The sequence below is a fragment of the Triticum dicoccoides genome, chromosome 5B, assembly GCF_002162155.2.
Source record: "Triticum dicoccoides isolate Atlit2015 ecotype Zavitan chromosome 5B, WEW_v2.0, whole genome shotgun sequence".
NCBI classification, from domain to species: Eukaryota; Viridiplantae; Streptophyta; class Magnoliopsida; order Poales; family Poaceae; genus Triticum; species Triticum dicoccoides.
In genome coordinates this window covers 358,102,979-358,175,067 of record NC_041389.1, presented here as the reverse complement: position 1 = coordinate 358,175,067, position 72,089 = coordinate 358,102,979, and positions in this window count along the sequence as shown.

Below are 72,089 nucleotides of genomic sequence, written 5' to 3'. Positions count from 1 at the left end.
AACCTTGAGGGTCTGCCGGAACCCAAAATCCGACAACCGGGAGGGGCTAGGGTTGTACAAAGTCGGTTACAGAGAAAGGACTCTACATATCCGAATCGCCAAGCTTGCCTTCCACGCCAAGGAGAGTCCCATCCAGACACGGGACGAAGTCTTCTATCTTGTACCTTCATAGCTCAATAGTCCGGCCAATGTATATAGTCCGGTTGTCCGAGGACCCCTTGGTTCAGGACTCCCTCAGTAGCCCCTGAACCAGGCTTCAATGATGTTAAGTCTGGCGTGCAGATTGTCTTCGGCATTGCAAGGCGGGTTCCTTCTCCGAATATTCCAAAGCAAATTCCAAACACAAAAGTGTCCGGCTCTGCAAAACAAATTCTACACGCACCCGTAGAGAATATGATATTTGACGAGTCCAATCCACTGACAATTTTAGTGGCATGACGTTACGTCATCACCCGGCCATTATTTGAATCATTTTCCAGCCTGCCACTCCATGTTCCGAGAGGCGGTTTTTATTGGCACGTCTTATCAAAGTAGAGATCGTGTCCCCTTATTATGGGATTTTTATCAACACGGGCGTGGGTAACCCAACCGTTCTATTGGCATAATTCCTCGGGAATAGGCATGTTTCAAGGCCAGGGAGGGGACGCTTGATATTCATCGCCTTAATAAAGTGTTTAGGGCATGTCCTCTTTCTTCTATGCTAGTTCTTCCCTCGGCCTCCCTCCTCAAGTTCCAACACCCAAGGTTAATCCAGTCGCTTCGAGCTTCTAGCCATGTCCGAACCCAGCCTTCAAGGCCAGTGGATGGCATCTTCTGTCATAGAGGAAGACATCTCGAAGCTTAGGGAGGCAAGATACTTGACTGCGGAAATCTACCACAGGCTTCCTGCTCAAGGGCAGGTTATCCCTACTCCCAGATCCAATGAGAGGGTAGTATTTATATCTCACTTCCTCCAAGGGCTTGAGTTTGCTCTTCATCCCTTTGTTCAAGGGGTCATGTTTTATTACGGGCTAGATTTCCATGATCTAGCTCCGGACTCCTTCCTCCACATCTTGGCGTTCATCACTACGTGTGAGGCCTTCCTCCATATTTCCCCACACTTCGGCTTATGGCTCAAGATCTTTAACGTGAAGCCGAAGGTAATCGACGGGAACAAGTGGAGTGCGGAGGCGCTTCAATAAGCAAGCTTATCAACTCCACCTGGCCAAAGGGCTCCTTCGCAGAATCCTCGGACTTATGGCAGCGGGAGTGGTTTTACATCACCGAACCCCGTGGTACAAAGCGGGTAGCTGCTCCTGCATTTCGGTCCGGCCCTCCCCCACAGCTTGCATCATGGGTTAACAAGGGGCTGGACTGGGGATCTACAGATGAAGTGCGGACACTGCAAAGCCGCAACCGGAGCCTTATTGAGAGGGACACCGGTCTCATCGATGTAATCCAAGTAATGTTAGTCCGCTGGATCCTACCCTATCAGCGACGCCCTCTTCGCATGTGGGAATTCAATCCGGAAGGTCCGCGGACTCTTCAGCACCTCTCTGGCACAATGCTCAGAGAGATGTGGAAATTGTTCTTCGGCGCATGAAAACAGTGGCCAGATACTACAGAAGACATCGGTCTTGACAACAACCATCCGGATACTCCGGTAAGTACTCGACCCCCAAACATGATTTAGTCAAATTATTCATGGCAATGTACTCATAAAACTCTATTCGGCCAGGGCTGGCTAAAGAAGGCAGAGAGAATCAGGTCTTCGGCTCCCCTTCCCGAAGATACTATCGATCCGTTATTAACAAGGATGCTGGCTCTGGCGCCGTATCAAGTGCCGACGGGGGAAGATAAAGAGGAGGACGAAGAGGCCCAAGGAAGCTTCCGCTCTAGAGGCTCACTAGGCAATTCATCCGGGGGATAAAAACTCCAACTTCCAAAGGCGGAAGGGAAGGGCAAACTAACATCCTTCCTCCCCATGATGGAAAAGGGCCGCCCCCAAAGACTCGGGAAGAGAAGCTTCTAAGCGGGGGAAGGTATCCGAGTTAGGGGGTGATATTGACACACAGTCACCCCGCAAAGGTAGACCCTCAGCCGCATCGTAAGTGAATCCGGGTGTATTAAAAATGTCCCATTCTTTCTTGGCCATAAGGGTAATATTTTAAACTCGTGTTTGCAGTCCAGCACGCAGCCTTCCTCAATCTGCTAGCGACGCAAGGGACAGTGAGGACCAGGGCCCAAGGCAGTGCTTCAGCCGTCCAGCGTCCAGGGTGTGCGGCCCCTACAGGGAACAACAAAAGTCCCGGACTGTCAGGTGTCCAAGGGACACCGGATGCTTTAATGGACATTTTGCAACATGCCTCCATCTCAGAGGAACATCGTACCTTGATGGGTACAGTGTTAGAAAGAGTTTGGTCCGTGAAAAGTGGATTGAATGAAGCCTTTTCTATCCTACTAAGAGGCTTCAAGGTACATAGTGTAATTTCAATTATACTGTAAGTGCCAATTGCACCTGTACATAGATAGTAGCCCCTGAGACTCTGGTTGACATCCCAAGGGATGCGATCAGAGAATCCAAAAGATATGCCCAGGGAATGATATGACTAATTGAAACACAGGTTGTTACATCCGTGGGGAATGCCCAAGCTATCGAGGTATCACATTTGAATCAGAAAGTTGATGCGGCGGATGATGACATCATGCTTATGAACAGGCGGCTTGACGAGGCGCAAGGTATGTCTCTAGGGCACTCAGTACATGCTAGTATTGTGCAATGAGCATGATACTGAAAATTGGTATATGCATAACTTTAGATAGTGCCGCCGCGATTGAGACCCTTCAGGCGGAGCTTGCCCGGGCCAAGGAGCAAGCCAGGATGGGTAACGCGGCTGCCGAAAAGGCAGCCGCCGAATTAAAAGTGGAGCAGACCGCTCGGCGTCAGTGCGAGGATAGGGTATCCAACATGGCACTTGAGTTGAAGAATGCCACTAGCCGATGCCAAGATCTTGAGAAACATAACAAGGCCAAAGCAGTCGAACTGGTCAAGGCCTTACAAGAGGCGAACGAATCCCGGTCTTAGTCTAGAGTAGCTCGGGAGGAGATCCGACAGGCTGGGGATATCGCGACTGGTAAGCCCTTTTTAGTGCAAACCAAGTTTGGTGATCCGAAGTATGCGCCGTTGAATCGACGGTGGAGTTCTCCGGACCACTTTATGGACCTGCCGAAGAGTGCTGCTGATGCGAATCAGTATTTCCATGTGCAAGAAGGACATGCAACAGAAAACCTGTTTTGGTCGCAATTTGACACACCGAAGCGTCCACTATTGAACAAGAAGATGGCCCAATGGGCCGAGCTCCACCAGATGCCCGGCATTGCCATGAAGGACGTCATAGCCCGGCTGTGGCCAACTGAACCCATTTCTGAGAGTTATTTCGGTTTGGTGTGGCGGTTTGTTAATGCGGTGCCGCGTATCGATGCTGTGAAGTGATCAACATGCATAGAAGGTGCACGAATGGCCCTTGCCCGTGTGAAGATATACTGGGCGAAGATGACAGCCACTGATATTGTAGCATAGAGTCCACCCGAAGGCAAGGACCTTAACATGCCAGAACATTACTTTGAAGATGTCATAGAGGGTGCCCGCTTAATAGAGGGTCGGTGCTCAAAAAATATTATGTTCGAGTGAGGTGTATCAAAATTGTAATAACAATATTATGATATATTTAAGGCTATGTTTTTATACTTTTTGCTCGAAAAGTTATAGTGCCTCCTGTGCGGCCGTGTTATCATATATATTCAATCTGAAAGTTTGCAGTCGTCAGCTTCAGCCCCCTTGCGTATAATGCAGGGGTGTACGGAAAAGCACTTGATCAATCTTGACCCAACGTCTTGGTCCATGAAGGAGGTGTTAGTGCGGTGAACGAGGCAATCAGACTATAGAGCTTTAACACTTTCACTTAGCCATAGGAGTTTGACGGTGGGGCTACTATATAGCCCCTGGTATGTCCGCGGTTATCCGCATACGGTGCAATTACATACGTCCAGAATAACGGTCCTTCGTTTAACACAGAGGGAATCGTGAAGATTCCGATGAGTCATCGAGTGGTTGACCAGCTCTCGTCGCATCATGATAGTCAGTTTTCGTCTTTCTCTACTGAGGTGCTCATCCGGGCTAGCCGGGACACAATCGCAGTAGTTCTCCCTTTACTGCCCTAGCCGATATAGTGGAACGTAAGGTAGAAAGCACAGGAGCCGGGCAACCCAACTATTGACCAAAGACATGATTCGGAGTTGATGCATATAAGGCCAAACTCGCGACGCCGAACACTCCCTATAGGTGTTCGGTCTTTACAATATACATCGGGCTGGATACAGCCCCTGGTGATGAACCCATGGTATCAAGGCACATGTGGCAATCCTACGTGGGGGAAGAGTGCGGGTGGTGAGAACATGAATCTCAAAACACAGTACGAACCGGACTGCTTCTATAATATGCACTTTAGTACGGCGAACTGTATGTTTACAGATGATGCCGGTATCTTTCTTGGTCATTTTATATGCTAGGAAAGTATAAAGTAACAAGTGATAAAAAAAGGTTTACACAGGGTCTTAATCTAAAAAAGAAACCTTAATGCGGGGCCCTGCTGCACGTCTGCGCCTCTATCTCCATTGTGGAGTGTCCTTGAAGGGTATAGCATGATGGCCATCTGTAAAAAAAAAGAAACCAGGTAAAAGATTCTGGTGTGGCCGTGAGTAAAGTTGGTTCGTTTTAATGAACCGTGAAGGATAACTTCTACGGTCCGAATAGGGTCAAGTTGAACTATGGACTTTTTATGTACAGAGTGCCCCCGAAGCCGCCCAAGGAATTTTGAGTATATCTCCTTATGGGGAGGTCGATGGGGGCCTAGCTGCTAATCAAGCTCGGGTTTATCTAAGCTGCCGCACTGAGTTGTGCGCCGGACACGTTTAGCTGTGTCTGCGGTCTTAACAACCGATGAGCTGTTTGGCTTGAATAGGCCGTTTTGTGCTTCGACTGCTAGAGCCTCCGTGTATTCCTCTGTGCGGAGAGAGCGCTCCATGTTTCCACTGACTGTTATGACGCCACGAGGTCCCGGCATTTTGAGTTTTAGATAAGCATAATGCAGGACTGCATTAAACGAGCGAAGGCCATTCTTCCGAGTAGTGCATGATAGCCGCTTCGTAACGGAGCAATCTCGAAGATTAGTTCTTCGCTATGAAAGTTGTCCGGAGAGCCGAATACAACATCCAATGTTAAAGAGCCCGTGCAGCGGGCTTCCACGCCCGGTATAACTCCTTAAAGGTAGTGCTGCTTGGCTTGATTCTTGATGGGTCTATCCCCATCTTGCAGACAATGTCCTGATATATCAGATTGAGACTGCTGTCGCCGTCCATGAGGACTCGAGTGAGGTGGTATGTGTCGATTATTGGGTCGAGCACTAAGGCGGCCGAACCCCCGTGACGGATACTAGTTGGATGATCTCTGTGATCAAAGGTGGTCGGACAGGCCGACCATGAGTTGAACTTGGGGGCGACGGGCTCAACGGTGTAGATATCTCGGAGTGCGCGCTTGCGCTCCCACTTTGGGATATGAGTGGCATAGATCATGTTCACTGTTTTCATCTCCAGTGGAAATTTCTTTTGTCCCCCCGTGTTCGGCTGGCGAGGTTCATCTCGTCTTTGCTCTGAGGTCCCTTCCCTTTATTTTCGGAGTTAAGTTTGCCGGCCTGCTTGAAGACCCAACATTCTCTATTGGTATGATTAGCTGGTTTATCGGGAGTGCCGTGGATCTAGTAGGGCCTGTCTAGAATTTTGTCCAGCTTGGATGGCTGTCCTTGTTGCCTTTAAATGGCTTCTTCCATTGACCGGGTCTTGAGCCCCTGAATCTGGCGTTTACCACTGTATTGTCTAGGCTTTCTTCATTGTTTTGGCGTTTGTTTTTATTGCGTTGTGGTTTTCCATTTCCATCCCTGACCTCGGAGGTGCCAGGATCACTGGTGCTGCTATGAGCTAACCAACTGTCTTCGCCCGTGCAAAAGCGGGTCATGAGTGTAGTTAAGGCGGCCATTGTCCTTGGCTTTTCCTGGCCAAGGTGTCTGGCCAGCCATTTGTCTCGGACACTCTGTTGAAGGCTGCTAAGGCTTCGGCATCCGGGCAGTCGGCAATTTGGTTCTTCTTAGTGAGAAACCTATTCCAAAGCTTACGGGATGATTCTCCGGGTTGTTGAATTATGTGACTTAGATCGTCTGTGTCCGGAGGCTGGACATAAGTCCCTTGGAAATTAGCTCGGAAAGCATCCTCAAGTTCTTCCCAGCTTCCGATGGAGTTTTCGGGGAGGCTTTTCAGTCAGTACCTAGCTGGTCCTTTTAGCTTGATGGGTAAATAATTAATGGCGTAGAGATCATCTCCACGAGCCATGTGGATGTGAAGAATGAAGCCTTCTATCCAGACCGTAGGGTCCATCGTTCCATCATATGCCTCGATGTTTACAAGTTTGAACCCTTCTGGAAAATCGTGTTCCAGCACCTCATCGATGAAGCACGGGGGGTGTGCGGCACCCCTGTATCTCGCTGTGTCGTGGATTGGTTTCGACGGTTGTAGTGTTCGGTATTGGTTCCAAACTGGCAAATTGCCGGCATGTTTTGTTTGATAATGGTGATACCCTGTGGGAGCATGTTCCCTGGATCCATAGATGGACCTGGTTTTGCCAACTTTTTTGTCCAGGTCCTCACGTAAATCGTGTTTCTGGTCCTGGGCCACAGCCTTCCATCCTTTGCGGGGAGGGGGCGCGGGCTTGTCTATGGCGTTGCTAGCCGCTCTGTCGCGACCGTGAGGTGGTCGGTCCGGCCAGTCGGTCGTATTATTTTTTGGCGGTATAGGCGTGATAGCCTCGTCGTCGAATTCAGGCAGCAGCTTACATTTAGTATAGCTCTTTGTCAGGCGAATACTGCCGTATTTTTCCTCGACGTCTAGCACTTCGTTCCATTTGTCGTTGAGCGTATCCTGTGCAGCTTTAAGACACTGCTTCTGCTTCTTCAGGCTCCTTGCAATGGCGATAAGCCTTTGGTGGAGGCGTTCTTGTTCTAATGGTTCTTCTGGGATGATGAACTCGTCGTCGCCCAGGCTGGTCTCCTCTTTAGAGACAGGTTGGTAATTGCTATCTTCAGTGTTGCTGTGATCGGACAACCTCTCCGGGCTGTGTTCGCCGTCCTCTCGCACGTCCTGCTCCAACGCTGGGTCTGCGGGGTCTTCAGCTTGGTTCAAACTGCCATCATCGTCCATGACAATGTTGCTATTTTTCCTTTTGCCAGATCAAGGCCGATGTTTGGGACGCCAGTGTCTAGGAGGTTCATCGACAGGCTTGTTGTTATCGCCATCGGCCTCATTCTCCTTTGGTGTGTCCACCATGTATATATCATATGACAGCATAGCTGTCCACTGCCCTAAAGGTGGTGGTTTTTGTGTCTGCTCTTCTCCGGCATCGTCGTCCATACAATCGATGTCTTCGGAGCCGTAATCGAGTGTGTCGGTTAAGTCCTCGACAGTGGCAATGAAGTGGGTGGTGGGTGGGGGACGAAACTCTTCATCGTCCGCTTCCCACTAAAGCCGGACATAGTTCAGCCAAGAGTCCCCCGACAAGGAAAGGGATTTCAATGAGTTTAACACGTCGCCAAAAGGCGAGTGCTGGAAGATGTCCGCGGAGCTAAACTCTAAGACCGGCGCCCAATCAGGTTCAATGGACGCGGATGCATGCGGTCCGGAATCCATGGCCGGAGATGAGTCTGGGGTTCCGGTGACACAAGCCCCGGTCGATGATGGGTCTGTGTGCGGCTCGAGCATCGCCGAGTCTGCGGCCTCCGTGGAGGGGTTGTGCTTCCCATCTACGGTTGACACATTCCGCTCCGGCTTTAGGGCCGGGGCGATCATAGGTGCTATCTCCTGTATGCGGCCAGATGACAGATCTAGGTGATGTTCGTCGTGGTGGCTGAGGACAGCCGTCATGGGCTCGAATCCGTCGAAGATCAAATCTCCGCGGACATCGGCAACAAAATTCAGGCTTCCAAATCTAACCTGATGGCCAGGGGCGTAGCTATCGATCTGTTCTAGATGGCCAAGCGAGTTGGCCCATAGTGCGAAGCCGCCGAATATGAAGATTTGTCCGGGGAGGAAGGTCTCCCCCTGGACTGCATTGTTGTAGATGATTGATGGAGCCATCAAGCCTATCTTCCACGACACACAGGAACTCTTAATGAAAGCACCAATGTCAGTGTGCAAACTGACGGATCTCGGGTAGGGGGTCCCGAACTGTGCGTCTAAGGCTAATGGTAACAGGGGGCAGGGGACACAATGTTTACCCAGGTTCGGGCCCTCTCTATGGAGGTAATACCCTACTTCCTGCTTGATTGATCTTGATGAATATGAGTATTACAAGAGTTGATCTACCACGAGATCGTAATGGCTAAACCCTAGAAGTCTAGCCTATGAGATTATGATTGTTGTGCCTCTAACCCTAGAAGTCTAAACCCTCCGGTTTATATAGACACTGGGAGGGGCTAGGGTTGTACAAAGTCGGTTATAGAGAAAGGAATCTACATATCCGAATCGCCAAGCTTGCCTTCCATGCTAAGGAGAGTCCCATATGGACACAGGACGAAGTCTTCTATCTTGTACCTTCATAGCCCAATAGTCCGGCCAATGTATATAGTTCGGTTGTCCGAGGACCCCTTAGTCCAGGACTCCCTCAGTCATGCACAAGCTTGTGCTCCCTTTCTGCGATGAGGGCCTTGTTTACCAAAGACTGGGTATTTGGAAAGTCGAGCATGCATAGAGTACTCCTGAGGTGTTGATTTAATTCTCCAAGGAACCTGTCGATCTTCCTTTCTTCTGTTGCCACATCATAGAGAGAATAACGGGCTAGATGGTTGAATTTGTGCAAATATATAATTACTGACAGATTTCCTTGAGTGAGACCGAGGAATTTGGGTTGCTTGACATTCATGATACCAGCTGGGTACTTGCGAATTGGTCCTTGAAATTATTCCAAGTGATTTCTTCGCCCGCAGGCCACATAGTTTAACATTATCCCACCATATAGCAGTAGCTCCTTAAAGATAGTGGGTAGCGAACGGAACCTTGTCAGCTTCTTCAGTACGAGCAACTTCAAGCTTCTTTTCAATAGTTTGTAACCAATCATCTGTTTCCAAAGGTTCAACCACTTGGTTGAAACTGGGAGGCTTAGTCCTTTGAAAATCTGACAGCTTTGACTGATGACCATTTTGATTTCCATTCTGCCCAACCATAGCTTGCACACTTTTTAATAGCTCAATCAGATCGTTGTTCCTTCTTTCTTCAAACATGCACATAATTTGATCAGTGGAGGATGGATTTGGCAGTGGAGGCAGTGGTTGCGGGTACGGCTCAGGGGAGTGTCTTGCTCGTCTTGCTAAACGGCGATCAGGGACATCCTCACAAGCATGTGTGCTGCTGCCTCACCGCATCGTCCTACTATTTAATTTTACCAATAAAAGCAACCGCGATGAGCAACATCCAAAAATGGGAAGAAAAGCCAGTGACAAAGCCGAAAGAGCAAAACAAAATCGAGAAACACAGCGAACAAAAAAAAGTTCCAACATAATTATACATAGACTCGTACATGAAAGGTAGGCATCATGACGGGTGTGACTACCCGCATACATGCAATGATTCAACATGGCTCATACAGCTACATCCGTACATCACATGACCACTGCGGATACTCAGATGCTCTAGGACTCTGCCGGTGCTGCTGGATCCTCTCCTGAGTCAGACCCAGATCCTGAACTAATGACCTTAACTGAGACTTCCGGGTTAAAAGTAACACAACGACGCTGCCTTGAGGGATCTCCCTCAGAGGTAGGCGCGGGATGAGAAGGGATCATGGGAGCTGCGAGTGAGGGAGTCCTAGACTAGGGGGTGTCCGGCTAGCCGAACTATCATCATTGGCCGGACTCCAAGACTATGAAGATACAAGATTGAAGACTTCGTCCCGTGTCCGGATGGGACTTTCCTTGGCGTCGAAGGCAAGCTTGGCAATACGGATATGTAGATCTCCTACCATTGTAATCGACTATGTGTAACCCTAGCCCTCTCCGGTGTCTATATAAACCGGAGGGTTTTAGTCCGTAGGACGAACAACAATCATACCATAGGCTAGCTTCTAGGGTTTAGCCTCCTTGATCTCGTGGTAGATCTACTCTTGTACTACCCATATCATCAATATAAATCAAGCAGGAGTAGGGTTTTACCTCCATCGAGAGGGCCCGAACCTGGGTAAAAACATCGTGTCCCTTGTCTCCTGTTACCATCCGCCTAGACGCACAGTTCGGGACCCCCTACCTGAGATCCACCAGTTTTGACACCGACATTGGTGCTTTCATTGAGAGTTCCTTTGTGTCGTCGCTCATAGTCCTGATGGCTCCTTCGATCATCAACAACAACGCGGTCCAGGGTGAGACTTTTCTCCCCGGACAGATCTTTGTATTCGGCGGCTTTGCACTGCGGGCCAATTCACTTGGCCATCTGGAGCAGATCGAAAGCTACGCCCCTGGCCATCAGGTCAGATGTGGAAGTTTGAACTATACAGCCGACATCCATGGAGACTTGATCTTCGACGGATTCGAGCCACAGCCGAGTGCGCCGCACTGTCACGACGGGCATGATTTAGCTCTACAGCCGGACAGTGCCCTGGAGGCCGCACAAGAGTACACTCCGACCCTTAACTCGGAGCCGACTGCGCCGGTCGAGGATGGGTGGCTAGACACCGCTTCGTGCGCCGCCACCTGTACAGCGATGGAGCCGAATACGGACCCTGTCCCTTGTGAAGCTCGTGACTCCGAGGTGCCGGATTCCTCGCCGGACTCTGAACCTCCCGCGCCCCTACCAATCAAATCCGATTGGGCGCCGATCATGGAGTTCACCGCTGCGGACGTCTTTCAACACTCGCCTTTTGGCGACATCCTGAATTCGCTAAAGTATCTCTCATTATCAGGAGAGTCCTGGCCGGCCTACGGTCAGGACGGTTGGGATGCGGACGACAAAAAAATTAAAAACCCACCCACCACCCACTTCGTAGCCACTGTCGACGACTTAACCGACATGCTAGACTTTGACTCCGAAGACATCGACGGTATGGACGACGATGCCGGAGACGACCAGGAACCAGCGCCTACTGGGCACTGGAAAGCCACCTCGTCATACGACATATACATGGTGGACATCCCAAAGGATGGGAATGGCAATGGAACAGCGGAGGATGACCCCTCCAAAAAGCAGCCTACGCGCCAGCGCCAGCGCCGCCGCTCCAAATCCCGCCACAGCAAGAATGGAGATTACGGCACCGGAGATAATAACACCTCGGATAGTGCCAAAGACAACCCCCTCCAGCAAGATTCAGCACAGGAGGGCGGAGAAGCCAGCCCTCACGAGAGAGCGGCAGACGAAGAGGTAGAGGTTGATAATTACATGCCTTCCTCCGGACACGAGGCAAGCCTCGACGATGACGAATTTGCCGTGCCTGAGGATCCCGTCAAGCAAGAGCGTTTCAAACGCCAGCTTATGGCCACGGCAAGCAGCCTCAAGAAAAAGCAGCAACAGCTTAGAGCTGATCAAGATTTGCTAGCCGACAGATGGACTGAAGTCCTCGCAGCCGAAGAGTACGAACTCGAACGCCCCTCCAAAAGCTTCCCCAAACGCAAGCTGCTGCCCCGATTAGAGGAGGAAGCATATAAACCTACATCACCAGCGCTCAATATGGCCGACCGGCCACCTCGTGGCCGCGACAGAGAGGCCTCTAGGCCTTCCGCTAAAGCCGTACCCCGGCATCGCTCGAAAAGTACAAAGCCATGGGGGAATGCGCTGGACTTGCAAGACATATTGGAGGATAAGGCAAGACAATCAAGATCGATCTATGGATCGCATGGGCGCCCCACGATACGCAACGACAACCGTCGCGCCGGATACAGCAATTCCGGCCGGGCCGAACACAGTAGACAAAGCTCGCTTGAGCTACGTCGTGATATAGCCCAATACAGAGGCGCCGCACACCCATTATGCTTCATAGATGAAGTAATGGATCATCAAATCCCCGAAGGGTTCAAACCCGCGAACATTGAATCCTACGATGGCACAACAGACCCCGCGGTTTGGATCGAAGACTATCTCCTTCATATCCACATGGCCCGCGGTGATGATCTTCACGCCATCAAATACCTCCCACTCAAGCTTAAAGGACCAGCTCGGCATTGGCTTAACAGCTTGCCAGCAGAATCAATTGGGTGTTGGGAGGACCTGGAAGCCGCATTCCTTAATAACTTCCAGGGCACATATGTGCGACCACCAGACGCTGATGACCTAAGCCACATAATTCAGTAGCCAGACGAATCAGCCAGACAATTCTGGACTTGGTTCTTAACCAAGAAAATCAAATCGTCGACTGTCCGGATGCACAGGCCCTTGCACCTTCAAACATAATATCCGCGACGAATGGCTTGCCCAACACCTAGGACAGGAAAAGCCGAAATCAATGGAAGCCCTCACATCACTCATGACCCGCTTCTGTGCGGGAGAAGATAGCTGTCTAGCCTGCAGTAACAACCTAACCAAAAATTCTGGTAGTTCGGATACCAAAGACAGCAGTGGCAGGTCGCGTCGTAATAAGCACAAACGCCGCATTAACGGCGATAATACTGAAGATACGGCAGTCAACGCCGGATTCAGAGGCTCTAAACCCGGTCAGCGGAAAAAGCAATTCAAAAGAACTACTCCAGGCCTGTCCAATTTGGACCGGATACTCGATCGCTCGTGCCAGATACACGGCACCCCCGAAAAGCCAGCTAATCACACCAACAGAGATTGTTGGGTGTTCAAACAGGCAGGCAAGTTAATCGCCGAAGGCAATGACAAGGGGCTGCATAGCGACAACGAGGAGGAGATACGGCCGCCGAACAATAGAGGACAGAAGGGTTTCCCCCCACAAGTGCGGACGGTGAACATGATATATGCAACCCACATACCCAAAAGGGAGCAGAAGCGTGCACTCAGGGACGTATATGCGATGGAGCCAGTCGCCCCAAAGTTCAATCCATGGTCCTCCTGCACGATCACGTTTGATCGAAGGGACCACCCCACCAGCATCCGCCATGGTGGATTCGCCACATTGGTTCTAGACCCAATCGTCGACGGGTTTCACCTCACTAGAGTCCTGATGGACGGCGGCAGCAGCCTGAACCTGCTTTATCAGGATACAGTGCGCAAGATGGGCATAGACCCCTCAAGGATTAAACCCACAAAGACGACCTTCAAAGGTGTCATACCAGGTGTAGAAGCCAATTGTACAGGCTCAGTTACACTGGAAGTGGTCTTCGGATCCCCGGATAACTTCCGAAGCGAGGAGTTAATCTTCGACATAGTTCCGTTCCGCAGTGGCTATCATGCACTGCTCGGACAAACCGTGTTTGCAAAGTTCAATGCGGTGCCGCACTACGCATACCTCAAGCTCAAGATGCCAGGCCCTCGAGGAGTCATCACGGTCAACGGAAACATGGAATGCTCTCTCCGAACGGAGGAGCATACAGCGGCTCTCGCGGCTGAAGTGCAGAGCAGCCTCTTAAGGCAATTCTCGAGCCCGGCCGTTAAGCGACCGGACACCGCCAAGCGCGCCTGGAGTAACCTGCAAAAAGACCACCTGGCACGTTCCGAGCACGCGTAGCAATGCGGCCCCAACCCCAGCCCTCGCAACATTGCAAAACCAGTACTCCGCGTACATCACTACGCTCTGGAGATACCATGGGCATAGGGGGAGGGGCACGACCACGGCAGGCCCAGAGTGCGGCTCAACCACACCAGGGGTCCCAAGTGTGTCATCCTTTTTCTTTCCCTTTTTTTCTCTTATCCTCAGGACTTCGTTTACCAGAGGCCCTGTCCGGCAGTAGACCTGCCGAACTCACGATGCAACAGCCAGGGAAGGAGAAAAGCTACGACGAGTATCCAGGTGGTCTCCATTACGAGCATTATACCTGTTTTATACACCATTCCGGAGCCTACCCCTAGGGGGGACATGCTAAATAGTTCCACCCCCTGCTTATCGCACTATTTGTATCGTTCTGCATTCATGACAGTATTTTTTGAATAAACAATGCATCGCTTTTTGCCTATAATTGCATTCTGTTTTTACACATATGTTCACTTATGACATGTTGCATCCGTAAACTTTTGGTACGGCTAAATACACCAGGGGCTTAAGTTCCCCATATTATGGTGTGATAAGTCCGAACACTTTCACAAGTGCGGCACCCCGAACTTATAGCATTATATGCATCGGCTCCGAATCATGTCTTGGGTCAATAGTTGGGTTTGCCTGGCTCCCATGTTTTGGTACCTTACGTTCCGTTATATCGGCTAAGGTAGTGCTGGGAGAACCACTGCGATTGTGCCCCAGTTGAGCTGGGCGAGCACCTCAGTGGAAAAAGCTAAAACTGACCGTCATGATGAGGCGAGAGCTGGTCGCTGTTCGAGAGGTTTTTTCGAGTCCCTAAAGACTTATGCCGCTTAGAGCGAGGAACCGGCTTTGTCCGGCCCAGGCGTGGATAGTGCCCCTAATTCGACCTTCCGAACACTAGGGGCTTCGCCGAAATTTAAAATTATATAATTCTATGGCTAAGTGAGACTGTTCAAGCATTATAAGTCCGGTTGCCTCGTTCGTTGTGTTGACCGCCTCCCTAGAAGGACCCAAAAATGGGAACAAGAGCGCTCAAGTTTATCCCGAACACCCCAGCACTCGTGGCATGGGGGCTGAAGCCAACGACTTGCCATCTCTCAGATTTGATAAACGGCCGCACAGAAGGTAATATTTTAAATTAACAAAAGTTGCTTAGCGCATATGAACAAAGTTTTCAGCGCACAGGATAACAAAACGCGAGTATAATCAAAGATTACATCTTTGGAGCACTCACCCGCAACAATGCAGGCACCCTTCAGGACACCCTTGTAATACATCTCGGGCGTGCGATACTCTTTGCCCGGTGGTGGCGCGTCCGTCACAAGCTTCTCGGCGTCCATCTTGCTCCAGTGCACCTTAGCGCGGGCAAGGGCCCGACGGGCACCTTCAATATAGGCGGAGTTCTTGATGACGTCAACCCATGGACAAGCGTCCACCAGCCGCCGCACCAGACCGAAGTAGCTCCCAGGCATGGCCTCTTTGGGCCACAACTAAACTATGAGGCCCTTCATGGCCTGTTCGGCCACCTTGTGGAGCTCGACCAGCTGCTCCAGCTGGTCGCTAAGGGGCACTGGATGTCCGGCCACAGCATACTGAGACCAGAACACCTTCTCCGTCGAGCTCCCCTCCTCGGCTCTATAGAAAGCGGCAGCATCGGACACGCTACGAGGCAGATCTGCGAACGCTCCTGGAGAGCTCCGAATTCGGGTAAGTAACAGGTAATTCACTTTTACATGCTTGCTTTGCATGAAGAATGCCTTACCCACCGCTATCTTCTTTAATGCCTCGATTTCCTGGAGGGCCTTGTGGGCTTCGGCCTTAGCGGCTTTGGCACTCTCAAGAGCCAACGCAAGCTCGGACTCTCGAGTCTTCGAGTCACACTCCAAACTCTCGTGTTTTTCCACGAGAGCCTGGAGCTCTTGTTGTACCTCCGCCACCCGCGCCTCCTGCTTCTCTTGCTCGGCGCGTTCCGCGGCCGCATTGCGTTCGGCCGCGGACACCGCCTCCTTCAGGATTGCCACCTCGTTCATAGCCCCTGCAATACCCACGTTATTCCTGTCATTTTTTGCAACCAAATCCGTTTTTTATAAGGTACAACTTTAATAAGGTGTTACTTACCTTCCTGGTCCTTGAGCTACTTCTTGGCACGGCCGAGCTCGCTCTCGGACCGCTCGAGGCTCTGCTTCAAGGCATTGACCTCCGCAGTCAGTGCGGCAGAGGTCAGTAGCACAACCTGCATTCCCATATTGACATATTTTTGTTAGACTCCTGCGTATATCTTTTTAGATCCTCAGTTCGGCTTTTCTTTCCGAACACCGAACCGAGCATCAGGGGCTACTGTCTATGCGGTACTATTTTACATATCTTAAAATTCTTACCTCAAAGCCTGTTAGAAGGCTGCTGCAGGCTTCGGTCAGCCCGCTTTTGGCGAGCTGAACCTTCTGAATCACCGCACTCATGACGGTGCGGTGTTCCTCGTCGATGGAAGCACCGTTGAGCGCCTCCAGCAAGTTATCCGGCGCCTCCGGTTGGACGGAGGCCGCCGGCGTCACAGCCTTGCCTTTCTTACGAAGGGGCCGCCCGCCGGACTCCGGAACCACTGAAGGTTCCGGTGTGGAGTCCGGTCCAAAGTCTGGGAGGTTGCCCTGCGGCACCTCCGGGGCCTCCTCCTCCTGGCGGGTCCCTTTCTAGGATCCCACCTCGGCGTCGTCGGTGTCACGGGGGGAGGAGGCGGTCGGAAGCGAAGTGCTATTCACATCCGACGTGCCCAAGGACCTGCTCGACGAAGCGGGAAGATTGTCCTTGGGAAGACTACAGGGTTGTATGCGGCGTTAAAAGATGCTATGCGACAAAAAGAAAAATTATGAATTATTCAGGAGTCCGGATACTTACGATCTCGCCAGGGGCTTGGCCCTTGAGGGCCACTCCTCGTCGCTGTCGTCGGCATTGGTGGAGCAGTCCGAGGGAAGGGTCCTTCCCTTCTTGGACCCTTCGGCCTCCCCCGTTGGGGAGGCCTTCCTCTTCTTCTCTCCCCCCGCTGGGGGAGAGGCCTCTTTCCTCTCCTCCTCGTCCTCGTGGGAGGAGTCCGCCTCGGAGTCATCGGATGATGAATCCGATAACACCTGACGCCGGGAACTCCTCCGGGTTCCCGTGGCCTTCTTCTTGGCCTTCTTCTCCGGCACCACGTATGGCGCCGGGACCAGCAGCCCTGTCAAACGGGCATCCGCTGGGTCTTCTGGAAGGGGAGCCGGACAGTTAACCTGTCCGGACGTCTTCTGCCAGGCCTGTTAAAGGTATTGGGAGTTTAGATCCCGCATAGAGTCAAACTATGAAAAGCAAGTGTCCCATAAAGGATAACGTAACTTACCTCGCCAGCCGGACGTTGCGAGCTGAATCCGCGATCTTCGGTAGCGGATGCGGGAGCCTCGGCACCCTTGAACAGCACCCTCCAGGCCTCTTCGTACGTAGTGTCGAAGAGCCCGCTCAAAGTCTGGTGATGTGCCGGATCGAACTCCCACAAGTTGAAGTCCCGCTGTTGGAAGGGGAGAATCCGGCGGATGAGCATGACCTGGCTTACGTTGACAAGCTTGAGCTTCTTGCTCACCAGGGTTTGGAGACAGGATTGGAGTCCGCTCAGCTCTTCCAAATCGCCCCACAGCAGGCCCTTCTCTTTCCAGGAAGTGAGCCGCATGGGGATGCCAGATCTGAATTCGGGGGCCGCTACCCATTCATGGTCACGCGGCTCGGTGATGTAGAACCACCCCGATTGCCACCCTTTGATGGTTTCCACGAAGGCGCCCTCGAGCCAAGTGACGTTGGGCATCTTGCCCACCATGGCGCGTCCGCACTCCGCTTGGCTGCCCTTCACAACCTTCGGCTTGACATTAAAGGTCTTTAGCCATAAGCCGAAGTGGGGCTGGATGCAGAGGAAGGCCTCGCACACGACGATAAACGCCGAGATGTTGAGGATAAAATTCGGGGCCAGATCATGGAAATCCAGGCCGTAGTAGAACATGAGCCCTCGGACAAAGGGGTGGAGTGGGAAGCCCAGTCCGCGGAGGAAATGGGGAAGGAATACCACCCTCTCATGCGGCCCAGGGGTGGGGATGAGCTGCCCCTCGTCGGAGAGCCGGTGTGTGATATCGCTGGACAAATATCCGGCATCGCGCAGCTTCTTGATGTGCCCCTCCGTAAAAGAGGAGGCCATCCACTTGCCTCCCGCTCCGGACATGGTTGAAGAAGGTTGAGGTGAGATGTGCGGACTTGGGCGCTGGAGCACGAGTGCGCGGAGATGGATAAGCAAAGGAGGAAGAAGGCGTGGTTAAAAAGGTGGATCTTTATCCCCTTATATATGGGCGGACGAAACTGTGCGTCCCCACCAGCTTGGTAAAACTCGCTTATCGCCCAAGCGCCACAATCAATGGCGCGGTTGGGTTACCCACGTCCGTATTGACGAGAATCCCGGAATAAGGGGACACGATCTCTGCTTCGACAAGACGTGCCAAGGAAATCGCTTCGCTAAACGCACTGAGGTGGAATAATAAAAAAAATTCGAGTAAAGGCTTGGCCGTGGTGTGACGTCACGCCACGAAATACGTCAGCAGATTGAACTTGTGTGTATATTGTTCTCTCTACGGTGGTACGTGGAATTTATTTTGCAGAGCCGGACACTATCCTGGTGTTCACAAATCTTCTATAAATTATTCGGAGGAGGAACCCGCCTTGCAATGCCGAAGACAATATGTGCGCCGGACTCGTCATCATTGAAGCCTGGTTCAGGGGCTACTGAGGGAGTCCTGGACTAGGGGGTGTCCGGATAGCTGAACTATCATCATTGGCCGGACTCCAAGACTATGAAGATACAAGATTGAAGACTTTGTCCCGTGTCCGGATGGGACTTTCCTTAGCGTGGAAGGCAAGCTTGGCAATACGGATATGTAGATCTCCTACCATTATAACGGACTCTGTGTAACCCTAGGCCTCTCCGGTGTCTATATAAACTGGAGGGTTTTAGTCCGTAGGACGAACAACAATCATACCATAGGCTAGCTTCTAGGGTTTAGCCTCCTTGATCTCGTGGTAGATCTACTCGTGTACTACCCATATCATCAATATCAATCAAGCAGGAGTAGGGTTTTACCTCCATTGAGAGGGCCGAACCTGGGTAAAAACATCGTGTCCCTTGTCTCCTGTTACCATCCGCCTAGGCGCACAGTTCGGGACCCCCTACCCGAGATCCGCCGGTTTTGACACCGACAGCGGGGGTAGCAAGAAGAGACGCCCACTCAACAGGAGCACTGTGTGAGTTCACATTTGAGGTGCCCGAGCTACTCGGAGGGGTAACTGGGGAAATAGGCAGCTAGAACTGGGCACAATATAAGGAGTAAATCCCATAGAAGGTGGAGTGGGGTAGGATCTAGCGGCAACTAAAACAGTACGAGCACGAGTCAGCTCTCGAGCCAGCTCGTGAATCAGAAGATAATTAGTAGTGATATGTCGAGAAAGGTGGCTAGTGTCACTATCAGACGCCGGGTCAATGACAGGAAAGCGAACATGACCATCATCATGCAAATATGGGTAGTAGCGAAAACCTGGGTGGTTCTGCATCCGAACCTTGGTATAGCGTAACTCAACAAGAATCTCGAACACAGCAAACTGGATGGCCTGAACGGCGGTGGATGCATAATCGCTCCAAGAGGTACGAGAGTAAGAGCCTGATGATGAACTGGTGCGCAAAGTAACCACGGAGTGATACTCATACACGGAGTCGGCTAGACGTTTCCGGTACACCCGATATGCTGGGTCGTCACCGTGAGGATAAAGTCGACGCCATACATTCCGAAGAAGATGCGGTGAAGTGTATGGCATCAGCTCCAACTGGCACGGATATGGTACTGGAGCCATCTACACTCACAATCATTAACCGGTTTGAAATAACAATAAATCTAATGCATGCAATGCAACACCCAAATGCAAACATTACCGGCACTCAATTAGCAAGCTAGCTAACGTTCAACTTAACATGTCGGGGTCTAGCATGTCCTACAGTCAGCGCGGCTCTGATACCAAGCATTATGGCACCCCGGCTCAAAGCAACCGGTTTATCTTGCATTGCCAAACCAAAGATAATGTCTTCTGGCAATACAAAACATCTTGGTACAGAAAACAACCGCTTTATTGATACTAGCGGAAGCATAGTGCGATATTACATCAAGTTGCGAGGCTAAGCGGCACACTCGGTGCGGCTGAAAAATATGTACATTATTTGGTGGACATAAAGGGGCCTCGATCACGACAACTACGCGGTAGCAGAACAACGAAGAAGAGGGACTCCATTGCACAGGGACACCGATGTGGACACGATCTAGACATGGTAGCACTCCGATCCAGTTAGACTTTCCTAAAATCTGGCATAACACGCCAGGTCAGTACATTGAATGTACTTGCAAGCTCACAACAAGCATAAACATAATGACAAACAATATCATTACATTTAATCAAGTTAAATGCAAATAACAACATGCTTCTCATGCCATGCATCCAAACTTGTGCACCAAGTCCCTCGGACTCTCTTACCAATGGGTTGCCTCGCAACCAAACGGTGATCAGTCATGGATCATAAACGGAACCTCACTCGGTTCAACGAGTTACCTTGTAACCAAACGGTGATCATTCACGGATCACAAATGGAACCACACTCGGTTCAATGGGTTACCTTGTAACCAAACGGTGATCATTCACGGATCACAAACGGAACCACAACGGTCAGTCTCACTGACGTCATTAAGATTTAACCAGTGCCATGAAAATAACTTAGTGTGCAATATTTACTTTATAAAAGTTGATGCATGGTGTGACTTACTTATGAACTGGGCCCTTATCCGCGGGTCCGGCTATCGATAGATTTAATACACTCTGCTGAGGTAGCACACTGTACCCACACCATGGAACCCATGGCCTCGCACTCCCATTCGGGTGGACCAACGGCAATCCGACAGAACTCTCCCATTGCCATGACACTCTCTCGGCCACTCCGACTAACTCCTCACTGGGCTAAGTCATGGGTGGCCTCGTGCCTATCAAAGGCATCACGGCCACCGTCGTGGCAAAACAACCACTATCGTGGCAAAACAAAACGGTCCCAAACGGGGTTAAGGTACCATCTCAACAACAACAGGCACACAAGGTTATGTCTGCTTACTAGGCCAGGGTAATGCACGCCCATAACCTTCCCTCATTGGAGGCACCGACAAGAGGCATGACAATGGACCGACTAACGGCCTTCCCATAAAAGGCAAATGTGGTTGCACTGGTCATCCCGATTTAGTCGCACCATGACCCGATCAACTTTATGGTCAAGTTCAATTAACATCAGGTTTAACTTGAAATAAAATGCTCGACTCACCATATGCCATGCTCATGCAACCGTATGACATGCATCTCATATTACTTGAAAATAACAGATCAACCTCATCAAAAGTTCTACTTGCACAAATCATCACTAAACTTTACTGGTTCTTTCTTACTGGTCATTTGCACTAATCATTTTTAGTTTGTCATTTCTATATGAAACTCATCATGCACATACGAAAAATAGTATTGATGCTAGTCATACCCTAGTCATAACAAAGTCACATAGTCAAACTACTCATGCTATATCTCACTAGTTCAAGTACTCACTTCTGTAAACTAAGCATCTTGCTCATGACAAAATAACTAACACAAGTATTATTTATTTAATAACTATATGCAAGAAATATCATATATTCAAGTTGGAAAAAAATCATGGATGTTGCAAAGACACCATGAAAATGTTTGTGTGGCTTGCCTTAGTTCAGAGGAGCTTCACGCTCCTCCTGGATATCTTCAAGACAAGCTTCTCCTTCTGAAAATAATTAAAATGACAAAAAGAAAACATCAAGAACACTTCTGAAAATTACCAGAAAATCTAGACAGCAGAATAAAATCTTATCTTGGATGTGCTGCTAGGGCTTTCCAGTAAGAACACAATGCAAAAAGAATCAACTCATTTGGATTTGTAGTTTAGGAGTTACAGCCAGTCAAAGTTCTGGTCAAAATTTGATTTAAGTTTGAAATACAAGAAAACCAGGGGATGACGTTGATGGCGTACTTCAGAAGTGTGCCACCACTCATACTGCTTCACGCGCGGCTAAGAGGCTGACAGCAGGCCCCAGTGGTCAGGTCGGAGGGAGGAGGAGAGAGAAATAGAGGCATGCGGTGCGTCGGTGGCACATTCTCCGGCGAGGAGTGCCAGGCGGCTAGATCTGGAGGGATAGGAAGATAAAGGAGGTCGAGGCGCACCTGCCTGTACCCATAGCATGGCTAGGGGTGGCCGGACGGGGTCGGAATGGAGCTCTCCAGCGGCAGCAGAAAACAAAGGTAGCCGGAGTTGATGACGACGACGTCATGGGGCTTCACCAGCGGCTCCAATGTGGTCAGACGGCACCAGTGGACCACCAGCAAGCCGCCAGAGGAGTGGGTGGAGATCGGGAGGCAGTGGAGTGAGGTGGAGAGGCTGCAGGGAATTTCCGGCTAGCTCGGGTCGAGGCGGCGGCCAAAGGCCTGCCCGGCCGGGCTACGGCTGTTCTACGAGCTAGTGGAGGCTGTGGGTGTGTGTGGTGATGCTCAAGGAGTCGGGAGGGGGCCATATATATAGGCGAGCGAGAGGAGGGGATCGGGATCCGCCGTGAAGCTTTTGGACACGGCGTCCGGTGACGAACGGCGTCAGCGAGAGGGGGAGAAGGCAACGCAGCTCACGCGGGCACTGTGGGAGGGCGGAGACGAGCATAGGAGCCAAGAACGCGAAGAGCATAGTGGCACGGGCGCACTATTGGCTTGGCCACGCCGTGCCCATGCTCACTACGGTGAGCTCCAGCATCGGCGAGCGCCAGGGTGGAGTTAAGGGGGTGGAGACGAGGATGGTGGCAAGGTTTGGCAAGGTGCGGTTGTCGGGGAAGCGAGCACGTGCTCAACAGAAGCACGAGCGTGTCGCAGAGCGCCCCGGCTGCATGCCAGCACCCCTGGACGAACGCGGTCACCGCGTGAACTATGACATCAGGCCGTGCTAAGCGCAAACTTCATGTCTGGCATGTAGTCCTTAGTGGTTTGAATGGTTCCAACGATTTGAGTTGAACCCAGGAGCTGTGAGTGTGTGGTTTACTTCCTAGTAAGTTACTTTACAGTAACTTGTGAGGTTAACTGAGAGTGATTCAGTAAGAGTTAAGGGTTGGGCTTTGGGGTTTAGCATTCTCTTAGGAAGGTAACGAAGCTCAGAAAAGATCAGCCTCATTGGATCAAGAAAAAACATACTTGCTGTGTAAAGTGGCTATTTTGTCCAGAATGGAAATGATTTTCTGTAGCAAAAATATTCCAAAAAGTTATGCAATATTTTTGCTCAGGGAGGTGCCCTAGGGTTCAAAGAATATTTGTGAATTTTCTCAGGATTTTAGGAGAAATAAAAATGAGGGTTGCTTTGGAGCATACTTCTCTTAAGTGATTTTCAGAGAAGAAAATGAATATTTTTCTTTTATGAAAAATATTCCTTGGGTCATTTTTGGAATTCTTCAGAGAAAGAATATTGATTTAGGAGTGATTGGGTCACTTTGGTGAAAATCAAGGGTAGGCCCAAGTGTTCAAGTCCATTTGAATTGATTCAAAACTCCAAATCCAAGGCAAAGGCAAAAGAAAGTCCAGAAAAGGAGAGAAGGCAAATCCAGGCTGTCACAGATGGGGTCGATCAGAAGACCCCTATACCCTACATGTGGCCCAAAAATATGTATGGGTGTGTGATGTGTTCAAATCCCTAATGCACAACTTCGATGGGGCACCAGCTGCATTACAAAACGAACACCATACCCTAGAAAGTCAGGTTCAAGATGTACGATGTGGTTCCCCAACTTCGAGGTGGGGGGGTCCAACGCATGTGCTCAAACTTTAATTTTGTCTGACATCCTACACAGACCAAGAGGAACCCCTCATGGTGAATGAGGGAGTCCTGGATTAGGGGGTATCCGGACAGCCGGACTGTGTACAACGTCCGGACTATTGAAGCGTGAAGATACAAGACTCGAGACTTTGGCCCGTGTCTGGATGGGACTTTCCTTGGCGTGGGAGGCAAGCTTGGCGATCCGGATATTATATTTCATTCCTTTTAACCGACTCCATGTAAACCCTAGCCCTCTCTAGTGTCTATATAAACCGGAGAGATTGGTCCTTAGAAGGCCGATCACAATTACATTCATACCATCATAGGCTAGCTCTTAGGGTTTAGCCTCTATGATCTCATGGTAGATCTACTCTTGTACTACCCATATCATCAATATTAATCAAGCAGGAAGTAGGGTTTTACCTCCATCGAGAGGGGCCGAACCTGGGTAAACATCTTTGTCCCTTACTTCTTGTTACCATCGGCCTTGACGCACAGATCGGGACCCCCTGCCCGAGATCCGCCGGTTTTGACACCGACATTGGTGCTTTCATTGAGATTTCCTCTGTGTCGTCGCTCTCGGCTCGATGGCTCCTTCAATCGTCATCAACTATGCTGTCCAGCGTGAGACTTTCCTCCCCGGACAGATCTTCGTGTTCGGCGGCTTCGCGATGCGGGCCAATTCGCTTGGCCACCTGGAGCAGATCGATAGCTATGCCCCAAGCCATCAAATCAGGTTCGGAAACCTGAACTACACGGCGGATATCCGCGGAGACTTAATCTTTGACAGCTTCGGGCCAGCGCCAGAAGCGCCGAACAGCCACGATGAGCACGGCTTAGACCTGCTGTCAAACGTTGCTCGGGATATCACCCCGGTAGAAGCCTCGGATCCAAATCCGGGGCAGGTTGCTTCGCCTAAGGACGGAGGGCTGGACCCCGCCCCGCAGGCCGCACCCTCATCGGCGATGGAGCCGAACACAGGTCTCATCTCTGAGGGAGCCTGTGACTCAGGACCCCCGGATTCATATCCGGATGTAGGTTCCAGTCCGCGCGCCCCCGAACCCGTCGATCCTGGTTGGACTCCGGTGATGGAGCTCACCGTGGCGGACGTTTTTCAGCACTCGCCCTTCGGCGACATGCTGGGCTTATTGAAGTCTCTCTCCTTGTCAGGAGATTCCGGGCCGAACTATGTCCGGCTCGAGTGGGAAGCAAACAACAACGAAATTCGTTGCCCACCCACCACCCACTTCATTGCCACGATCGATGATCTAATCGACGTGCTTGACTTCGACTCCGAAGACATCGACGATATGGATGATGATGTAGGAGAATTACATGAGCCACCGCTCATCGGGCGGTGGACAGCCACCTCCTCATATGATATATATATTGTGGACACTCCGAAGGAAACTAATGGCGACGAGGCAACGGAGAACTACCCCTCGGGAAAAAAAATCAAAGAATCAGCGTTGTCGGCGCCGCTCCAAGCCCCGCCATAGCAACACCGGCCCAGGAGATGAAAATAATCCGGATGGCGCCGAAGAAGAATATGACCCTGACCAGCCCGCCTTCAAGCAGGCTGAACAGGAAGATGAGCATGTCAGCCCAGAGGAACAGGCGATAGACGCATACCCGGAAGAGGACAACTATATGCCCCCATCCGAAGACGAGATCAGCCTCGGCGATGACGAATTCGGCGTGCCTGAGGATCCCGTGGAGCAGGAGCGTTTCAAGCGTGGGCTTATAGCCACTGCGAGGAGCCTGAAGAAGAAGCAGCAACAACTCCAAGCTGATCAAGACCTACTCACAAATAGATGGACTGAAGTCCTGGCAGCCAAGGAATATGGACTCGAACGCCAAACGGCTGACCGGCCACCCCATGGCCGGGATAAAATGGGATACCAACCCGGATACCAGCCCGCACCCCCACGCCAATACACTACGGCTCAAGGCAACAGGCACGACCTGCAAGATATTCTAGAAAACAAAGCAGGACAACCAAGATCGATCTACGGATCGAGGGGGCGCGCCCCAGCGCGCGATGATAACTGTCGCGCCGGATACATCATCAACATGTCCGGCCGGGCCGAACATAGCAACCGAGACCAATCCGACCTGCGTAGCCACATAGCCCGGCACAGAGGTGCCGCACACCCCCTCTGCTTCACTGACGATATGATGGATCATGAATTCCCAGAAGGATTCAAACCTATAAACATCGAATCATACGATGGCACAACAGACCCCGCAGTATGGATCGAAGATTTCCTTCTCGACATTCACATGGCCCACGGAGATGATCTACATGCCATCAAGTATCTCCCCCTTAAGCTCAAAGGACCAGCCCGGCACTGGTTAAATAGCCTGCTAGCAAATTCCGTTGGCAATTGGGAAAACCTGGAAGACACATTCCTTGATAACTTCCAGGGCACATATGTGCGACCACCGGACGCTTATGACCTGAGCCACATTACTCAACAGCCCGGAGAGTCAGCCCGGAAATTCTGGACTCGGTTCCTCGCTAAAAAGAACCAAATAGTCGACTGTCCGGACGCCGAAGCCCTGGCGGCTTTTAAGCATAATATTCGTGATGAGTGGCTCGCTCAACACCTCGGCCAGGAAAAACCCAAGTCTATGGCAGCTCTCACAACCCTAATGACCCGTTTTTGTGCGGGTGAGGATAGCTGGTTGGCTCGCAGCGGCACCACACCACATTCCGGTGCTTCGGACGGCCGCGATGCTAACGGCAAGCCACGGCGCAACAGACATAAGAGATGGAACAATGGCGACAGCACTGAAGACACGGCAGTCAACGCCGGATTCAGCATATCTAAGTCCGGACAGCGGAAAAAGGCGTTCAAAAGAAATAATCAGGGACCGTCTAGTCTCGACCGCATACTAGAGCGCTCGTGCCAAATTCATGGCACACCGGACAAACCAGCCAACTAGACCAATAGGGACTGCTGGGTGTTCAAACAGTCCGACAAGATAAACGCCGAAAACAAGGACAAGGGGCTGTACAGCGACGATGATGATGAGTCCCGGCGTCCGAATACGGGGGGACAAAAGAAACTTTCCCCCCAGGTGAAAACGGTCAATATGATCTACGCCACTCACATCCCCAAACGGGAACGGAAGCGAGCACTACGGGACGTCTATGCGATGGAGCCAGTCGCCCCCAAATTCAACCGATGGTCAGCCTGTCCGATCACCTTTGATCGTAGGGATCATCCCACTAGCATCCATCATGGCGGCTCAGCTGCACTGGTCTTAGACCCAATCATCGACGGATTCCACCTCACGCGTGTCCTTATGGACGGAGGTAGTAGCCTGAACCTGCTTTATCAGGACACAGTGCGCAAGATGGGCATTGATCCTTCAAGGATCAAGCCCACCAAAACTACCTTTAAAGGTGTAATTCCCGGAGTAGAGGCCCGCTGTACGGGCTCTATAACGTTGGAAGTGGTCTTCAGATCCCCGGATAACTTCCGGAGGGAAGAGTTAATCTTCGATATCGTCCCTTTCCGTAGTGGTTACCACGCACTGCTCGGACGAACTGCATTCGCTAGATTCAATGCGGTACCACATTATACACACCTCAAGCTCAAGATGCCAGGACCGCGCGGGGTCATCACTGTCAATGGAAATATGGACCGCTCCCTTCGAACAGAAGAGCATACGGCAGCCCTCGCGGCGGAAGTACAATGCGGCCTACTCCGACAAACCAATCCGGCGACAACTTCGAGCACTGTCAAGCGAGTCCGGAGCACCCCGCAGCAGTATCATCAGGAACATCAAGATCGTGATTATCAGTCCGGCCTCTGCTCAAGCCCCTCCAAAGCAGCATTCGTGCCATGCGTACACAATTACGCACTCAAGATACCATGGGCATAGGCGGAGGCGCATCAAATGACTCAGTCGATAATGTGGGTAACCGCGAAATACCTTCATACTCTTTCCCTCTTACCTTTCAGGACACCGCGTTAGTGCAGCATCCTCAGGAGTGCCGAATTGCCGGACTCATAGGGGAGAGACATCCAAGGAGGCAACAGACGTGCAGAACAGAAGAAAACCCAGGTGGAATCTATTTGCGATCATTATACCTGCTTTACCTACCTGTACACAGCCTGCCCCTGGATAGGACATGTCAAATAGTCCTATTCGTCTCCACTTAATGCATCCGTTGTAAACATATGCTTAAACGTATTTTTCGGCAATGGGAGATTATATATAGCGTCAGCTTATTATTCTTATTGGAGCATTTTTTTCCTATAAATGTTTCTTTGGTTTTGCATCCGTACACCTTGGTATGGTTAGTTTGCCAGGGGCTTCTCATGGCGCCCCGTAATATGGCAAATAAAAGTCCGAACACTTTCAATAGTGCGGCACCCCGAACTTATAGCACTATATGCATCAGCCCTGAATCATGTCTTGGGTCTACAGTTGGGATAGCCCGGCTCCCTTGTTTTGGTGCCTTACGTTCCGCTACATCGGCTAAGGTAGCGCAGGGAGAACTACTGTGATTGTGTCCCAGTTCTTCCGGACGAGCACCTCAGTAGAGAAAGCCGAAAACTGACCGGCATGATGTGGCGAGAGCTGGTCGTTGTTCGAGAGGTACTAAAATCCTTAAAGATTTTCCACTTTAGGCGATAAATCGGCTTTGTCCGATCCAGGCATATATAGCGCCCCAATTCGGCCTTCCGAATTCTAGGGGCTTCGCCAAATTTTAAAATTGTAGACTTCTATGGCTAAGTGAAAGATATAAAGCCGCATAGACCGATTGCCTTGTTTGCTGACACCTCCTTAAGGGACCAAACACTTGGATAAAGAGTGTCTGGGTTTTCCACGAACACCCCAGTGCTAGTCACGTGGGGGCGGAAGCCGACGACTGGCCAACTTTCAGGATTTTATAAACAGCCGCACAGAAGGTAATATTTTAAATAACAAAAACGCTACATAGCGCAAGTAACTTCATCCTTAAAATACAAACATGACAGAAGTGAATTCATTCAAAAATGATGTCCTTGGTACATTCGTCAGCCACGAGACGAGCACCCTTCATAATGCCATCATAGTACAGCTCGGGATGGCGATGCGCCTTGCCCTCCGGCGGCCCGTCCTTGACCAACTTTTCCGCATCCAGCTTGCCCCAATGCACCTTCACACGGGCAAAGGCCCGGCGGGAACCCTCGATGCACACGGATCGCTTGATCACCTCAAGCCGCGGGCAGGCATCCACCATCCGCTTGATTAGGCCGAAGAAGCTACTGGGCATGAGTTCACCAGGCCACATCCGGACTATGAAACCTTTCATAGCCAGTTCGGCCGCCCTGTGGAGTTCGACCAACTGCTTCAGTTGGTCACTCAGAGGCATCGGGTGTTCGGCCCTAGCATACTGGGACCAGAACAGCTTCTCCGTTGAGTTCCCCTCCTGGGCACGATAGAACTCTGCAGCTTCTGATACGCTGCATGGCAGATCTGTGAATGCCCCTGGAGAGCTCCGAATTCGAGTAAGTAAAAGAAACGCCTCCTCCACATGTTTGCTTTGCATAAAGAACTTCTTACCCGCTGCTATCTTCTTGGCCTGCTGGATCTGCTGCTATGCTTTCTCGGCTTCGGCCTTGGCGTCTTTTAAATTCATAAGGGCCTTCGCAAGCTCAGCCTCTTTCGCCTTCAGATCATGCTCCATGGACTCGCATTTCTTGTCGAGGTCCCGAAGCTCATGTTGTACCTCACTCACCCTAGCACTTTGCTTTTCGCGCTCCTTACACTCCGAGGCCGCCTTGTCTTCGGCCTCGTACAGCGCCTTCTTCAGGGACGCCACTTCGGCGGTGGCCCCTGTTACACGGTCACGACACTTAGGTGTTAGACCCACCAATTCCGCCTATCCTTAGAAGTATAAGAGCGGGAATTACTTACCCTTGTTCTCTTCGAGCTGCCTCTTTGTGAGGTCGAGCTCTCCCTACGCCTGCTCCAGGTCCCGCTTCAGTTCAGCAACCTCGGCATTACAGGCCGTAGCAGCAAGCAGCACAGCCTGCTTATTCACAACAATACTTATGATTAGACTCCTGCGGATTATAATTGACCCTCTGCTCGGCTTTTCTTTCCGAACACCAAACAGAGTATCAGGGGCTACTACCTATCGGTTGGTAATTTTGCACATATTTATTATGTACCTCGAAGCTTGTTAGGAGGCCGGTGCAAGCTTCGGTTAGTCCGCTCTTGGCGGACGAAACCTTCCGAATCACCGTACTCATAAGAGTACGGTGCCCTTCATCCAGGGAAGCGCCGCGAAGCGCTTCCAGCAGACTGTCCGGCGCCTCATGCGCAACGAACGTTCGCGACACAGACGGCTCGCCCTCCCTAGCGAGGGGTCGCCCGCCTGAGTCCGGAACCATCGAAGGTTCCGCAATTGTGTTCGGCTGAGAGCTTGGCCAACCAAGGCTCTCATCGACACGATCCGCAGGGATCTTGAACCCCGCGTGTCCGACATTTGGGACCCCGCCTCGGGGCGTCTCCAGAGTCACCTCCCCCCGCTCTGGGAGCCTTCGGGACAACACCTCCATGTCATCCGCATGTTGAGGAGTAGTGGCTGTCGGAAGCGAATTGATCTCCGAATCACTCAGGGACCCGGAGGAAGACACTTTGGGCAGATCCCTGGCCGGACTGCACATATGTTCGGCATTATAAAACGCAAAAACTATGAAGTGAAATCATGATAGAATGTGGACACTTACGATCGCACTAGGGGCTTCCCCCTGGGCAGCCACCCCTCCTCACTATGAGCGGCTGTGGCGAAATAGTCCGGAAGGGGCACCTTCCGCTTCTTGGACGCCCCAGCCTCCCCCTCCAGGGCGGCTTTTCTTTTCTTCCCCTCCCCAGTGCGGGGAGGTGGAATTTCTTCTTGATTCCCCCCGCCTCCGCGGGAGGAATCTGACTCGTCGTCATCCGACGATAGGGGTATGACGGCCCTGCGTCGGGGGCCTTTTCCAGCCCCCTGGTCCGCCTCCCCGGACCCCTCATCCTTTCCGGATGGGGCGTCTTCTTCTTATTCCTCCTCCCCTTTGTGGGAGGAGTCCGCCTCGTCGTCTTCGGACGAGGCTTCTGGCACAACCTTACGCCGGAGACCCTTCCGGATCCCCGGGGCCTTCTTCTCGGCCTTCTTCTCCGGCACCTTGTACGGCGCCGGGACCAGCATCTCCGTCAGGAGAGTGTATGCTGGGTCTTCTGGCAGCGGGGCCGGGAAGTAAACCTGCTCCGCTCTCTCCATGTAATCCTGAAGCAAATATGCACGACTACTTAAGGCACTCCCATGAATATATCGGAAAGAACTGGGTCCGGTGTCAGTCTATGAACTCACTGGCCTAGGAGCCCGCGCCGCGTGGAGCCCACGGTCCTCGGATGTTGGAGGAGGTACTTCGGAGGCCTTGAACAGCACCTTCCACACGCCCTTGTGCGTCATGTCGTAGAGCCTCCGGAGCGTCTGGTGCTCGGTTGGGTAGAACTCCCACAGATTGACTGCCCGCCTCTGGAAAGGCAAGATCCGGCGGACGAGCATGACCTGGATCACGTTGACAAGCTTGATGTTCTTGTCCTTCATGCTTTTGACGCATGTTTGGAGTCCGGCCAGCTCCGTGGAATCGCCCCAGGACAGGCCCTTCTTCTCCCAGGAGGTGAGCCGCATGGGGGCTCCGGATCGGAACTCGGGGGCCGCTGCCCAGTTGGCGCCGCGCGGCTCGGTGATGTAGAACCACCCCGATTTCCATCCTTTTACAGTCTCCGCAAAGGAGCCATCGAGCCATGTGACGTTGGGCATTCTGCCCACCATGGCCCCTCCGCACTCCGCCTGTTGGCCGCTTACCACCTTCGGCTTCACGCAGAAAGTTTGCAGCCATAGGCTGAAGTGAGGCCGGATGCGGAGGAAGGCCATGCACACGACGATGAATGCCAAGATGTTGAGGACGAAATTCGGGGCTAGATCGTGGAAATCTAGCCCGAAGTAGAACATAAGCCCGCGGACAAAGGGATGGAGTGGAAATCCCAGTCCACGGACGAAGTGGGCAACGAATACGACCCTCTCGTGGGGTCCTAGGGTCGGAATGACCTGCCCGGTGTCTGGTAGACGGTGTGCTATGTCCGCGGCCAAGTATCTGGCCGCCCGAAGATTTGCGATGTGCTTCTCCTTGACGGTGGAAGCCACCCACTTGCCTCCTGCTCCGGACATGTTTAGCTATGCAGGGAAGACTTGGACTTGGGCGCTGGAGCTCGAGGGGGCAAGAGTGGGCAAAGGAGGAAGAAGGCGTGGGTGAGAATGGGGGAATCTTATCCCTTTATAGAGGCACCGGAAGCGGTGTGCCTCCCCACTTGCCCGTTGGGAATTGCTTGTTTCCCAAGCGCCACGATTAATGGCGTGGTGAGATTACCCATACCCGTATTGATGAGAATCCCGTAATAAGGGGACACGATCTCTGCTTTGACAAGACGTGTCACAGAAACCGCCTCGTAATATGCGTTGTAGCTGGTTGTGGGGAAACGGTTCAAATAATGGATCCGATCATAATAATGTCTCACGTCATCAGAAAAAGTTGTCAGCAGATTGCATTTGTGAAATATCATTCTCTCTATGGTGGTATGCGAAGATCATTTTTCAGATCCAGACATGATTTGAGTGTTCGATAATTTCTTTGGAGTTTCAGAGAAGGAACCCGCCTTGCAATGCCGAAGACAATAATACGCGCCGGACTCATCGTCATTGAAGCCTGGTTCAGGGGCTACTGAGGGAGTCCTGGATTAGGGGGTATCCGGACAGCCGGACTGTGTACAACATCCGGACAATTGAAGCGTGAAGATACAAGACTCGAGACTTCGGCCCGTGTTCGGATGGGACTTTCCTTGGCGTGGGAGGCAAGCTTGGCGATCCGAATATTATATTTCCTTCCTTGTAACCGACTCCATGTAAACCCTAGCCCTCTCCGGTGTCTATATAAACCGGAGAGGTTGGTTCTTAGAAGGCCGATCACAATTACATTCATACCATCATAGGCTAGCTCTTAGGGTTTAGCCTCTATGATCTTGTGGTATATCTACTCTTGTACTACCCATATCATCAATATTAATCAAGCAGGAAGTAGGGTTTTACCTCCATCGAGAGGGCCCGAACCTGGGTAAACATCTTTGTCCCTTACTTCTTGTTACCATCGGCCTTGACGCACAGATCGGGACCCCCTACCCGAGATTCGCCGGTTTTGACACCGACAGTGAAACCCTTCTCGTACATTGTGTGTCAAAGAGATAGATCATGTGGGCCCGCAGATCTCGATCATTCTCTGATCTTTCAAAACAAAAAATAACAAAAAACATCATTCTACAAATTTCCGAAACAAGGATCTCAACGTTTATTTAATCGACATGACAGGCTAGTACAGACACATTTGGATGCTAAATGTATGTAATGACCGTATCATGGCTCTTAAATGAAGCTTGAAATATAGCAACTGCCCACCCAGTCACCCATCCTCAGACTGAGATATAGCAACTACCCACCCGGTCACCCACATCCTCGACTGTTGTAGCCCCAGCACACTTAACTTGTGTGTTCTATTCGACTCGGCTAGCAGATGGAAAGCTACCCCTTGCTGATAAGAGTTGCCTCCTCGCCTTTAAGCCATTTCCAGATGGTCACCGTGTGGGACCTACTCCCTACTATCACACACGTTTGTGCTTTTAGAAACTGTATGCAATCTTTACATATTAGGCCACTTCCATTCAAACTTACAAGATTTTATTACATAAAACTAGCTAGAAGAAGCAAAATCTTTGCCTTTTCATTAATTAATAACAAGATAGTTGCCTAATTAATTGCAGAAAACTGGGCGAAAGTTAATACAAATAGGACCTAAACCAACGTGAACTCTTGGCTGAGCATGAACTAGTGCAGGTCTTCATCCATGCGTCTGATACACTCGTGGAACTTGTGTAGCACAATATCGTTCTCCGCCCAGGATATTTCATGGGTAACAGTCGATTCCAAGCCGCTACGAGCATTTTACTATGCTTCATTGTTGGCGGCACCTGGGGGCCGAGGAGGTCGGAGAGCCAATTGACTATCCCGTTGGCGTCGTGGCGGTGGATTCTGGTAGTGCATATGCCGCCCGGCGCAATTATAGCACTGACGGCGGGTGCCCATTCCTGGCGGGGAATCAGGATGCTTACCATCCCTGGAAACGGCCTCTCGAGTGGTTGAGCAATAGGATGCTGACACGGCTCCACTAAGATAGTGCGTCGCACTGCACCTGAGTGTCCATCATGGCCTCGTGGGGATATTTGAGCACTTTTATGTCTGAAATAAATCCTTAAGTGTTGTTATAACCGAAGGGTGCATGATGGTTAACTCCTACCAACCTCCTCCCTAGGGGAATGCGAGTAGTACTTTGCTTTGAGGACTAATAAACTTCCACAATAAGTATATGATTTCTTTATTATTAATGTGAGTTCATGGAAAAAACGCATTCCTACCTTTCTGCAATTTGCTAGCCTCTATGGTACCGTGCATTGCCCTTTCTCACCTCGAGAATCGGTGCGAACTTTGCTGATGCATCCAAACCCCATGATATGATATGCTCTATCACACATAACCCTCTTTATATCTTCCTCAAAACAGCCACCATACCTACCTATCATGGCATTTCCATAGCCATTCCGAGATATATTTCCATGCAACTTCCACCATTCCGTCTTATGACGTGTGTGTTCATCATCATATTGGTTTGCATGATCATATAGAGTTGACATGATATTTATGGCACATCCACCATTCATCATTGTTATAAATGTTATGCCAGATCATCGCACATCCTGGTACACTACCAGAGGCATTCATATAGAGTCATAATATTTTAGTTCATTGAGTTGTAATGTCGAGTTGTAAGTAAATAAAAGTGTGATGATCATCATTATTAGAGCATTGTATCAGTGAGAAAGGATGATAGAGACACTGATTCCCCCACAAGTCAGGATGAGACTCTGGACGGAAAATATATTAAAAGAGAGACACAAAAAGAGCCCAACAAAAATAATATGAGAGGAAAAGAGAGAAAGGCCAATGTTACTATCCTTTTACCACACTTGTGCTTCAGAGTAGCACCATGTTATTCATATAGAGAGTCTCGTGATCTATCACTTCCATATAGTAGTGGGAATTTTTCATTATATAACTTGGCTTGTATATTCCGATGATGGGCTTCCTCAAATACCCGAGGTCTTCATGAGCAAGCAAGTTGAATGCACACCCACTTAGGTTTTGTTGAGCTTTCATACACTTATAGTTCTAGAGCATCCATTGCATGGCAATTCCTAATCCTTGCATCGTTATCGATTGATGGGCCTCTATGTTGCCCATTGATCCGACTAGTTGATCCGAGACTTTCTTCCTTTTTGACTTCTGCTATATATCTCTGCCACCGGATTCTATTACACCTATAATAGTAATGTCCATGTCTCACACTCATGTATTGAGTGGAGTTGAAAATGTTGAAGCGTGTTAAAAAGTATGATACAATTGTATGCTTTAACACCGAGTGCTCATGATTTATACTTATGCGATGAAGGCGGAGTCATGCCATGCTTAAATAATTCAATGAGTAGGGATAACATTCGCTGAGCGTCGTATATTTTGAAGCAGTAGTGATTATGTTCTTATATTCATGGATATTATTATGTTTACATCAATTACTTCATCATTTCTCAATATTTATGTCATAGAAGTGATTACATGCTAAACATGCTAGGTAGCATTCAACATCAAAAATTCTGCTTTTATCATTTACCTGCGCGAGGACAAGCAGGAACTAAGCTTGGGGATATTGATATGTCTCCAACATATCTATAATTTTTTTATTGTTTTATGCTATTATATTATCAATTTTAGATGCTTTATATGCAATTTTATATCATTTTTGGGAACTAACCTATTAACCCAGTGCCCAGTGCTACTTGTTGTTTTCTGCATATTTTTGTTTTTCTTTCAGGAAATCAATACCAAACGAAGTCCAGACAGGATAAAACTTTATGATGATTTTTCCTGGACCAAAAGGGACCCTAGCAGCCTCAGGAGGAGACTAGGGAAGCTACGAGAGCGCCACAAGCTCACATGGCACGCCCCAAGGGGGGCGCCCCCTGAGCTTGTGGGACCCACAGAGCTCCGTTTGACCTAATCCCAACTCCATAAGTTTCCATAAATCCCGAAACCAACATAGAGCCACCAAAAACACTTTTTTCACCGCCGCAAGCTTCTGTTCTTTCGCGATCCCATCTGGAGGCATTTTCCGGTAATATGCTTGAGGGGGAATCAATCACAGAGGGCTTCTACATCAACCTTGCTTCCCTCCAATGATGTGTGAGTAGTTTACCGTAGATCTAGCTAGCAGCTACACGGCGTCTTCTCTCTCTTTGATCTTTAATACAATGTTCTCCATGATATCCATGGAGTTCTATCTGATGTGATCTTATTTTGCGGTGTGTTTGTTGGGATCCGATGAATTGTGGGATTATCATCAGATTATTCATTGAAAGTGATTTGACTTCATGTTGTACTTTATTATGCATGATTGTTAAATCTTTGTATTTCTCTCCGATCTATTTGTTTGGTTAGGCCAACTAGATTGATTTATCTTCAGCGGGAGAGGTGCTTTGTGATGTGTTCAATCTTGCGGTCTCCTCACCTCATGACAGAAGTGGTAGCGAGGCACATATTTGTATTGTTGTCATTCAGGTTAAAATGACGGGGTTCATTCATATTGCTTGAGTTTATTCTGTCTACATTATGTCATCTTGCTTCATGCATTACTCTGTTTAGTATGAACTTAATACCATAGATACATGTTGGATAGCAGTCGATTGGTGGAGTAATAGTAGTAGATGCAAAATCATTTCGGTCTACTTGTCACGGACGTAATGCCTATATAAATGATCATTGCCATGAATAATATTATAACTATGCACTTTTCTATCAATTGCCCCATAGTAATTTGTTTACCCACTGTATGTTATGCTTCAAGAGAGAAGCCTCTAGTGAAAATTATGGCCCTCGGGTCTACATTTATCATATTACACCAAAAATACCTTATTGCAATTTATTTACCCCCACTAGATTTGATCCTTGTAAGTAACGAGTTCAAGGGAATTGACAACCCTCTTGGCCGCGTTGAGTGCAAGTATTTGCTCTCATGTGTGCAGATGGTGTTCACTAGGCTTTCTGTGATTCTCCTACTGGTTCAATGACCTTGGTTCTCACCAAGGGAAAAAATTATCATCTACTATATTGTTTCACCCTTTCTTTTTGGGGAAAATCCCAACACAGCTCACAAGTAGCAGATTGTTGCTGCCTTACTACTGCTACCCACGCCTGGATCGGCCCCAGAGAGCTCCTGTCTGCCTTCCACTCCTGAGACGACCCTGGGCTACGCATCTTCTCCGACGCCCAGTTTTGTGCTGGCCTCCCAGGAATCATCAGTGGCTGCTGTCTCACTTATGCTGGACTTGCAGTCTACCACGGCTGAGATAGCCTCTGAAGATGCAGCTACCCCATCTCCGTCCCCTGCAGGCCAGCCTTGCTACCCTCGCCACCGGTGTCAATGCCACCATGACTTCCTGCTGTGTGGCGCAAGACACTGGCGGGCGTCACGGGCTTCAACCTTTACCGTCGCGGCCCGAGGATCTATGCTAAGAAGAAGCGGCTACCTATCACAGTGTTGGCTGAGAGGCTTCTCTGCCAATGCATGGGCATTGTGGACGAGCGCGAGCAACCCACTAAGGCAGCCATCAACAAATTTATGTAGCTCTTCCAAGGCCGTCTCCCAGACATCACCATTGTTGTGTTGTAAGCCTTGTTCAACCTTGACTATGATTTGATGTGGGCTGTGGAGAACGCCTTGATTGAGCGTGGAGGCGAGGGTGGCCCAGAGCTGGGCACCCAGGAGGATGCGGAGGCTTCGGTTATGGCCTGGTTCGCTTCTGACTTAGTGCTTTGCTGATGTATTTGTTTTTCTTATGTTAAGAAAACTGCTATGTACCGAGATTCGATATGTTTGCAGTTGCAGCTTGTTGCAACTGTGTGATACGTTGGCGAGGTTGCCTTCTAATTTGGTTAGTACGCATGTTTGCTGCTATTGTCTAAGGCTGCAGTTATCTGAGGTCTTGGCGAGGCCTAGTGGATTGTGTCATGTTCCAGCTCATTCAGACTGATGTTGCTACGTTTGTGGCCTGATCAATGATGTGTACACTGTTTGCAAATGATAGAGCATTGCCATAACCTCACAATTCTGAATTGGAATGTCCGAGGCCTGAATTTCCCTGATCGTCGCACCATGGTTCATGAGACCATCGCAACTACTCCTTGCCATATTGTTTGCCTGCAGGAGTCCAGAATGGAAAACTTGGAGGCCTACACTGCTGCCCGTATTGGTGGTCAAAGAGTAAAGAGCTTTGCCCAGCACCATGTTGATGGAACACGTGGTGCCATACTTCTGTTATGGGATGATGATGCGGTCCATCTCTCCGACGTCCAATTCCAGATGTTTACCCTCTCGGCCACCGTTACATTGTGCTCCTAGAGTCCTGGAATCACATCCTTCAAGTTGACCACCGTTTATGGGCCGACTAGAAGCAACCTCAAGGATACTTTATTTAACGAGCTTGTTCTTGAAAAACAACCTTTGGGTATCAAGTGGCTAGTCACAGGAGACATTAACCAAATTTGTCGAGCTAGGGATAAGAATCATGTGAATATTGATCAGATCCGCACTGTCAGTTATCATAATGCTTTGAACTCATGCGAGTTAAAGTAGGTTCATCTCCAAAACAGGAGGTTCACCTAGAGTAATGGCCAGAGTGAGCCCACCTTGAGCAAGAATGATAGCTTTTTCTATAACGAGGAATGGGAGTTGGAGTTTGTCTCCCACATCCTGCATGCTTTATCATCCTCCGTTTATGACGAGTGCCTGCTTCTGCTTGCGATTGCAAATGGCCCGAATCGCACAAAGTGCTTCCGGTTTGAGAACTTCTAGATTAAGATGCATGGCTTCTTAACAACCGTCCAAGATGTGTGGAGTGAGGGCCACAATCACGTCGAGACATATCACGTGCTCCACCACAAGCTCAAGAAAGTGAGTTCCAGACTGAAGACCTGGAGCAAATCTCTCTTTACCAATGTGAAAGTTCAGTTGCATATGGCTTTGGAGATCATCCTTCGTCTCGATGTTGCGCAAGAGTCATGACCTTTGAGCTTGGAAGAGCTTGACCTTAGGAAGAGGCTTAAGAGAAAGGTGGTTGGCTTGGCAGTTCTTGAAAAGGCCCGGAAGCGGCAAATCGCTAGAAAAACGAGCATTAAAGAGGGGACCGCAAACACTAGATTCTTCCATCTAAGAATCTTTACCCACCGCCTCAAACATAATGCGGGTTGGGTGACCGACCATAACCACAAGAAGGCTATTATTCATCAACACTTCTCCTCTATCAATAGGAAGGGGCCCCGAAGACAACTGAACATAAATTGGCACTGTCTTCCCACCCCGGAATGTGATCTCAGTGATATTGGAGCTCCATTCACCATCGAAGAGGCTAGGCGGGTTGTGTTCGATTCTCCAAATGATAAGGCACCAAGGCCGGATGGGTCCACTGGTGCGTTCTGCAAGGTGTGCTGGGATATTGTCAAGGTGGACGTCATGGCTGCGATTAACCACTTCTCCAACCTCCATGCCTCTAACTTGCATTGGCTAAACTCAGCCAACATTGTGCTCATCCCAAACAAAGATGGTGCTAAGGATATTTCAGATTTTAGGCCTATAACCCTAATCCATGTCATGGCCAAGCTCTTTGCTAAGATGATGGCGACGTGCCTTTCCGTCCACATGAATGACCTTGTCTCGCCTGCCCAAAGTGCCTTTATTAAGAAGTAAAGTATTCATGACAACTTCATCTACGTCTGCAACCTCGCTGGAAGGATACACCGGAGCAAAACTCCCATGTGTTGGGGAACATAGTAATTCAAAAAAATCCTATGATCAAGCAAGATCTATCTAGGAGATGCATAGCAATGAGACAGGAGAGTGTGTCCATGTACCCTTGTAGACCGAAAGCGGAAGCGTTTAGTAACGCAGTTGATGTAGTCGAACGTCTTCATGATCCAACCGATCCAAGTACCAAATGTACGGCACCTCTGTGTTCAGCACACGTTCAGCCTGATGACGTCCCTCGAGCTCTTGATATAGTTGAGGATGAGGGAGAGTTCCGTCAGCACGACGGCATGGTGACGGTGTTGATGATGTTACCAGCGCAGGGCTTCGCCTAAGCACTACGACAATATGACCAAGGTGTTGAACTTCGGAGGGGGCACTGCACACGGCTAAGAGATTGTATGTTGTGCTTTGGGATGCCCCCTACCCCTGTATATAAAGGACGGAGGAGGAGGCCGGCCAAGGGGGAGGCGCACCAAGGGGGGGAGTCCTACTAGGACTCCAAACCTAGTAGGATTCGCCTCCCCCCCCCCCACACACACTTTTCCTAGTCAAAGAGGGGGAAGGAGAGGGAGAGAGGAAGGAAAGAGGGGGCCGCGCCCCCTCTCCCTAGTCCAATTCGGACTGCTAAGGGGAGGGGCGCGCGCCACCTTGTGGCCTTCCCTCTCCTACTCCCTTATGGCCCATCTAGGCCCATAACTTCTCGGGAGGGTTCCGGTAACCCCTTGTGTCGTGGAATTATCACGTCAGATGTCCTTGTGAAAGGACTTAGTCGTGGAGCCATCGCAACGGGTTAGCTTGAAGGGGTTAAACCGGACAAGGGACATGGGAGTTTTATACTAGTTCGGCCCCTTCGATGAAGGTAAAAGCCTACGTCTAGTTGTGATGGGATTATAGGGATCTCGATAGCCAGGGAGCAAAACACGCTATGCCTGGCTCTCGAGTTGTTCTTTCTTGCCTTGAACCGGCGCCGGGTCGTCCCCTTATATACACGGGTTGACGCCCAGCCAGTTTGCAGAGTCCCGAGGCCGACTCATACAAGTGTTCGGCTCGGTCTCTCCTTTCCTTATCTTTCAATACAAGCTATATGGCTATGGCGGTTTACTACTATGGGCCCTAATCCTCCCTTGGGCTCTGGGCCTCTAAGCTTCATAGTAAAGCGCCACCTTCCGGGTCTTTGTGGGCTTCAATACGGTTGAGTGTGAACCGGCCCCCTCCCGGGGCGGTTTATACTCAGTAGTTATATCCCCAACATTAGGCCCCAGATTGATTTGAACCTGTTCATGTTAATCTTTGACACTTAGCAAAATCCTGTGAATGCCTTCCTTCATTTCTCGTAAACCGCCATGATGCCTTCTTGTATAAACTTTGTTAAACCACCGTGACGTCATCCTCTGGATACAGCAACGGATTATCATGACGTCATTTCTGTAAAAAAAAGATTCCCTTTATTTAATGCCATCCTGGAAATCGAGGCGACAGCCGCGCCACTTGCCGCTTTGGACTCCTCGATTCTCGCGCCTGTCACTTATCTTCCTGCCTTGTCTATAAATACACCCGACGGGTATGTTCATTTTCTCCCCTTTCTTCTCTTCTTCCTCGCGACCGAATCTGCACCGACCAAGGCCGCTGCATCACCCTGTTTGTTCCAGAGACCCTGCCGCGTTCTCCTTCCGCCGCCGTGCGACCCTGGTAAGTTGGCTTCCCTGTAACCCTAGATCTCCATTAGGGTTTCAAGTTCATCCATGTTCATCGTCGTTCATCAGTTCCTTTGTGCTCCTCCTTCTAGTCTTCCTGTTGAATATACATATGTGCGCCTGATAGTTTTGAACTGCGGCTAGATCCATGTTGTAAGTTCACCGTACCGTAGTATCTTACTGTTTCTGAATAGACACCATCTGGTTCGTCTCTGTTCCTCTTTAGCGCCATTGTAGGGCTTAGGAATATTTTCTTAGATTATCCACGGTAGATCCAAAATTATACTGTCATATTGTAAAACCTGTTTTTGCAACACTTAGCAGAAATTGCGAATTCTGGCCATCCTGCCTATAGGCGGTTTAACTCCTTAAAATTCAATCCGCCATATAACATTAGCCCTCTCTTAAACCGCCAACTGAACTCACACAGTATCCTTCTCCGGTTTAACATTGAATTAGACGCTTTAAACCGGGACCTTTTATTTTCAGTTCCTCCTTCCGGAATGTCGAAGCAATTTTCTGCTTGCAATTGGGTTCCATCCCGGATCACAGAGACACAGATCAATGGTTACGTCATCACTGGTGCTTTAGCTTCAAAGAACATTCTCCACTGGCGAGTTCCGGAATCGGAATGTCCACCTGAACCTCAAGAGGGAGAGGTGATTGTTTTTATGCAACATTTAGACCGGGGATTTAGTCCGCCCGGATCAAAAAATTTCCGAGATGTCCTTGCCAGCTTCCAACTCCATCCGCAAGATATTGGTCCAAACTCTGTATCAAACATATGCAACTTTCAAGTATTCTGTGAAGTTTACCTTCAAGAAGAGCCAATCGTAGAGCTGTTCCGGGATTTTTTTCATCTGAACCGCCGCACAGAATTCTCAGACGGCCCCAACACAGAGCTTGGTGGCGTATCAATTCAAAAGAGGAAAGAAGTTGACTTCCCTCATGCCAAACACCATAGCCATCCTAAAGATTGGACCTAGACCTGGTTTTACTGCCGGAATACTGCTCCTGATGGAGAAAATCCCTTGCCGGGCTACCGCCCTCACCGGCTTAGCAACGGCCACCCAATGCCTCCGCGTCTTACCGCCGCGGAACGGAAGAATTTCGCTCCTCAACTCGCCAAGCTCCGGGCTCTTATGGCCAACGGCTTAACCGGCATTGATCTTGTCCGCTGTTGGGTTTCATGGGGCATTCTGCCTTTGAGCCGCCGCCCTGGATTGATGCATGAGTATACCGGAAGTGTAAAAGACCCTCAACGGCATCATGAAGTAATAATGACCGAGCTTGAAATCACTGAACGTGTAAAGAAGATGCTTGATGAACCGGTCGTTGCATGTAGCCAAACCGGTTTGGCTCCGTTTTGCGCCTCCAATAAACCGCCGGCGGTAAGTTCATGTACATACTTTACTGATTTCCACATCGACCGCTTACTAACCTTTCCTTGTCTTGATTTCAGGCCAACAGCTCTTTCTGGAAACGTAATAAACCGGCCCGTGCTCCTCGTGTAAAAACCAAAGCCACCAAAAAGGCCGGAAAGAAGAAAGCTGCCGATTCTTCTGAACCGCCGGAGGAAGAGGAATCAGATGCTGAGGTAGAACTTGACTCACTTGGCTCCCTTTTTTTACATCTTCTTGACAATGATCATCTTCAGGATGATGCTGAAGTCAGCCATGTAGATCGTGTTGAGGTAATTCTTCTTTCTTCTGACTCGGACCCTGTGCCGGTTCAAAGAACTCGCCGTACAGTCCGGAAAATAAAACAATCTCACCCCCTTGCTCATTTGGATCCAAAATTTTCTTTGAAGAAACGGCAAGCCGAAGAACGTCGCACAACCCGGCATAGTGGTCAACAGATCACTTCATCCGGTTTAGCTGATACGCCCCCCCGGAAACGCCGTCTAGAGGTGATTCGTTCTCCTAAAAAACAATACCCTTTAAAAGGTTTCTTTCGATGCCCTCTCAATCCGTCTGACCCGAATTACCAGGCTTCTTCTAGCTCGTCTGGCGGTTCGTCAACCACCCAATTACCTCCTCTCAAAGTAGTTGCCGGGTAAGTGTTACCTGATTTATAACTTCATTTTGCCGGTTTGTCATACTCTAACCTTTGGTGTTATAGCGCCAAAGCTCGATTAAGCAGGAAGGCCAAGATCAGCGACCCTACTGTTGATGTTGATCCGGAAAAGACACCCGAGCATCATAATGAAAATCCGGAAGTTGGCATGGACAGCTCTACTGGGCCAAATCAAGATGGCAATGCTAACCCGCCAGAAGCTGAACCGACTGCAGAGACTGATACTTTAAATCCTCCTGCTCCCCCGAGCCCGGTAACGGAACAACGGGACTCAATTCCTGATCCGCCAAGTCCAGCTAACAAACCGACAAGCCCTGCTCAGGACCTTGACTCTTCCAGTCCGGCCAAGGATGATGATGTTGTTGTGACAGGCACTGCATATACCGCTCCTGGTAATCCGGTTGCTCTGTACAAGCATACTGCTAAAGATGAATTTGCTGCCATGAACAAAGGGAAGGGTAAAACTGATTTATCTGCTTATACCGATCTCTCTGCTCAAGACCTTCATTCTGGCTTTCTGAACCGGTTGTATACAAGCCGTGATTATGAAGCCGGTTTAGTAAATCTAATGAAGGAACGCTATGAGGTAAACATTGCACTTTCCTTGCATTGTAGCCCCCAAGGGCCGGTTTGTCCTGAGAGAGTCAGACCGGTACTTTATAATCTTCATGCTGTAATTTGTGAACTGTTCTTTGTCTTGATCAAATACACATTAGCCCCCAAGTGCCATGATTAAAACTTGTATTAATCCTTGGGACTTGAAGTATCCGCATAAAGACGATCCGCATTAGCCCCCAAGTGCTGAGTGTATAACTGGTTATACGCTTGGGACTTTGAAGAAAGATATTAACATGCTCTCTTACTATTGCATAGTGAAATAAACCAACAAACCTCACAAATTGCTGATCTTCGAGCAAACCTTGAGACCCAACAAGCAGAAACCACCAAAGCCAAGGATGAGCTGAGAACTGCTTTGACCACCATGGAGCAACTTAAAGAATGGTTTAAATCTGAACAGGCCAACTGGGACAGCGAGAAAGCCGGATTGGTGAAGCGGACAGAGACTGCTGAATCGGCTCTTAAACCAGTGGCAGAAGAATTATCTGGACTGAAGCATCAAATCAATGCCATGGCCTCTGCCATATTTGGTAAGTAGTTGTTGCCAAAAGTTGTATCCTTTTGAAATTTCATCGGTTTAACATATATTTCTTGAACCGATATAGGAAATCGCATTGCTCACCTTGGTTCTGATATGCGGAAGAAGCTTAAAGTGGCATATACACTGATTGAGCACCTGTATACCGGCGCTCAACGGGTTATATGCGCAACTTCATATGATAATGTGGCACCAACACTCATCAAAGATACGCTGGACCGTCTTTCAATGACGCCAGCACAAATAAAAGAGCTAAAGCGATCCGCTACTCGGGCCGGCGCTTTACTGGAACTGACTCGTGCCAAGGCATGGATAGCTGACCTTGACCCGGCTGATATATCCAAAGGCTTCCCAGTGCCCAAGAAAATGGCGAAGAGTTTGATAATGACACCTTGAAACGGGTAACAAGGGAGATGCGTCCTTTGGCGAGTCAACTAGCTGAAGAGGCGAACCTGACGGTTCACCGATCGTTCTATGATGCAGATAACAAACGGGTTGAAGCTGTGATTCCTGAAGTGCAAAGCCTCATTCCACCAATCCGTAAGCATACTTATGCTCCTGACGTTGATCCGGTTGAGCTTATAAGTGAAGAGGCTGTCTTTCAGGCCTTAACCCGGATTGACTGGACCACCAATGACTTCCAGTCAGTGGATGAAGAGGAGGTTGAACCGACGCCAGATGATCCATCTACCTCACGTCAACCCGGTGATGAAGCTTAATCCGTCCAGGCGGTTGGTACATCAGGAACGATCAATGAATATTTCCATAATTTGGGCCTTGGAGTGCCGTGTAATAGGATAGCAAAAAACTTATGCTGATCTGCTGCCATTGTGCAAGAGATATTTTGCATTGATCCGCCATATCAATATCAATATTTGTTCCAAGGATCATAATATGTATTTCCTGCATGCATAAAAAGACAAAGGGTCCTGGCGGTTTACCGCCGGACGGGTCGTAATGCCCAAAATATGCCGGATTGATAGTCAAATCATAATAATATGAATTTATACATACCGGTAGCACAAGATCCCTGTCTAGTTGGCAATCCAACTTGAATTGCGATAAGGGTGAAAGGCCCAAATCTGGAATATTTGTATCGCCATCATTTTCTGATGTCGTAGAGTAAGTCATGCTGGGTGATGATTCACGCCAGACGATCCAGGTCGTTGATAGGAAATGAATGCCAAGCCGGGTTAAGGAAACTCCGGTTTAAAATAAAAGTTTGTCAACGTAAAGTTGCAAACCAAGCCGGTTTAAGAAATGCCGGTCTTAGAAGATGGTTGAATAAGCCAAAAAATCGGTTTCAAATTCAGCCAAAGTTCAAATAAAAACCATGTAGTCGAGGCTTTTTGGGGGCTGCCAGGCCCAAACGCGAGGCTTTTTGTGGGCTGCCAGGCCACTGAGTTGAACCATTTAACAAAGCCTTTTAAGATAGACCTCCAACTAGCCAATCACCGTTTTAACTTTGACAAGTTCAGGGTCTCAAGGAGAGTAACTGTCAAATGTTCGGAGGGCCGTGCCAGGATGACCTGGATAGGAGTGTGTTACTTGATGAAGGCAGGTTAACCCGGGGTTTTAGGTAAATATACCAGGCTTCCAAGCCGTGGGTCGATACCCAGCTACAAGGGTCCATTCAGACTTCTTGGTATTGGACCAAGGAGCCCCCAAGTAACATGATGAGAGGTGCTCATTAGGTGCCTATGTTTGAGTTGTGCATAGCATCGAAACTCTCTTTGGCCCTTTGGGTGTGAAGCTCCCCAGCTTTGTGGCGCGATAGCCGGTTCAAGGGATAATACTTCGCTTGGTCAGCTGAAGCCCCCATGTAACTCAAAGAATGTTTGAGAAAAAACAGCAGAGGCCCTGCTTTGAAGCAAGGATGCTGATTTATTTATTGATGATAATATATACATCATCAAAATATGTACATAAAAGAGAGTCTATGGCTCAAGTGTAGTAAGGCCGGAGGAGAGCTATGTTCCAGGGCCGCCGGGTCTCCTCCTCAGATTTGCGTGAGTCATCTCGAACGTCAATGAGGTAGTATGATCCGTTGTGCAAATTCTTGCTGACCACAAAGGGTCCTTCCCAATGCGGGGATAACTTGTGTATACCGGTCTGATCCTGGATAAGCCGGAGCACCAAGTCACCTTCTTGAAAGGCTCTTGTCCTAATCCGACGGCTGTGATAGCGCCGCAAGTCTTGTTGATAAACCGCCGAATGTGCCAAAGCCAAATCCCGCTTCTCATCTAGCAAATCCAGTGCCTCTTGGCGAGCTTGCTCATTATCCGCTTCAACATAATTAGCAACCCGGGGGGAATCATGACGTATATCACTTGGGAGAACCGCCTCTACTCCGTAGACCATGAAGAAAGGCGTATACCCTGTTGATCGATTGGGGGTGGTGTTGATACTCCACAACACAGAAGGTAATTCTTCCACCCAACAACCCGGCGTCCGTTTCAATGGAATCATAAGACGGGGTTTGAGACCCTTTAAGATTTCTTGATTAGCTCGCTCTGCTTGACCGTTGGACTGAGGGTGCGCTACAGATGCTAGATCAAGCCGGATATGCTCTCTTTGACAGAAATCCTCCATCTCACCTTTGGAGAGGTTAGTGCCATTATCCATGATAATGTTGTGTGGATAACCAAAGCGGAAAATAATCTTTTTGAGAAATCGAACCGCCGTCGCTGCATCACAGTTGCTGACAGGCTCCGCTTCAACCCACTTGGTGAATTTATCAACTGCCACCAACAGGTGGGTTTTCTTGTCTTGGGAACGCTTAAAAGGCCCCACCATATCAAGCCCCCAAGTAGCAAAAGGCCAAGTGATTGGAATCAACCGTAGTTCCTAAGCCAGAACATGAGCTCTGCGGGAAAATTTTTGACAAGCATCACATCGCTTTACCAGATCCTCCGCATCAGCATGAGCTGTCAACCAGTAAAACCCATGACGAAAAGCTTTTGCAACCAGGGACTTTGAAACGGCGTGATGACCACAATCCCCTTCATGAATTTCTCGGAGGATCGCTCGGCCTTCTTCCGGAGAAACACAACGCTGAAATACGCCTGAAATGCTACAGCGGTGTAACTTGCCATTGTGGATAACCATGGATTTAGAATGCCGGACTATCTGTCGGGCTAGGACTTGATCATTTGATAGCTCACCCCGGTTCATATATGCCAGATATGGAATCGTCCAATCCGGCACGATATGTAAAGCAGCCACCAGTTGCGCCTCCGGATCAGGAACAGCCAGATCCGCTTCTGTAGGCAATTTAACAGACGGGTTATGCAATATATCCAGAAAGGTGTTAGGGGGTACCGGTTTACGCTGAGATCCAAGTCGGCTCAAAGCGTCTGCTGCTTCGTTTTTGCACCGATCAATATGCTCAACCTGGTAACCTTTGAAGTGACCCGCCACCACATCTACCTCACGCCTGTAAGCCGCCATGAGTGGATCCTTACAATCCCAAGTACCAGAAACTTGCTGAGCCACCAGATCAGAATCGCCGAAGCAACGAACTCGAGTTAAGTTCATCTCCTTAGCCACGCGGAGACCATGAAGTAGGGCTTCATATTTAGCTGCATTGTTAGTACAGGGAAACATCAAGCGGAGGACGTAGCAAATTTTATCCCCTCGGGGGGAAGTAAGAACAACTCCAGCCCCCAAGCCTTCCAACTGCCTTGATCCATCGAAATGAATGGTCCAGCACGTATTGTCCGGTTTCTCCTCCGGTGCCTGTAACTCGGTCCAGTCATTGATAAAGTCCACAAGAGCCTGCGACTTAATGGCTGTGCGAGGCACATACTTTAAACCATGTGGACCAAGCTCAATTGCCCACTTTGCAACCCGGCCAGTTGCTTCTCTGTTTTGGATGATATCGCCCAAGGGAGCCGAACTGACCACTGTGATGGGGTGACCTTGAAAATATTGCTTGAGTTTCCGACTGGCCATAAAAACCCCATATACCAACTTTTGCCAATGTGGATAGCGTTGCTTTGACTCGATCAGGACTTCACTGATGTAATACACTGGACGTTGAACCGGATATTCCTTCCCAACCTCTTTACGCTCTACAATGATAGCCACACTGACTGCTCGGGCATTAGCAGCCACATATAATAGTAAAGGCTCATGATCAACTGGGGCTGCCAGAACTGGCGGTTCAACCAATTTCTGCTTTAACTCCTCAAAGGCCGCATTGGCTGCATCAGTCCAGACGAAATTATCCGTCTTCTTCAGCATCTGATACAAGGGAATAGCCTTCTCACCCAAACGACTGATGAACCGGCTGAGAGCTGCGATCCGGCCTGCGAGACGCTGAACATCATTGATACATGTCGGTTTTGCCAAGGAAGTGATCGCCTTGATCTTTTCCGGATTAGCCTCAATGCCCCTGTTAGACACCAGAAAACCGAGCAGCTTGCCTGCCGAAACACCAAAGACACACTTATCCGGATTAAGCATCATTTTGTAAACCCGGAGGTTGTCAAACGTCTCTTTGAGATCAGCTATCAATGTCTCCTTTTTCCTGGATTTCACCACAATCTCATCCACATAAGCATGAACGTTTCGCCCAATTTGCGTGTGAAGACAATTTTGCATACAACGCTGATAGGTTGCTTGAGCACTCTTGAGCCCAAAGGGCATAGAAACATAGCAGAAGGCTCCAAAGGGAGTGATGAAGGCTGTTTTCTCCTGGTCCTTAACTTCCATTTTGATCTGATGGTACCCTGAGTAAGCATCCAAAAAACTCAGGCATTCACAACCCGCCGTCGCATCAATGATTTGATCAATACACGGAGAGCAAAAGGATCAGCTGGGCAAGCCTTATTTAAGTCCGTGTAATCCACACACATGCGCCAAGTCCCGTTTTTCTTAAGAACCAGCACTGGATTAGCCAACCATTCAGGATGAAAAACTTCAATGATAAACCCAGCCGCCAGCAGCCGGGCTACCTCCTTGCCAATTGCCTTACGTCTCTCTTCATTAAAGCGATGAAGGAATTGCTTGACTGGTTTGAATTTTGGATCAATGTTAAGGGTGTGCTCAGCGAGTTCCCTCGGTACACCTGGCATGTCAAAAGGCTTCCATGCAAAGATCTCCTAGTTCTCACAGATGAACTCGATGAGCGCGCTTTCCTATTTTGGATCCAGGTTGGTGCTGATGCTGAACTGTTTGGACGAATCGCCAGGCACAAAGTCAACAAGCTTCATCTCATCTGCTGGTTTGAAGTGCAGGGTTGGGTCGTGCTCAGTGGTGGGCTTCTTCAGAGGGGTCATATCCGCCGGATCAACATTTTCCTTGTAAAATTTTAACTCCTCTGTAGCACAAACCGACTCAGCGTAAGCCGCATCACTTTCTTCGCAATCCAAAGCGATTTTCTGACTTCCATGAACTGTGATGGTTCCTTTGTGACCCGGCATCTTGAGCTGCAAATAGATATAACATGGCCTCGCCATGAATTTTGCATAAGCCGGTCGCCCAAACAGTGCGTGATACGGGCTCCAGATTCTCACCACCTCGAAAGTCAATGTCTCAGACCGGGAGTCATGCTCATCTCCAAACACAACTTCCAAAGCAATCTTGCCCACTGGATACGCCGACTTCCCTGGTACTACACCATGAAAAACAGTATTGGACGGTTTAACATTCTTATCTGTCAGCCCCATGCGACGGAATGTCTCATAATACAGAATATTAATACTGCTTCCTCCATCCATAAGTACTTTGGTAAACTTGTAACCTCCCACCTGAGGTGCCACCACCAGAGCCAGCTGACCCGGATTGTCAATCCGGGGCGGATGATCCTCCCTACTCCACACGATGGGCTGTTCCGACCAGCGCAGATAGTGTCGAACTGCCGGTTCAACCGCATTAACTGCTCTCTTATGCAGCTTCATATCTCGCTTGCACAGACTAGTGGTGAATACATGATATTGTCCACCATTCAGCTGCTTCGGGTTACTCTGGTAACCTGACTGCTGTTGACTCCCTTGATTACCCTGCTGGTTATTACCGCTCTGGCCGTTCTGGTTACTCTGATTGTTCTGAAATCCGAAGCCTGAACCGCCGCCACCATGAAAACCCAGACCTGAACCGCCTGACGGGCCCTGATCATATCGGAAGAGATCAGAGTTTTTGAATTGCCTCATGATATTACAATCCTTCCAGAGATGAGTTGCGGGTGCTTCTTTGGTCCCGTGCTTTGGACAGGGCTGATTCAACAAACGCTCCAGATTCATCGATCCGCCACGCTTGGGCGGTTTACCTTTACGATGTTGCACATTAGCATTAGCCACAAAATCTGAATCCGCTTTACGCTTACCATTATTCCCATGGCCTCCCTGGTTGTGCTGATGTCCCTTCACACCGCCATTCCTCTTTCCCTTCTCCGGTTTCTCATTATCAGAATCAGGATCCTTGGTATTATCAGAATCGGCATATTTTACCAAGGCTGCCATGAGGGTTCCTAGGTCATTGCAGTGACGTTTGATTCGTCCCAACTTCTCCTTTAGTGACTTAAACCGGCAATTTCGCTCCAGCGTGATAATCGCTTGGCCGGCGTTAATTCGGTCGGCCGAGTGCAAAACTTCTGAGACCCGGCGCACCAAATGAGTTGTGGACTCATTATCGCCCTGAACACAAGCATCCAAATCTACAATGGACATGGGCTGTTTGAACATATCCTTAAAATTGGCTATAAACCGGGCCTTCAACTGATCCCATGACTCGATGGAATTAGCCGGCAGATTCTTCAACCAGGTACGGGCTGTTCCTTCCAACATCATCATGAAGTATTTTGCACAAGCTGCCTCATCTACATCCAGCATCTCCATCGCCATCTCGTAAGTCTCGACCCATGCCTCAGGCGGCTGATCCGCCGTGTAATTAGGCACCTTGCGCGGACCCTTGAAATCCTTGGGCAGACGCACATTACGGAGGGCCGGAATGAGGCATGGTACTCCCCAGGAACTGAAAGCAAGCCCGGTGCCTCTGTCAACCGATACCGCTGGCTGAACCGGGGCGGGTTGATGACGACCCAAAACACCATCCCTCCGTGCCCTGCCATGATCCACTACTTCCTGAGCATTGCGACGCCGCGCGCTGCTAGATACCTTCGATTCGTCCATCTGCCTGCTATAACTTGGGCTTGGACGAGGAGTTGAATGAATTCTATCCCGGCTGTATGAATAAGCCTGCTGCTGCATTACGGCGGTTTGAAGGAGGTCTCTTGCTCGCCTCGTCTCTACTGCCTCTATTGAATCTCCTTCCATCAGGATGGCGGCCAGGCGTGAGGCCGCTGCAATCATGTTATCTAGGGGGCTCGAAAAGTGACCCGGCGGCGTAGGCATATACTGTGGCGGGTTAACCGTTCGTCGGGGTAACTCCATTACTTGCGGCTGATCCGGGGCGATCCTAAGCGCCTCGGCTCTGTTTACGGCCGCCGAATTGCTCGGCCCAGCACCTGGTGTCTGAAAGAGATTTACCCCTTCGTAAACTGGTGGCAATCGTGACCGATATTTCCTTCGCATCACATCTTCTGACGCAGTCCAATCTAACATGAGTCGGTAATTCTGTGCTTGTATCTGCTGTGATTGAGCATTCAACGCGGCCTATTCCTCGGCCATCCTATTGTCCTCAGCCACCAAGTCCTCTTTAGCCTGCGCAATTTGCTCTTTCAGTCTTGCAACCTCTGCATCGTGTTGACTGCGTGTTTCCGGGGTAACTATCGTAGTTAACAAGGCCTCCCAAGCATTCATTAAACCGGTGAGAACCTGCGCTGGCCGGCGCGCCGAAGTACCTGCCCCGGCCGCTGATCCGGTATCTATTGCCGCGGTGGATGAAGACTGCAAAATGGGCTGTGTGCCAGCCATATAAATAGCAACCCGGCTTGGTGCTTCAAGGAGATACGGAATACTGTTGCCATCGGAATACCCCTCGGGCACGCCGTCATGAATCTGGTACAAGGACTCAGTTTCACCAGTGGATGATTCGCCATCGGAGTATACTGCCATCTCGTCCTCAAACACCGGTTCAGATCCGATCCCATGGACACATCCTACGAACGCACGCTTCACGGAGGGCGTAACCCGGGCTGGATTCGCACGTTGAGCCGTCTCGACAAGGTCGGTGCAGGTGTCCGGCTCAGGGCCCGGTTCACCGATCTTGCCAATGAAGACATGAATTCCGCCGAAGGGAACCCGGTACCCGTACTTGATTAAGCCGGCTTCGGGGCCCCATCCTTTGTCGTCGATGTAGAGCTTGCCGCGACGACTTTTGATCATCCTGCCGATCACGTACCCCTTAAGTCCTTCAGAGCAGCCCTTCAAGAACTCGACACCATCGTGCGATAGCCCCACGGTGGGCGCCAACTGTCGTGGAATTATCACGTCAGATGTCCTTGTGAAAGGACTTAATCGTGGAGCCATCGCAACGGGTTAGCTTGAAGGGGTTAAACCGGACAAGGGACACGGGAGTTTTATACTAGTTCGTCCCCTTCGATGAAGGTAAAAGCCTACGTCTAGTTGTGATGGGATTATAGGGATCTCGATAGCCAGGGAGCAAAACACGCTATGCCTGGCTCTCGAGTTGTTCTTTCTTGCCTTGAACCGGCGCCGGGTCATCCCCTTATATACACGGGTTGACGCCCAGCCGGTTTACACAGTCCCGAGGCCGACTCATACAAGTGTTCGGCTCGGTCTCTCCTTTCCTTATCTTTCAATACAAGCTATATGGCTATGGCGGTTTACTACTATGGGCCCTAATCCGCCCTTGGGCCCTGGGCCTCTAAGCTTCATAGTAAAGCGCCACCTTCCGGGTCTTCGTGGGCTTCAATACGGTTGAGTGTGAACCGGCCCCCTCCTGGGGCGGTTTATACTCAGTAGTTATATCCCCAACACCTTGGTTCCTTGAAAAATGCCCGAACCTTTCCGAAACCTTTCCGGTGTCTGAACATAGCCTTCTAATATATCAATCTGTATGTCTCGACCATTTCGAGACTCCTCCTCACGTCTGTGATCTCATCCGGGACTCCGAACAAACTTCGGTCATCAAAAACACATAACTCATAATACAAACCATCATCAAACGTTAAGCGTGCGGACCCTACGGGTTCAAGAACTATGTAGACATGATCAAGACACATCTCCGATCAATAACAAATAGCGGAACCTGGATGCTCATATTGGCTCCTACATATTCTATGAAGATCTTTATCGGTCAAACCGCATAACAACATACGTTGTTCCCTTTGTCATCGGTATGTTACTTGCCCGAGATTCGATCGTCGGTACCATCATACCTAGTTCAATCTCGTTACCGGCAAGTCTATTTACTCGTTTCGTAATGATTCATCCCGCAACTCATTCATTAGTCACATTGCTTGCAAGGCTTATAGTGATGAGCATTACCGAGAGGGCCCAGAGAATACCTCTCCGAAACATGGAGTGACAAATCCTAATCTCGATCTATGCCAACCCAACAAAAGCCTTCGGAGATGCCTGTAGAGCATCTTTATAATCACCCAAATACGCTGTGACGTTTGATAGCACACAAGGTGATCCTCTGGTATTCGGGAGTTGCATAATCTCATTGTCTGAGGAACATGTATAAGTCATGAAGAAAGCAGTAGCAATGAAACTGTAATGATCATAATGCTAAGCTAACGGATGGGTCTTGTCCATCACATCATTCTCCTAATGATGTGATCTCGTTCATCAAATGACAACACATGTCTATGGTTAGGAAACATAACCATCTTTGATTAATGAGCTAGTCAAGTAGAGGCATACTAGGGACACTATGTTTTGTCTATGTATTCACACATGTACTAGGTTTCCGGTAAATACAATTCTAGCATGAATAATAAACATTTATTATGAAATAAGGAAATATGAATAACAACTTTATTATTGCCTCTATGGCATATTTCCTTCAGTCTCCTACTTGCACTAGAGTCAATAATCTAGATTACACAGTAATGATTCTAACACCCATGGAGTCTTGGTGTTGTCATATTTTGCTCGTGGAATAGGCTTAATCAACGGGTCTGCAACATTCAAATCCGTACTTGTGAATCTCTATGTCTCCCTCCGACACTTGATGACGGATGGAATTGAAGCGTCTCTTGATGTGTTTGGTTCTCTTGTGAAATCTGGATTCCTTTGCCAAAGCAATTGCACCAGTATTGTCACAAAAGATTTTCATTGGACCCGATGCACTAGGTATTACACCTAGATCGGATATGAACTCCTTCATCCAAACTCCTTCATTTGCTGCTTCTGAAGCAGCTATGTACTCCGCTTCACATGTAGATCCCGCCACGACGCTCTACTTGGAATTGCACCAACTGACAGCTCCACCATTCAATATAAATATGTGTCCGGATTGCGACTTAAAGTCATCCGGATCAGTGTGAAAGCTTGCATCGACGTAACCATTTACGACGAGCTCTTTGTCACCTCCATAAACGAGAAACATATCCTTAGTCCTTTTAAGGTATTTAAGGATGTTCTTGGCCGCTATCTAGTGCTCCACTCCTGGATTACTTTGATACCTCCATGCTATACTTATAGCAAGGCACACATCAGGTCTAGTACACAACATTGCATACATGATAGAACCTATGGCTGAAGCATAGGGAATGACTTTCATTTTCTCTCTATCTTCTGAAGTGGTCGGGCATTGAGTCTGACTCAACTTCACACCTTGTAATACAGGCAAGAACCCTTTCTTTGACTGATCCATTTTGAAATTTTTCAAAACTTTATCAAGGTATGTGCTTTGTGAAAGTCCAATTAAGCGTCTTGATCTATCTCTATAGATCTTGATGCCCAATATGTAAGCAGCTTCACCAAGGTCTTTCATTGAAAAACTCTTCAACAATATGTCATCCACATATAATATTAGAAATGCTACAGAGCTCCCACTCACTTTCTTGTAAATACAGGCTTCTCCAAAAGTCTGTATAAAACCATATGCTTTGATCACACTATCCAAGTGTTTATTCCAACTCCGCACCAGTCCATAAATGGATCGCTGGAGCTTGCACACTTTGTTAGCACCCTTTGGATCGACAAAACCTTCTGGTTGCGTCATATACAACTCTTCTTCCAGAAATCTATTAAGGAATGCAGTTTTGACATCCATCTGCCAAATTTTATAATCATAAAATGCAACAATTGCTAACATGATTCGGACAGACTTAAGCATCGCTACAGATGAGAAAGTCTCATCGTAGTCAACTCCTTGAACTTGTCGAAAACCTTTCACAACAAGTCAAGCTTTTTAGACAATAACATTACCGTCGGCGTTAGTCTTCTTCTTGAAGATACATTTATTTTCTATGGCTTGCCGATCATCGGGCAAATCCACCAAAGTCCACACTTTGTTCTCTTATATGGATCCCATCTCAGATTTCATGGCCTCAAGCCATTTCGCAGAATCTGGGTTCATCATTGCTTCCTCGTAGTTCGTAGGTTCATCATGGTCTAGTAACATGACTTCCAGAATAGGATTACCATACCACTCTGGGGCGGGCCGTACTCTGGAAGACCTACGAGGTTCGGTAGTAACTTGATCTGAAGTTTCATGATCATCATCATTAGCTTCCTCACTAATTGGTGTAGGAATCACTGGAACTGATTTCTATGATGAACTACTTTCCAATCTGGGAGAAGGTAAAATTACCTCATCAAGTTCTACTTTCCTCCCACACACTTCTTTCGAGAGAAACTCCTTCTCTTGAAAGGATCCATTCTTAGCAACAAATATCTTGCCTTCGGATCTGTGACAGAAGGTGTACCCAATAGTTTCCTTTGGGTATCCTGTGAAAAGACGCACTTCTTTGATTTGGGTTCGAGCTTATCAGGTTGAAACTTTTTCACATAAGCATCGCAGCCCCAAACTTTAAGAAACGCCAACTTTGGTTTCTTGCTAAACCATAGTTCATAAGGCATCGTCTCAATGGATTTTGATGGTGCCCTATTTAAAGTGAATGCAGTCGTCTCTAAACCATAACCCCAAAACGATAGCGGCAAATCAGTAAGAGACATCATAGATCACACCATATCCAATAAAGTATGGTTACGACGTTCGGACACACCATTACGCTGTGGTGTTCCAGGTGGCATGAGTTGCGAAACTATTCCACATTGTTTCAAATGAAGACCAAACTCATAACTCAAATATTCGCCTCCACGATCAGATCGTAGAAACTTTATTTTCTTGTTACGATGATTTTCCACTTCACTCTGAAATTCTTTGAACTTTTCAAATGTTTTAGACTTATGCTTCATTAAGTAGATATACCCAAAACTGTTCAAATCATCTGTGAAGGTAAGAAAATAACAATACACGGGTCGAGCCTCAACACTCATTGGACCGCATACATCGGTATGTATTATTTCCATTAAGTCAGTAGCTCGTTCCATTGTTCCGGAGAATGGAATTTTAGTCATCTTGCCCATGAGGCATGGTTCGCAAGCACCAAGTGATTCATATCAAGTGATTCCAAAAGCCCATCAGCATCGAGTTTCTTCATGCGCTTTACACGAATATGACCCAAACGGAGTGCCACAAATAAGTTGCACTATCATTATCAACTTTGCATCTTTTGGCTTCAATATTATGAACATGTGTATCACCATGATCGAGATTCAACAAAAATAAACCACTCAACAAGGGTGTGTGATCATAAAAGATATTACTCATATAAATAGAACAACCATTATTCTCTGATTTAAATGAATAATCGTCTCGCATCAAACAAGATCCAGATATAATGTTCATGCTCAACACTGGCACCAAATAACAATTATTCAGGTTTAAAACTAATCCCAAAGGTAGATGTAGAGGTAGCGTGCCAACGGTGATCACATCGACCTTGGAACCATTTCCGACGCCCATCCTCACCTCGTCCTTAGCCAATCTTCATTTAATCCATAGCCCCTGTTTTGAGTTGCAAATATGAGCAACAGAACCAGTATCAAATGCCCAAGCGCGCGCCAAATACTTGGGGCAGTTCCGCTTCCAGTGATCAGTCCCTTTGCAGTAGAAGCACTCAGTTTCAGGCTTAGGTCCAGACTTGGGTTTTCCCGAGAGTAGCAACTTGCATGATGTTCTTTTTGAAGTTCCCCTTCTGTCCTTTGCCCTTTTTCTTGAAACTAGTGGTCTTGTTAACCATCGACACTTGATGCTCCTTCTTGATTTCTACCTCCGCAGCCTTTAGCATTGCGAAGAGCATGGGAATCGTTTTCTTCATCCCTTGCATATTATAGTTCATCATGAAGACTTTATACCTTGGTGGTAGTGATTCAGAACTCTGTCAATGACACTATCATCAGGAAGATTAACTCCCAACTGAGTCAAGTGGTTGTGGCACCCAGACATTCTGAGCATGTGTTCACTGACAGAACTATTCTCCTCCATTTTGTAGCTATAGAACTTGTTGGAGACTTCATATCTCTCAACTCGGGCATTTGCTTTAAATATTAACTTCAACTCTTGGAACAACTCATATGCTCCATGAAATTCAAAACGTCTTTGAATTCCCGATTCAAAGTCGTAAAGCATGGCACACTGAACTATCGAGTACTCATCAGCTTTGCTCTGCTAGACATTCATAACGTCCATAGTTGCATCTGCAGCAGGCCTTGCACCTAGCGGTGCTTCTATGATGTAACTCTTCTGTGCAACAATGAGGATAATCCTCAAGTTACGGACCCAGTCCGTGTAATTGCTACCATCATCATTCAACTTAGCTTTCTCTAGGAACGCATTAAAATTCAAAGGAACGGTAGCACGGGCCATTGATCTACTACAACATAGACATGCAAAAACTATCAGGACTAAGTTCATGATAAATTAAAGTTCAATTAATCATATTACTTAAGAACTCCCACTTAGATAGACATCTCTCTAGTCATCTAAATGATCACGTGATCCAAATCAAGTAAACCATGTCCGATCATCACGTGAGATGGAGTAGTTTTCAATGGTGAACATCACTATGTTGATCATATCTACTATATGATTCACTATGTTGATCATATCTACTATATGGAGTAGTTTAACCTTTCGGTCTCAGTGTTCCGAGGCCATATCTGCATATGCTAAGCTCATCAAGTTTAACCTGAGTATTCTGCACATGCAAAACTGGCTCGCACCCATTGTATGTGAACGTAGAGCTAATCACACCCGATCATCACGTGGTTTCTTGGCACGACGAACTGCAGCAATGGTGCATACTCAGGGAGAACATTTATACCTCGAAATTTAGTGAGGGATCATCTTATAATGCTACCACCATACTAAGCAAAATAAGATGCATAAAAGATAAACATCACATGCAATCAAAATAAGTGACATGATATGGCCATCATCATCTTGTGCTCATGATCTCCATCACCGAAGCATCATCATGATCTCCATCATCACCGGCTTGACACCTTGATCTACACCGTAGCATCATTGTCGTCTTGCCAACTATTGCTACTATGACTATTGCTACCACTTAGTGATAAAGTAAAGCAATTACATGGTGATTGCATTTCATATAATAAAGCAACAACCATATGGCTCCTGCCAGTTGCCGATAACTCTGTTACAAAACATGACCATCTCATACAAGAATTTATATCACATCATGTCTTGACCATATCACATCACAAGAAGCCCTGCAAAAACAAGTTAGACGTCCTCTACTTTGTTGTTGCAAGTTTTACGTGGCTGCTACGGGCTTCTAGCAAGAACCGTTCTTACCTACGCATCAAAACCACAACGATTTTTCGTCAATTGTGTTGTTTTAACCTTAAACAAGGACCGGTCATAGTCAAACTCGATTCAACTAAATTTGGAGAAACAAACACCCGCCAGCCACCTATGTGCAAAAGCACGTCGGTAGAACCAGTCTCATGAAAGCGATCATGTAATGTCGGTCCGGGCCGCTTCATCCAACAATACTGCTTAATCAAAGTAAGACGTTGGTGGTAAGCAGTATGACTATTATCGCCCACAACTCTTTGTGTTCTAATTGTGCATAACACATCTACGCATGGACCTGGCTCGGATGTCATTGTTGCGGAACGTAGTAATTCAAAAAAAATCCTACGATCACGCAAGATCTATCTAGGAGATGCATAGCAATGAGACGGGAGAGTATGTCCACATACCCTTGTAGACCGAAAGCGAAAGCGTTTAGTAACGCATTTGATGTAGTCGAACGTCTTCACGATCCAACCGATCCAAGTACCGAACGTACTGCACCTCCGCGTTCAGCACACGTTCAGCCCGTTGACGTCCCTCGAGCTCTTGATCCAGTTGAGGACAAGGGAGAGTTCCGTCAGCACGACGGCATGGCGACGGTGTTGATGATGTTACCGGCGCAGGGCTTCGTCTAAGCACTATGACGATATGACCGAGGTGTTGAACTGTGGAGGGGGCACCGCACACGGCTAAGAGATTGTCTGTTGTGCTTTGGGGTGCCCCCTGCGCCTGTGTATAAAGGAGGGAGGAGGAGGAGGCCGGCCAAGGGGGAGGCACGCCAAGGGGGGAGTCCTAGTAGGACTCCAAACCTAGTAGGATTTCCCCCCCCCCCTTTCCTAGTCCAAGACGGGGAAGGAGGGAAGGAGAGGGAGAGAGGAAGGAAAGAGGGGGTCGCGCCACCTCTCCCTAGTCCAATTCAGACTGCTAAGGGGAGGAGCGCACGCCACCTTGTAGCCTTCCCTCTCTACTCCCTTATGGCCCATCTAGGCCCATAACTTCCCCGGGGGGGTCCGGTAACCCCTCAGTTCCCCGAAAAATGCCCGAACCTTTCCGAAACCTTTTCGGTGTCCGAACATAGCGTTCCAATATATCAATCTTTATGTCTCGACCATTTCGAGACTCCTCGTCATGTCTGTGATCTCATCCGGGACTCTGAACAAACTTCGGTCATCAAAAACACATAACTCGTAATACAAATCGTCATCGAACGTTAAGCGTGCGGACCCTACGGGTTCGAGAACTATGTAGACATGATCGAGACACATCTCTGATCAATAACCAATAGCAGAACCTGGATGCTCATATTGGCTCCTACATATTCTACGAAGATCTTTATCGGTCAAACCGGATAACAACATATGTTGTTCCCTTTGTCATCGGTATGTTACTTGCCCGAGATTCGATCGTCGGTATCATCATACCTAGTTCAATCTCGTTACCGTAAAGTCTCTTTACTCGTTTTGTAATGCTTCATCCTGCAACTAACTCATTAGTCACATTGCTTGCAAGGCTTATAGTGATGAGCATTACCGAGAGGGCCCAGAGATACCTCTTTGAAACATGGAGTGACAACTCCTAATCTCGATCTATGCCAACCCAACAAATACCTTCGGAGACACCTGTAGAGCATCTTTATAATCGTCCAGTTATGTTGTGATGTTTGATAGCACACAAGGTGTTCCTCCGGTATTCGGGAATTGCATAATCTCATAGTTTGAGGAACATGTATAAGTCATGAAGAAAGCAGTAGCAATGAAACTGTAACGATCATAATGCTAAGCTAAAGGGTGGGTCTTGTCCATCACATCATTCTCCTAATGATGTGATCTCGTTCATCAAATGACAACACGTGTCTATGGTTAGGAAACATAACCATCTTTGATTAACGAGCTAGTCAAGTAGAGGCATACTAGGGGCACTATGTTTTGCTATGTATTCACACATGTACTAGGTTTCCAGTAAATACAATTCTAGCATGAATAATAAACATTTATCATGAAATAAGGAAATATAAATAACAACTTTATTATTGCCTCTATGGCATATTTCCTTCACCATGTTGGTATTCAAGCTCGATATCAAGAAGGCCTTTGAATCAGTTTGGTGGGACTACTTGATGAACCTCCTGCAACACCTCGGCTTCCCTGCACGCTTCTGAGGTTGGATCTCGTCGCTCCTCACTCCGGCATCCTTGAGAGTGTTGCTTAATGGCACGATTGGAGACCCTATTCGGCATGGGAAGCGATTGCGGCAGGGAGACCCGATGTCCCCTTTGCTTTTTTGTGCTCGCCATTAACCCCCTACACCACATCCTCAATAAGGCCATAGCCCAAGGAAAACTCCAACCGGTCCGGAGAAACTCTACAACTCTCTATGCCTCCCTATAACCGGATGATATCGTTGTTTTCGTGAAGCCCGTCAAGGAAGATGTCTCCTTTTTTTCCTCCACCCTGGATGCTTTTGGGGAGGTCATAGCCTGGTCACTAACTACAACAAGAGCATGATGGCTCCAATTCAGTGTGCAGGCCTTGATCTCTAGGACATCCTCCTTCAATTCCCGGACAAGATTACGCACTTCCCCAAGATGTACCTGGGGCTGCTACTATCAGTCTCGAGGTTTAAAGTTGTGCACTTCCTTCCATTGGAGGATAAAGATGCTCGCAAGCTCGCCCCTTGGATTGGCCAGCGCATGGCCGCGCCTGGTAGGGTTTTCCAGGTTAAGGCGGTCCTCACCGCCCTTGCCATCTACACCATCACTTATGTTGTCTTTCCGGCAGAGGTACTGAAGCGGATCAACGCATTGAGACGCGCGTTTCTTTTGGCGGGTTGCGACAAGGTTACCGAAGCCAAATGTAGGATTAACTGGGAGTGAGTTTGTCGACCAAAAGCCATGGGCGGGCTTGGGGTCTTGAATCTGGACAAATTTGCCTCCGCCCTTCTTCTAAGGTGGCTTAGCGAATGGGCGGAGCCGGCAAAGTTGTGGCTTGGGATGGGCATCCTTGCGACGATGCTGACACTGACCTTTTTGTAGCGGCGACAAAGGTCATGGTTGGAAATGGATCTAAGGCTCTCTTTTTGATATCATCTTGGCTTAACGGTATAAGGTCAATGAACATTGCGCCTAAAATCTTTGACGTCTCCAAAAAGAAAGGTTGTACTATGGGAAAGGCTCTTATTGATGACCACTGGATCTCCCAAATTGACATGAAAATGTGCATTACCGCTGGCCACATTCAGGAGTTCGTCACCTTGTGGGTGAAGTTGGATGGGATTATTCTTGACCACGACATGCAAGATACAATCACCTGGAAGCTAACGGAAAGTGGCACCTACTCCACGGCATCGGCCTACGTGATGCAGTTCGAGGGGCATACCATCACACCTCTGCTAAAGACCGTCTGGAAGGTGTGGTCCACTCCAAAATGCAAGTTCTTTGCTTGGCTGATCATTCACAATAGAGTCTGACTAACAGACTACACCGAAGAGGATGGGCAAATTGTGGTATGTGTCCACTGTGCAACCAAGTTCAAGAATCATCTGCACATCTGCTATCCCAATGTCGATATTTGGTTGCGATTTGGAACGCAGTTAAGGCAAGGATTGGTCTGGGCGATATCGTGACCGGAGATTAGGCAGTAAGGAACAATATCAGAAATTGGTGGACCGAGCTTACCCACGCGCGCTCGCCCAATAGAAAAGGAATGGCCTCCCTACCTATGCTTATTTCTTGGGAACTTTGGAAGGAGAGGAATGCTAGAATCTTTCGGAATGTCTCTACACCTTCAGTGATAATCGTGGACAAGATCCTGGATGAAGCAAGATTGTGGGTGTTGGCAGGTGCCAAAGGTCTTGATGTAATTTTAACCCACGAGTAGTTGCTTTATCTTTGCTATATTATGGTTGTTGTCTTCTAACACTGATACAACTCCTTAATTAATAAAATGGCAAGTCTTTTGTCTCGTTTCAAAAAAAATCAGACTAGCATGACAGGTTTTTTATGGAGAAGACATTTTTTTTAAAAAAACATCACCACCATTTGATTCATCAGTTCTAATCAATGGTGGGCAAATAATGGATTTTTTTCGCATATATATTAAGACGATTGGCTTGATTTCGAAATTGTCCAAAGTTATGTTGTTTTCTTTGCAAAATGATAGGGCTGTGGTTGTGTTCGCTGTGAGTTCCTTCCTAGTAAATGTTCGTCAATTAGCATTACCATTAACACAGAAAAATCTGCGCTCTGGTTGGCTAAAATTCTAGATAAAGTTTCTCGCGATGCATTTCTTTTTTTATGGGATGCACGATTCAAAAAGAAATGATGAGCCACGAGGCAATTAATTAGCTGCTGACAAGACATCAAGGGCTGCCAGATGTTTAATAAATACAGGAATATACGGGCTCAGGCACCAAAACACCAAGGGCTCCTTTGATTCAAAGGAATTATATAGGATTCCTGGAGGATTAAAATCCTTATGGTTCTTTCCTATGTTGGTCCTTTAATTTATAGGATTGGATTCCATAGGAATTTTTCCTATGGAATCTTTCATACTACATTTTATAGGAAATCTAACATCCACTCCAACCTCTTTTTATAATCCCTTTATTTTTCCTGTGGCATCAAACATTCATTGCTAATCCTATAGGATTTAAGTGGGCATGCCACTCCAACCCTATACTTTTCCTATTCTTACGTTTTTAAAATCCTACAAATGAAAGAGGCCCTATTTCTCATGTCAGACCTTGTGAACCCAAGTGACCTGCTCACTAGGGCTCGTGACCTAAGTCATGCTGCATACCACACCAATGCAACCAATGAATATGCAGGTAGATCTCATACACACGTACTTGTTTTTGTGAAGAGCCATGTTATGAGAGCGGAAATAGAATCTGGTACTACTACAAATCCAACTCTAAAACGAGAATTCGAAAAGATGCCAAGAGAAGTACACCAACAACCGATGGAAACACGTTACCTACTACAGCATGAAAGACAGAACAAACAAAACACCATTGCTACAACCACCAGTAAGCAAACCCGCTTAGATGTAACTTAAAACGAAAAGAGCACAAAACTACCAACAAGTTATCACATTCAGCTCAAAAGTCTAAATAAACTAGTACAAGACAGTACACTTCTAGTAGAAACAAAATCTTGTTACTAAAGTTCCCATTTTGGCCTTACACGTTCAAGAGCTTGCTCGCACTCTCTGTATCTGCCATGACAAGATTAAGTTGTCAAAGGGCATGTCATCCCATACAAATATCCATGCCACCAAGTGCAGATAAAATATATAGAGTATGAACAAAATATTTCATGCAATATACTCCCTCCGTCTCATAATATAAGACGTTTCTGCAAGCTATTGTGGGACTGTGGGAGTACTAGATAGGCAATATGCATCCTAGTAGCTCAACGGTGCGGTAATTTTTGAGTATTTCACAACCAACAGCATTCTATGTACTGTTATTCCCTCTGTCCCATAATATAAGAGTACTTTCTTGTTACGATGATTTTCCACTTCACTCTGAAATTCTTTGAACTTTTCAAACGTTTTAGACTTATGCTTCATTAAGTAGATATACCCAAAACTGCTCAAATCATCTGTAAAGGTAAGAAAATAATGATACACGGGTCGAGCCTCAACACTCATTGGACCGCATACATCGGTATGTATTATTTCCAATAAGTCAGTAGCTCGTTCCATTGTTCCGGAGAGCGGAGTTTTAGTCAGCTTGCCCATGAGGCATGGTTCGCAAGCACCAAGTGATTCATAATCAAGTGATTCCAAAAGCCCATCAGCATCGAGTTTCTTCATGCGCTTTACACCAATATGACCCAAACGGCAGTGCCACAAATAAGTTGCACCATCATTATCAACTTTGCATCTTTTGGCTTCAATATTATGAACATGTGTATCACCACGATCGAGATTCAACAAAAATAAACCACTCAACAAGGGTGCGTGACCATAAAAGATATTACTCATACAAATAGAACAACCATTATTCTCCGATTTAAATGAATAATCGTCTCGCATCAAACAAGATCCAAATATAATGTTCATGCTCAACGTTGGCACCAAATAATAATTATTCAGGTTTAAAACTAATCCCAAAGGTAGATGTAGAGGTAGCGTGCCGACGGCGATCACATCGACCTTGGAACAATTTCCGACGCCCATCGTCACCTCGTCCTTAGCCAATTTTCATTTAATCCGTAGCCCCTATTTCGAGTTGCAAATATGAGCAACCGAACCAATATCAAATACCCACGCGCTATTACGAGCATTAGCAAGGTACACATAAATAACATGTATATCAAATATACCTTTCACTTTGCCATCCTTCTTATCCGCCAAATACTTGGGGCAGTTCCACTTCCAGTGACCAGTCCCTTTAAAGTAGAAGCACTCGGTTTCAGGCTTAGGTCCAGACTTGGGTTTCTTCCCAGGAGTAGCAACTTGCTTGTTGTTCTTCTTGAAGTTCCCCTTCTTTCCTTTGCCCTTTTTCTTGAAACTAGTGGTCTTGTTGACCATCAACACTTGATGCTTCTTCTTGATTTCTACCTCCGCAGCCTTTAGCATTGCGAAGAGCTCGGGAATCGTTTTCGTCATCCCTTGCATATTATAGTTCATCACGAAGACTTTATACCTTGGTGGCAGTGATTGAAGAACTCTTTCAATGACACTATCATCAGGAAGATTAACTCCCAGCTGAGTCAAGTGGTTGTGGTACCCAAACATTCTGAGTATGTGTTCACTGACAGAACTATTCTCCTCCATTTTGCAGCTATAGAACTTGTTGGAGACTTCATATCTCTCAACTCGGGCATTTGCTTGAAATATTAACTTCAACTCTTGGAACATCTCATATGCTCCATGACGTTCAAAACATCTTTGAAGTCCCAATTCAAAGTCGTAAAGCATGGCACACTGAACTATCGAGTAGTCATCAGCTTTGCTCTGCCAGACGTTCATAACGTCCGTAGTTGCATCTGCAGCAGGCCTTGCACCTAGCGATGCTTCCAGGACGTAATTCTTCTGTGCAGCAATGAGGATAATCCTCAAGTTACGGACCCAGTCCGTGTAATTGCTACAATCATCATTCAACTTAACTTTCCCTAGGAACGCATTAAAATTCAAAGGAACGGTAGCACGGGCCATTGATCTATAACAACATAGACATGCAAAAACTATCAGGACTAAGTTCATGATAAACTAAAGTTCAGTTAATCATATTACTTAAGAACTCCCACTTAGATAGACATCTCTCTAGTCATCTAAATGATCACGTGATCCAAATCAACTAAACCATGTCCGATCATCACGTGAAATGGAGTAGTTTTCAATGGTGAACATCACTATGTTGATCATATCTGCTATATGATTCACGTTTGACCTTTCCGTCTCAGTGTTCTGAGGCCATATCTGCATATGCTAGGCTCATCAAGTTTAACCCGAGTATTCTGCACGTGCAAAACTGGCTCGCACCCGTTGTATGTGAACGTAGAGCTTATCACACCCGATCATCACGTGGTTTCTCAGCACGACAAACTGTAGCAACGGTGCATACTCAGGGAGAGCACTTATACCTTGAAATTTAGTGAGGGATCATCTTATAATGCTACCGCCATACTAAGCAAAATAAGATGCATAAAAGATAAACATCACATGCAATCAAAATATGTGACATGATATGGCCATCATCATCTTGTGCTCATGATCTCCATCACTGAAGCATCATCATGATCTCCATCGTCACCGGCTTGACACCTTGATCTACATTGTAGCATCGTTGTCGTCTTGCCAACTATTGCTACTATGACTATCGCTACTGCTTAGTGATAAAGTAAAGCAATTACATGGCGATTGCAATTCGTACAATAAAGCAACAACCATATGGCTCCTGCCAGTTGCCGATAACTCTGTTACAAAACATGATCATCTCATACAAGAATTTATATCACATCATGTCTTGACCATATCACATCACAACAAGCCCTGCAAAAACAAATTAGACGTCCTCTACTTTGTTGTTGCAAGTACCTACGCATCAAAACCACAACGATTTTTCATCAATTGTGTTGTTTTAACCTTCAACAAGGACCGGCCGTAGTCAAACTCGATTCAACTAAATTTGGAGAAACAGACACCCGCCAGCCACCTATGTGCAAAAGCACGTCGGTAGAACCAGTCTCATGAACGCGGTCATGTAATGTCGGTCCGGGTCGCTTCATCCAATAAAACCGCTGAATCAAAGTAAGACGTTGGTGGTAAGCAGTATGACTATAACCGCCCACAACTCTTTGTGTTCTAATCGTGCATAACTATCTACGCATAGACCTGGCTCAGATGACATTGTTGCGGAACATAGTAATTCAAAAAAATTCCTACGATCACGCAAGATCTATCTAGGAGATGCATAGCAATGAGACGGGAGACTGTGTCCACATACCCTTGTAGACCGAAAGCGGAAGCGTTTATTAACGCATTTTATGTAGTCGAACGTCTTCATGATCCAACCGATCCAAGTACCGAATGTACTCCACCTCCGTGTTCAGCACATGTTCAGCCTGATGACGTCCCTCGAGCTCTTGTCCAGTTGAGGACGAGGGAGAGTTCCATCAGCACGACGGCATGGCGACGGTGTTGATGATGTTATCGGCGCAGGGCTTCGCCTAAGCACTACGACAATATGACCGAGGTGTTGAACTGTGGAGGAGGGCACCGCACACGGCTAAGAGATTGTCTGTTGTGCTTGGGGGTGCCCCTGCCCCCGTATATAAAGGAGGGAGGAGGAGGAGGCCGGCCAAGGGGGAGGCGCGCCAAGGGAGGAGTCCTAGTAGGACTCCAAACCTAGTAGGATTCGCCCCCCCCCCCTTTCCTAGTCCAAGAGGGGAAGGAGGGAAGGAGAGGGAGAAAGGAAGGAAAGAGGGGGTCGTGCCCCCTCTCCCTAGTCCAACTCAAACTGCTAAGGGGAGGAGCGCGGGCCACCTTGTGGCCTTCCCTCTCCTACTCCCTTATGGCCCATCTGAAGGAAATATGCCCTAGAGGCAATAATAAAGTTATTATTTATTTCCTCATATCATGATAAATGTTTATTATTCATGCTAGAATTGTATTACCCGGAAACATAATACATGTGTGAATACATAGACAAACATAGTGTCACTAGTATGCCTCTACTTGACTAGCTCGTGAATCAAAGATGGTTAAGTTTCCTAACCATAGACATGAGTTGTCATTTGATTAACGGTATCACATCATTAGGAGAATGATGTGATTGACTTGACCCATTCCGTTAGCTTAGCACTTGATCGTTTAGTATGTTGCTATTGCTTTCTTCGTGACTTATACATGTTCCTATGACTATGAGATTATGTAACTACCGATTACCGGATGAACACTTTGTGTGATACCAAACGTCACAACGTAACTGGGTGATTATAAAGGTGCTCTACAGGTGTCTCCGAAGGTACTTGTTGAGTTGACGTATTTCAAGATTAGGATTTGTCACTCCGATTGTCGGAGAGGTATCTCTGGGCCCTCTCGGTAATGCACATCACTATAAGCCTTGCAAGCATTGTAGCTAATGAGTTAGTTACATGATGATGCATTACGTAACGAGTAAAGAGACTTGTCGGTAACGAGATTGAACTAGGTATTGAGATACCGACGATCGAATCTCGGGCAAGTAACATACAGATGACAAAGGGAATATGTTGTTTTGCGGTTTGACCGATAAAGATCTTCGTAGAATATGTAGGAGCCAATATGAGCATCCAGGTTCCGCTATTGGTTATTGACCGGAGACGTGTCTCGGTCATGTCTACATAGTTCTCGAACCCATAGGGTCCGCACGCTTAAAGTTAGATGACGGTTATATTATGAGTGTATGTGTTTTGATGTACCGAAGGTTGTTAGGAGTCCCGAATGTGATCATGGACATGACGAGGAGTCTCGAAATGGTCGAGACATAAAGATCGATATATTGGACAACTATATTTGGACACCGGAATGGTTCCGGGTGAGATTGGGACAATACCGGAGCTCCGGGAGGTTATCGAAACCCCCCGGGAGGTATATGGGCCTTAATGGGCTTTAGTGGAAAGGAGGGGAAAGGAGCAAGGGAGGGGGCACCCCCCAAGCCCAATCCGAATTGGGAGGGGCCCCCCTTCCTTCCTCCCTCCTTCCTCTTCCTTCCCTCTCCCTCTCCAAATAGGAAAGGGAGGAGTCCTACTCCCAGTGGGAGTAGGACATCCCCCCTTGGGCGCGCCTCCTCCCCTTGGCCGGCCCCCTCCTCCTCTCCTTTATATACGGGGGAGGGGGTACCCCATAGACACAACAATTGATCATTGATCTCTTAGCCGTGTGCGGTGCCCCCCTCCACCATAGTCCTCCTCGATAATATCGTAGCGGTGCTTAGGCGAAGCCCTGCGTCGGTAGAACATCATAATCATCACCACGCCGTCGTGCTGACGGAACTCTCCCTCGACACTCGGCTGGATCGGAGTTCGAGGGACGTCATCGAGCTGAACGTGTGCAAGAACTCGGAGGTGCCGTCTTTTCGGTGCTTGATCGGTCGGACCGTGAAGACGTACGACTACATCAACCGCGTTGTGCTAACGCTTCCGCTTTCGGTCTACGAGGGTACGTGGACACACTCTCCCCTCTCGTTGCTATGCATCACCATGATCTTGCATGTGCGTAAGAAATTTTTTGAAATTACTACGTTCCCCAACACCATCTAGGCCCATAACTTCCCCGGGGGGTTCCGGTAACCCCTCGGCTCCCTGAAAAATGCCCGAACCTTTTCGAAATCTTTCCGGTGTCCGAACATAGCCTTCCAATATATCAATCTTTATGTCTCGACCATTTCGAGACTCCTTGTCACGTCTGTGATCTCATCCGGGACTCTAAACAAACTTCGGTCATCAAAAACACATAACTCATAATACGAATCATCATCGAACGTTAAGCGTGCGGACCCTACGGGTTCGAGAAATATGTAGACATGATCGAGACACATCTCCGATCAATAACCAATAGCGGAACCTGGATGCTCATATTGGCTCCTACATATTCTACGAAGATCTTTATCGGTCAAACCGCATAACAACATATGTTGTTCCCTTTGTCATCGGTATGTTACTTGCCCGAGATTCGATCGTCGGTATCATCATACCTAGTTCAATCTCGTTACCGGAAAGTCTCTTTACTCGTTCCGTAATGCTTCATCCCGCAACTAACACATTAGTCACATTGCTTACAAGGCTTATAGTGATGAGCATTACCGAGAGGGCCCAGAGATACCTCTCCGAAACATGGAGTGACAAATCCTAATCTCGATCTATGCCAACCCAACAAATACCTTCGGAGACACCTGTAGAGCATCTTTATAATTATCCAGTTATGTTGTGACGTTTGATAGCACACAAGGTGTTCCTCCGGTATTCGGGAATTGCATAATCTCATAGTCTGAGGAACATGTATAAGTCATGAAGAAAGCAGTAGCAATGAAACTATAACGATCATAATGCTAAGCTAACGGATAGGTCTTGTCCATCACATCATTCTCCTAATGATGTGATCTCGTTCATCAAATGACAACACATGTCTATGGTTAGGAAACATAACCATCTTTGATTAACGAGCTAGTCAAGTAGAGGCATACTAGGGGCACTATTTTTTGTTTATGTATTCACACATGTACTAGGTTTCCGGTAAATACAATTCTAGCATGAATAATAAACAATCATCATGAAATAAGGAAATATTAATAACAACTTTATTATTGCCTTTAGGGCATATTTCGTTCACCATGTTGGTATTCAAGCTCGATATCAAGAAGGCCTTTGAATCAGTTTGGTGGGACTACTTGATGAACCTCCTGCAACACCTCGGCTTCCCTGCACGCTTCTGAGGTTGGATATCGTCGCTCCTCACTCCGGCATCCTCGAGAGTGTTGCTTAATGGCACGATTGGAGACCCTATTCGGCATGGGAAGCGATTGAGGCAGGGAGACCCGATGTCCCCTTTGCTTTTTTGTGCTCGCCATTGACCCCCTACACCACATCCTCAATAAGGCCATAGCCCAAGGAAAACTCCAACCGATCCGGAGTAACTCTACAACTCTCTATGCCTCCCTATACCCGAATGATGTCATTGTTTTCGTGAAGCCCGTCAAGGAGGATGTCTCCTTTTTTTTCCTCCACCCTGGATGCTTTTGGGGAGGTCATAGCCTGGTCACTAACTGCAACAAGAGCATGATAGCTTGATCTCTAGGACATCCTCCTTCAATTCCCGGACAAGATTACGCACTTCCCCAAGATGTACCTGGGGCTGCTACTATCAGTCTCGAGCGAGGTTTAAAGTTGTGCACTTCCTTCCGTTGGAGGATAAAGATGCTCGCAAGCTCGCCCCTTGGATTGGTCAGCTCATGGCCGTGCCTGGTAGGGTTTTCCAGGTTAAGGCGGTCCTCACCGCCCTTCCCATCTGCACCATCACTTATGTTGTCTTGCCGGCAGAGGTGCTAAAGCGGATCGACGCTTTGAGACACGCGTTTCTTTGGGCGGGTTGCGACAAGGTTACCGAAGCCAAATGTAAGATTAACTGGGAGTGAGTTTGTCGACCAAAAGCCATGGGCGAGCTTGGGTTCTTGAATCTAGACAAATTTGCCTCCG